A 63,032-nucleotide genomic window follows, 5' to 3' on the forward strand; every position below is an offset into this window, starting at 1 on the left:
TCTTAAAGCCAAACATTAGCAACATCAGAATGCACAAGCACAGATGCTTTGTACACTCTACATCAAAATACAGACTTTTTGATTTACTTTTCCAGGTAAGCTCCTTGGATGACTCACACAGAAACGGCAAACAGCCTAGATGGATTTGCTGAGTGCTATATTAGTCCACCAAGTGTGCTAGGACATACCAGCCTCTGCACACAATGGGAATTGTATCTTACCCTGAACCTGAAGAGTACTAAGCTGCAGGTCTGGGCCATCAGATAGGGCGGCTGCTCTCACCAATGACATAGGGTTAGAGTTCAGAGCCGGTGTCCATGGCTGCAGGAGGATGGGATGACAACACCAAACATGCTTGAGCACATGGTGTGCCTTAGGGGGAGATGCTGTGCGCCTGTGCCCCTCTCCTGAGCCAGAGGAATGAGCTGCTGGAGGTGTCTGAGCTCCTGTCAGCAACTGTTTTTATGGCTTTCATGCCATCCTACAACACCGCAAAGAGTGAAGGATAGCTTCCTGGCTCTCACTTCTTAAGTTAACGAATCCCACCACTAATTAGCTGACAGTAACATGGAGCTATTCTTGGCCGTAGGTGGATCTTACTGAGGTCATAATGATTGCGGGTAATTTAATTTATTACTCTGGGAGGCGTTTTGGGATACAGTGCATGAAGACCACTTGGGAAGTGCCAAAGCAATATTACAAGTCAAGATTTTCCACGGTAAGGTAATATGTTCCATACTCACTGTGCCTCAGAGAAATAAAGCTTCAAAGTAGCCCTGGCTCCCGTGCAATGCTGTAAAGATTTCCAAATACATAGTTGGAAACAGAGAACAAATGTGCTCAAGAGGTGGGTCCCTCTTTGGAGCTAAAGAAGTGCCGGCTTTTATTTTCCTCCTTGAAGCAGCTCTGAAGGCAACAGCAGCCCTGTCAGATGGCAGCTGGGGCCAGGAAGAAGAGTTGAGCTGGGGCGATTCAGCAGCTGGGGTCAGCAGCCCGGCCACGCTGGGGCTCCAGCTGTACTCCGGGTGAACTCGACCAAATTAGCTGTACATGGTGCTGCATTCCCTCATTTCTGGGAGGATCAAAGCTGCTGGATTGAGTCCCAGCTTTCTGCAGATAAGCAGGTCACAGGATTAGTTTACACCTATTTGCTGCTTGTAATACACCATGTTACAGATTCCTCTGGACTTCCTAGTTTGTACTCATATACGTGGGATACTCATGGTCACATTTTTTCACTTTAGTTGCCTGAGCTAATCTAGTGAACTGAGGCACTTCTTCAGATTCCTAACATCAGCACAAATTCCCTGGCAGTGTTATACCTGAACTGCTACTGCTGTTCTTACCCAAATCCTCATCCTGATTCCGTTGTTTTACATAAAAACTCTTTCTATTAATCAGAAGGCTTCTCTTATCACTAATGCAGCATGAGGGCAGGTGCAGCAAGTCTGGCTTTGATTAAACATTTCTGAACAGTGGAGGAAGAAACACAAGTTTGGTAATCTGTGAGGCAACTATATTTCCTAAGCAAAGAGTCTGTGAAAAATAGAGGGTAGGAAGACAATAATAATTGGAATCAGTATCACTTGTATAAAGGTGCTATCTTGTTGTTGATCTGTAAACATGCTGCAGGCTTCACAAAGGCACACACAGGTTACAGAAATTAATTACTAGCAGGATCGGGGAGACTCTCTGTAGTCAAAATTTGTGACCAAGTAGCATCACTGGATGGTTCAAATGCAAACAGCACACCACATATGTATCTATTTCTTGAAAAACATAACATGGTTTTGTGTTGTAGAACTCGGTGATAAATTGACTGTCATTTTAAAAGTTGTAGTTCAAGCAACAGAAGCATACCTAATGTGCATGCTATGCCTTCAGAACGAGTCATTTTTTTTTTCATCTGAATGTTTTACCTGTCAGTACAAGCAGACACACATAGAACCTGCAGGAATGTACATCAGAAATGGCAGATAGATTTGGATGAAAAAAAAACTAGAGAATTGAGAAAAAAAGAAATTCTCTTCAAGAAGATGTATTTAATTTTGAAATGCTAGCTTATGATCTAATGTTCTTATTTTAATTGAAAAAAATAAAAATAAATCCTTCACCCCAAAGTACTCTGTTGATTTGAAGATAAATATATTTTTCCAGTTCTCACACCCAGCTGCAGTAGTAATAGATAGCACATGCTACCAGTGTCTGTCCTCCCCAGAACGTAAAAAGTTTTTAAGGACTGAATGAAGGAGAAATTTAAACAGAGGCATCTGGACAGCAAAGAAAAAGACGTGGCAATGCTTTGGATAAAGCGCTTAAATGTTTTATTTCATCTGTGATTAATACATCATGCATAATAATAGAACAGTGCTGAATTAAACTTGCTCAACTCCAGTGGGACTGGAAGCACCCTGAAGATTTCGGCTCAAGATCCTTCTTTATGAGATTTTATTTTTTTAATATCTGATAGCTGGAGTAGTGAAGACCGTTCTTAAAATAAATATGCTCCTAAGAAGTATTTTCATAGGCTGTTCTCAACAAGGCTGACTGAAAATTATTTCAAATGACTGGTTTCAAAAAGTGACACATTTATCTTTTGTTGTTGTAAAGTGTTCAGTTCACAAAGATATTTATTATAGTATGTACACAAATATACGAATTGATTTTTTTGGCCAGGAGATTAAGACAAACTTATTTTCCAGGGTGTATCTGAGCTGCATTCATCACAATGATTATGGCACCTTCTGTGTTTCGCTTTGCTGCTGACTTAATATCTGCAACCAAAATTTCAGAGGCTCTGAGTTAATTTTTTGCTAACTGAAACACTCATTTCCAATTTTAGCAAGTTACCAAAGCTCAATGTTTTTAGGAATATTACAGCCAAGAAGCCAACAGAAAGGTTTTCTAAAATGTAAAAAAAAAAAAAAAAAAAAAAAAAAAAAAAAAAAAAAAAGAAAGAAAGAAAAATGAGCAGAACAAAGTTCAAACTGATGCCAACAAACAGCATTTATGACAGTACAGCCTGTTTCTCACAGCTGTGTCCAGAGACGAAGGAAAATGTTTCCCTCAGAGAGGTCTCAGATTATCAGGAAACTTGTAAGGGCTCCCCAAAAGGGAATGAGCTGAGAGCAGTGAGGTTCACTTCTCTATGTAAGCACTTCATAGCAATGAAGTATCAGATCACATGGGAGTCTCTGACTGTAAAAAACATGCCACTTTCATACACGGCAAGTCACAGATTCAAAGCAAAAAGTTGCATGAAATGGAACTGTAACTCTATCTCCAAATATGTAACTCATTTATACACTGTGAATTGGCCACAAGAGAAAAAACGTCTGATTAATCCATTTATAAAAAGAGTTCATGGTTAAAAACTGAAAAAAAAAATTGAAGACTTGCTCTTAATTGCAATCCAATGCCCATTAATAAAAAGAAAGGAAGAAAAAAACCACTAAAACCGAATTCATATATAAATTGTTATTTCTTGATAGTACTTCAGCCTTCTAGGTTGGACATTAAAACATTTTTGATGTATTAATAGGGAAGAGACAGAAAAACTTCTTTCCTCTGCCAACAAACCAGATTTTGCAGTTTTACTCATGCGGAAAAAAATTCCCTTTCAGAACAGCACCTACCTAAACTATCTACCTTACAACATAGTTATATAAAAAGGAATGATGGTGGTTCAGCTTGAAAAAGCAAATAAATTTCAGATCATGAAAAAAAAAAGGCTTGTGAGAAAGTAAGGATTTAACTGGCACCTTATGACACATGTTTGTTATTTCTTTCTTTTTTATAGCAGAAAGTGCACAAGAGATATAAAGTAAAATAACAACAATGAATAACTGACAGCAGGGTGTCAAAAATAATATTGAAAGTACTTACAGAATCAGAGGGTGGGAGCAGAATGCATTGTTGCTCCCTATGATAAAAAAGAAAAAAGAAAAAAAGAAGATGCTTACCGCTAGAAGAGTCATAGTCTATATTAAGGGAGGCACAAAACTTTAAGCCATGAACTGAATAAAAAGTCGTTACTAAATTAGCAGAATAAAACTTCGATGAGACAAGACTCCCCTTTCTTCTAGTTAATTCCAACAGTCAGTCCTATCCAACTTAGCTGGCGTCTGCATCTTTTTAAGTTGTCATACTTGGTTTGATTGAAATGTTCACATACTAAAAAGGAAAAAGAAAAAGAAAAAGGAACTTTGAGACAGGGGGAGTCTTACTGACAAGCTTTGTAAAAATCAAACCCATTAAAAAAAAAAAAAAAAAAAGAAGAAAAAAAGAAAGAAAATGGCTACAGAAAGAAGCCAAAAGATAGGCATTTTATTGAATTGGGAATTTCAGAGTAATGGCTTTACAAAGGTCAGCCAACTATGTTATCCTACTCCACTGCAAACTCACCCCAACAATTTGATACTGTGCCTCTTTTGTAGCGTTACATGGAATCCCCCTCCAAATAGCCAAAAAGCCATGAATATTTTTCATGTTGAATCATCATTCAAGCATTGCTGCTTTCTTCCTACTGTCACCAACACAAACCTGTCAGTGCACCATAAGGGAACACTTCTGCATGGCAGTTTATCAGAGTGACTTGCACTGGGATGTTGTAACTACCAGCAGTCTTGAAATGCTTTCTTGAGTCTTTGTCCACTTGCTATGTATCTTCACATTCAGAGAGCTCTGTGACAGAAATCTTACTTCTGTGCTTACGAAAATATTCAGTAATTTTACACTCAGCAAAACAATAAAAAGCAAAATACATGTTCTCACAGAGCAGAATAGGAAGCGCACGCACAGGAAGGTATGTAAATATGATGCCCACCAAGGTACTCAGCCAAAAAGCCTATGAGACATGTGCAGTTCACAAAAAAAGCTTACTCCTTATATATGTCCACACAGTCTTGTTAACTGACTGTAAGTATGCATGAAAATATCAACAATAATCAAGAAATTGGAGACTGTATACTGAAGTATCCAAATGAAGGGGGTTTTTTTGTTTTGTTTTGTTTTGTTTTTAGGAAAAAAGAAAAAAAGACCTTTCAAGTAACTTCATCTGCACTTTTTTTTCACCTAAATTATCTTAGTTCAAAAGGCAGGTAAGTTAAAGTGAATATTTTTCTATGCAACAAAAATCCAAGTTGATACTACTGTATTTGATTTCCCAAATGAAAAACAAGGGATGCAAAATGAAATGGTACCTCAGATCTACTGCAGAAGACAATTCATAATACTGAAAAATCCCTGAAAGTTTCAATGGTGCATGGCTACGTCTTAACTTTAAAATTTTCTGAGGCTTTATGATCCACTTGCAAAGAAACAGTAAAATTGCGGTGTAAAAAAGCACTTCATAAAATCCTTCCACAATTTTTCACATATAGCTAAAAAATGTGGAGTCAGCAAAGCAAAAGGCAGAAGAAGTTTACATTTTTATTTCTCATTGTAGCATGAATTTTTCTAATTTAAACAGCAGCATATGGGAAGTTCCTCTCTTTTTAAAGGTGGCACAGAGGGGTGATACATATTATGTCTTGGAAGACACCCATGTTGAAAATTTTTGAGTCCTGTTACTTTAATTCAACATGTACACAGGTATGTGATATTCTTTTCCCTCTAGATAATTTCTAGTCAGATAACATCTTTTTCTTTTTCTTTTTCTTTTTCTTTTTCGTTTTCTTTTTCTTTTTCTTTTTCTTTTTCTTTTTCTTTTTCTTTTTCTTTTTCTTTTTCTTTTTCTTTTTCTTTTTCTTTTTCTTTTTCTTTTTCTTTTTCTTTTTCTTTTTCTTTTTCAAGTCTAATCAATGATGACCATGATACAGTAGCTTTAAGTTTACAGTGTGTGAAGATCTGACTTTGAAAGTTTTGTACTTCCAAAATAAACGTTATACCTCTGGTATACCTCTTGAACTCATAAGCTAAACTGAACTCAAGTAACTATTAGCAGCTATGATAAGTACACTTTTTGCATCCACAATACTAATTCTTCTACCACTAGAATTTTTGATATGATACCGAACAAAATCACTTATCATCTTTCTACTGCTTTCACCAAGCTTTGAAGCTGTTACAAAACAACCGAGTCTAAGGTGAATATGCATAAATATAGATGAGAAGTTGATTGAATGATTATCCCATGTTTTAGTTAGCTATAGACACACTGCAGTACTATTTTTGATAAATGCTGAAAAAAGAGAACTATTCCTCACATACGTTTACATATGTTTATTCATATTCATATAGTGTCATAGCACAGATTTTGACCATCTAGTGAAAACTTAGATGTGAGGTCTGATTTAACATATAACATAACCAAATTGCCATTGCCAAGTAGTAACAATACTACATGTCAGATTCAGGGGGAGCAGAATCCACCAGACTTGTGGTCAGATAATCTGTGTCCTATGCCATCAAATACATCTTCCTGGCATACACCTGGTATATACGAAGACAGGAGAACTTTGCTATACATATGCAACCAGCAGAGCACATGAAGCATGCAAACTAGTTAAACTAGAGCCCACTTAAGTGTGGTTGGCTGAACAACTAAAGTGCATGTTCACAGTGATTTTGTCTTACAGAGCATTGAAAATGTAATGCAAGAAGCCCTTCTTTCTTTTCCCCCCCTCCTATCTGCACTGTTTTTTAACAGAAAAAAATGCTCAAAACAAAGCATTGATTCATATTTTTAAAGTCTGTGTTGAACTATCAGGGATGCTTTTCCTTTTCCCCTGTCTGAATTCTCTTGGTCAGTTAATTTGTATCACATAAAATCACAAATCACTACAATTTGCTTTTCGGTACAACTATTCACCTTCATGACTGTGGCTAAGTGCAGTCATTCCCAGATCTTAAACTGTGCAAAAAAGAAAAGGATTTGCCAATACAAATTTGAGACATAACCAAAGTTACTTCTGCATTAAGAAATCTTAGATGTAAACAAAAGCTCATCATGCCCTAACGCTTGGAGGCTATAATATTTTTCTCAGCTCCTCCTCCATAGTGCCCTGTAGTCTGCGACCACATTTGGCAAAAGCTTATCTTCTGCAGGCCAAAAGTGGAAGAATTTTGCTTATCTACCATATTTGCTATCATGTGATTAGACTGTACACACTGCACTCTGTAACTATGATGTGAAATGAGGAATCTGTGAAGATTTACTATTGAATGTCCAAATGCAGCTTGGAAATACATTTCTATAGGAATAAACTTACATGTTGACTTTGAAAGTAGAGAGTGCACATTGCTTCAGAATACTGAGGAAAATCAACCTAGCAGGAAATTTCCATGTTGATGAGCTCAGATTGGTGCCACCATTTTGATCTAATCGGGAGAGAAAATGACTTACAAGAAAGACTTACAAGCTGGGATTAGCAGCTTCTATGAAGCATCAGCCAGGGGCAGGTGGTGCTTGGGGTGGGCCCTCCTGGTGGCTTTCAGATGTGTTTGGAGCACCTTCTCAGCCTCCCGTTTTGGCAGAAGTAAAATAAAGGATGAAGTTTAAAAAAAAAAAGAAAAAAGAAAAAAGAAAAAAGAAAAAAGAAAAAAGAAAAAGGTTACTCTGAAAGCCAAAAAAGGTCGGCTTCTTCTCTGGTAGGCAGCTTTATTCCCTCATGGGCTTCCACAGTTCTTTTAGCTCTCTAGGCTAAAAAATCAATCATTTTCATTGATCTTTGCAGAAAAATTCATGTCTGCCTTCTAGCTGTGTTATGTGTTGACATTGCTATCACCTTCTGAATATTGCTTTCTGTTGCCCCATAGCAAACCCCTCACAACCCTTAGGAGGGTTTGTAGTACAATGTGCAAAAAACACAGGTGGGTAGCATTTCACACATCAGATTCAGGGGGAGAAGAAGTGACAAGAAGGAGCATCCTCAACACGCTTTCAGGTAACAAGGCACAGGTATTCCCTCCAGCCACTTTTAAGCTATGGAGAGGAAAGCCACGCAACACATCTCAGCCTCACCACAGGTTGCTCCAAAACACTGCCCCGTGTGGGTGGGCAGGAGACCAGGCTCTGGGGAGCACTGCTGTGTGCTACGGCCAGACACAGCTGGGCCCTGCAGGGATGACAGGAACCATTTAGGACAAGGCAGGATGGCAGAGCCTCACTTAAATGGTATGGAGGCAATCATACCATCTAATTTCAGCCACCGAGCTGAAGTGGCTGGGAGAGGAAGTAAGTCTTGCATGGCTTCCCTTGTGGTCCACAGCCTCAACAGGGCGTTTCAGAGGCAGAGTCTAATTGAAGGAGTGGTGCTCAGAAATGTGAGAACTCTCACATTTTCTGCTGTCAGAGCTCATTAGAATTTTACCTCTAAGTACCCTCCAAGCATCAGCACTTCAGTAGTGCTGTGACCTTGTACCAGCCTTGATGCCAAGGGCTGCTGAGGGCCCAGTACCTCACTGGCTGCCCAGACCCCTCACACTACATCAAAGGTGCTCCCTGAGCTGATTCGCAGGTTGTCTTTAGAGTCTGCCCAGCTGAAAAGTGTGGTGGCATTAAACTGTATACACAGATATTTTTTTTTTTTAAACAAACTAAGCCTCGGAGTCTGACAGGCAAGGGCAGAGATGGGATTAGGCAAACATCCTATGCAGACGGTTCCTCTTTCTGTCTGTCAGCTTGTAAGTGCTTTCTCTTCTGGAACTATACAGTACTAACTGAGCCGGAAACAGCTATTTAAAAAGTGATTATAGTGTGACATTTTTGTTTGACCTAACATCAAGCCATGTGCGGCTTAAATGTCAGCAAAGCTATTTACTATTCAGGCAGACAGGCCCTAGCATGCTTAAATCTGCCCAGCGTCTTGAAACTGCTTGCTGTCTCCATTCAGTGCACATGAATGACACTGAAGCCAAGATGTAGAGTGCTCCATAAGCTGTGATGATTGACTAATGTGCTGGGTGGCACAATGAATTCAGCTGTAGGCTCACAGAGAGGAAGACAAAATAATGGATAATTCAAATCTGTCTCAGGTTAGAAAGCAGAGGCCCGTGCAAAAGGTTTCCTTGGATTAGCAAGGAAAGAGAGTGCCTGGAGCTGATGTGTTTCTTTCTGGGATATCTGAGGAGCTCAAATGTTTGGACAAAAATAGCGAATGGACTTTTTTTTTTAATTAGCACACGAGATGCATCAATCACATGAAAGAGGAGGGGCCATAGCCCTGAGCTGCTGCCAGGGACTGTGCCTTTAGCAATCTCCTTCCAGCCTGCAGCCCCACAGTGGGGCACAGTGGCCTCAGGGCTGCAGACCCCCAGGCAGGCACTCCCTTGTCTGCCAAATAATAGTCTGGCAATAGGGAGGAGTGAGGCTGCAGCTACTGCATGCTCCTCTTCCTGTGTGAGAACCAAAAGGAATGAAGCAGATCCAGGTCTTGCAAAGATGTATGAGCAGATACACTTATGTATATGCAAAGCTGAGTGATATCATGAGCTCTCCCTGGAAGACTGTGAATTGCTTTACAGCGGATGGAGATAAGTGTGCTTACAGGTCCTTAATGGGGCTGGAGGCATATATTTGGACAGTGTTCCCAGTCTGACCTTCTTCTCAGAGCCTAAAATAACAAACAAGTCAGGGTGCCTTTATTTTGAAAAATGTTGCTCACAGTAATAAGGGCGGGTGGGGGAACTCAACAGGAAGCCAAGCTGTGATAAAGCTTCCATTTTGTTTTTTTTTCCTATGTCATCAGAAAAAAAAAAAAGAATGTTACACTACAATTCAGAGTGCCTTTGAAGGTTTATTTTTCTTTACATTGTTTCATGCCTGATCACATCTGATTCTGAAAGCTAAGCAGGGCCTGACCGGGCTGGCAATTGGAAGACTGCTGAAAGTGAAGCAGGCTTTAAGCAGGATCCATGTGCTCATTATATGAATGTGCAGTACCTAAAAGCTTGACTTGGGAAATAGAGACAAACAGGAATATTCACTGCTTTTCCATACTTCTAAATATTGCTTTGCTCCAGATAGAACAACTGAAATAATATCGTGACTCTTAAATGATTGGTTTTGGTTTCTTTTTGTTGTCGTTGTTGTTTAATTACAAAAAAATAGAAAGAGAAATAATCCTTGTGTATACTGGTTAATACTTTCTAAGGAGCACAGAAAATCCCTTTGAGCAAACTGACCATCAGGACATTAGAGACAGGAAATAAATTCTTTAATTTTGATCTGCTTGCTATTTACTTTACTAACTGTTGACAGTAGCAAGGGACTGTAAAAATCCCCTAAAAATTCACTGAAGTATGATAAGTGAAAACAGTATATGCTTTTTAACTGAAAAGAAATGAGAGGTAGCCAACAGATTTTTTTTTTTTTTACATGTGATTTCATGTTGCTCTTGGTGTTTTCAATGTCAAAAGGCACAATTATATCATATAAAGATTCCTTTCACCTTGCTTTCCCTTAGAGAATTCTAGAAGATCAAGTTTGGTCTGTTATGATTTTGCTAGTTGCTCCAAAGCAAGACTTAAACTTCAACAAAAGTTTACTTCATTAGAAGTGTTCATTAGTCATTCATATTAAAACAAATACAACTTCAGAAAATAAACAAATGTGACTGTAACTCCCTCCCTCTCTTGCTTTCTTATCAAATGTTGTCAGGGGGTACATCTCAGGGTCTCAGTGGGTCTTGTGGTCAAGAGGGAGCTTCTTTATTTTTTTCCCTCCTAAAAACAATTAAAAAGGCGGAACAACAGTGAAGGTATTAAAAAACAAAACAAAACAAAACAAAAACAGAAATCCTTGAGTATCTTTCTTTATCTCAAAACAACAAGTTTCACATGCTGTATCCCTCTCTCAGGTAGCATCTGAGGTACACTCATGCAGTTTTGCCTTCCTTCTTTGTTATACTGAAACGCAGGGGATTTCTAAATCCTGATTTGGATGCATCCCCCAGCAGCAGAGAGAAAAAGACAATTACTGAAGCAAGGCAAGTTGTTTTCAGTTTAGCAGTTTTTTTCTAAGCCAGGCTTGTGGTTTCATTTAAGGTTTGAAAGCTTCCACTCTCTGAGAACTCCAGTGACTTTTCAATAGCTGAAGATCAAATGATGTTAATCAGGTGCCATGACCTAATCCTCTAATTCAGATGCCTTTTTACATTTGAAATGTTCTGTTCGTGTAAGATTTGCTTTTAAACTGACTTTTTGTTTTTCTTCTGTTAAACGTTCTGTTCTAAAGTTCTGCTCCTGGCTCCTTGGACCTGTTACATCTGCACAAAGACAGGCTAGTCCTAAGGATTCAGACAGAAAATGTGCTCTTAAATCACAATGATGTTATATAACAGCAATGAGGAGAACATTTCTCTTTTTTGTGGTGGTCTTACAGGTCACCTACGCTGGCAATATCTGACTCCAGCCTGCAATGTTCCCCAGCTCTGTGCAGGTGGATGGCAGAGCACAGCCACCCTGAAGCGCAGAACTATAGCAGGGAAAACTCCATAAATGATGATGGAGATCACCTCAGGCAGGCATGAGTGAGGGGGCAGGTGGATGATCTCCTAACACATCCTGTAAGATTTGACAGGTGTGCTGACACTGTGACACAGGGTGGGTTGTATCTACTGACCTCTGTGGCAGCTTCCATTAAGGAAGCCAACATGTAGGTTTCTCATGCCTTTAGCTGCAGTCACTACTTCTCATTTGCCTATTTGGAATTAAAAGTCTGAACACAGGCATTCCTCCTACATCTGTTTGGTCTTGACTGTGTCATCGCTAAGGATTCCTGCAACAGGTTTTCACTAGCTACTTTTACATCATTGCTACGATTGCGTTATATGAAGAAAGATATAACAGAGTTTGGAGAACTGAAATGATCCTTTGTAGTGTCTAGCAAGTGTTTGTCGATATGTTTTCTCATAAAGAAAACATCAGTGTTATTATTCCTGCTTAGGTCTGTGATACACAATCATCCTAATGCCTCTACTGAGCTACACACCTTTTTTTCTTTTTTTTTTTCTTCTCTCAGAAAGTAACAAATGAATCCAATCAATTAATTATGTTTTCTCAAAGGGTATTTCACCAGTGTAAGGCTTTCTAAGTCCATACTGGCAGAACACACAAGAGTTTTCAAAATTTCAAGTGCTAAGACTGGCATTACACCGAGTAAAGCTCAAGGTGATTAAGATCCACCTTAAAAGTGGCTAAAGATTCTGTCGCCAGTCACCTGGCATTTGTAGAGATGATTTTCATATCACAGTACAAAGTATGTAAAACACCTTCTTTTCATTGGTGCTTTTTCTTGAAGGCCTTAAAGCATACTTTTAGCCAGGCTCTTGGGAGTAGCAAACAAAATCGAAGCAGAGATGTGTGAGCCAAGTGCGCCATCTCCCGCTACTAAATACTAATTACTCAACGGCAGTAAGGGATTGGGCATTTCTCTTTACGAATTGCACCTGTTGCAGAGAAAGATGGGGAAAGAAAGCCATCTGACACTGATGGAAGATTGAGACTTAAGCCTTAACATCATCTTAATATCCTGTGGAGAGAATTGGAATATCCTTGCTAATGTTTCTTAATAAAATAAAAAAGTGGATTACAATTGCAAGGAGCTGGGCATCCTGAATTTGTTGCTCTTTTCGGACGACGTAGTCAAGAACAAAATCATGTCTGGTTTTAAGAATCTGCATTATATCACAGTCCTCCAGCCCTACAGAGGTTCTATATATTTAACACTACATGCGATGTATATGATGAGTACTTGGAAATACTCATAAACTGGACCTCTGGTACAGTTCCAGAATAACAAGATAGAAAACCTTTGTAAATAAGCAGTTCTGTTTGCATAAAAATTGAAAAGAATCACAACTGCTGCATAATGTACATCTCACAGGTACGTTTCATCCACATAAACAGTGTGTTTTAATTATGTACTTAAAGAAATGTATTACACTTTGAAAAAAGTAATCCAAGACATTATGTATAGCTTAGATGCCTAGAAAATTGTTTTCTATCAATATGATAAATGATGTTGCCATGTTCAGCATACCATTACCTAGTGGCTTTCTGCCTTTCCAAATGCCATTGGAAACTTCAGGTCTCCAAAGGCTTCAAATGGAGCAGAGATCTTAAGTGCAACAGAAAACTATATGCAGGCATGCTGATTTTGATGACATTCTCTAAACTTAATGGACAGCCAAGGCTGGGGATTGTGGGCCAGCCTTATTAATGTCACAGAAGAATTGATTACAAAAACTTATTTCTAGGACACCAGTGGCAAACAGATTATCACACTATAAAATTGAAAACCAAACCTCCTTCCTCTATGTTGTACAAGCTTTATCCGTGTTAAAGAATTGTTAAAGATCCTGCAAAAGCCAAGGAGTTACTCAGTTTAAAGAGCTACATATTCTAAACATCTACACTGAATAGAAACCTTTAGGGAAGGTTAAAAGACAAAATATCTGCTATTAGCTAGCTCTAAAAGTAGCACTGTTGAACTAGATACAGCATCTTGTTTAAAATGAAAATGAAAGTCTGATATTTTTATGATTGCCTTAGGTGAGAAGGTAGTTGAGAACTGTTCAGAAGCCAGAAAGATTCAGCTTGTGGCCACCAAGACTGTAAGATACGGAAAGAAAGTTGATGAAGCTCTAGTGGAAAGAGGGATAAGAAGGCAATCAAGAACAGCTGGTATGGATTTATGAAGGACAAACAACACTTCACCAACCTGATTTCATCCTATGATGAAATGGAGGAGCAAGCAATGGATATAATAGATTTTGACTTCAGTACGACTTTTAAAATAATTTTCCACGACATTTTCACTCTCATGCTGAGGAAATATAACATGAACATAGCTCTCAGATGAATGGAAAACTGTCTGGACTGCTGGGCTCAGTGGGTAGCAATTGATCCTTGATAATCTGCCTGAAGGCTTACAACAAGCTGAATTTTCTATGGGGGAGATACTAGGGCCTACGTGGTTTGTTACTGTCATCAAAAACATGGACAGGATGTACCATCAGCTTATTTTTAGATAAGGTTAAGGCAGGTGACTGACATACTAAACAGTAGAGCTCCAATTCTGAGGGCCTTTGAGAAACTTAAGGATTAGGCTGATAAAAGCCTTAAGAAATTCCAGGAGAAATGCACAGCCCTGCTCTTAGGGCAGAATCAACCCTTCCATTGGTACCAGATATGAGAGATATGGATTGGGAATTCAACTCTGCTGAAAAGAACCTGGGATAATGTGAAATTTAAGTCTAAAACGAGCAACAGCTTCCATCCACAAGTAGACAATACGGTGGCCTACATTAGGAGCATGGTCAGCAAACTGAGGAAAATTAGTGACCCCCTCTGCTTCATGATGATGAAGCCCTGCTTAGACAAGAGTCCAGGTTGGTGCTTCCCCAGTCCAAGAGGTATGAAGGTCTACCAAGATGACCAGGATCTAAATTGCTTCATGAAGAGGCTGAAGGAGCTGGTACTGTACTGTCTGATGAAGATCTTAAGGGGTCACAGAGTAGCAGCCTACAGCTACTTGAAGGAGTTTACAAACACCACAGAACTAAACTCCTCCTGGTAGTAGGCAATGGAAAAACAAGCAATGGCCAGAAGTGGTTTGGGATGTCCAAGGAGGACATCATTCTCTTGCAAGGCAGTTAACCCAGAGAAAAGGTGCAAGTTTTTTCTTTGAGTGGTTTTGAAAGCTTCTGAGACAAATCTCTAACTGATCAGATCTGCTTTCACAGGGGACGTTGGACACTATGCAGCATCTCTGCAATCACGTACAAATGGAGAACTGATGACTTTCCTGATCTATCATCCTTGTTTATTGTGGCAAGATAGTTTTTAAACGGTTACCAAAATGTGTTCAGGCTTTATTATTAATTCAGAAATGTGTTGAAGTATATACAGGAGCAAAAATAAAAATACTTCTCTATCTATTGATATCTGACAAACTGTGGACATTCCTCTCTGAAAAGAAGTATTTAATTGCCACATTTAAACCTATACCTGTAATTTCAGCTGGCAATATAAAAACAGCAAAGAAACACAACACATTCTGAAAAGCTAAAGATTGCAAAGCAATTTAGTGTATTTTAGGTACTTAATTTGTGAAAGTGATGAAAAGTGCCTGTAGCCAGATTCTGGGAGTCTCTAAACTAAAAGCTTTGAGTGCAGCATCTGTGATAACCACCCCTTTACTCTGTATCATTATATTAGCCTACGCCATTTACTGAGAAGAAAAGCCTGCTGAAGGTCATAAATGTGATCAGTTTTGACTGAATTATGAGCTGCTCAGAGAAGGCCTCAGCAGCAATTTGTTTTTGCCATTGCCCCTATCCACAGCAATCCAGTTTCTACTTCTCCGCCTTTGTGGCAGTTCTTAGGTTCAAAGAAAAGCTTTAGGAGCATGAATAATTTAATCAGAAGAAAACATGCTGACCAGCAGGGTTTGCGTAGCCCATGGTTAGATAGTTCATTCCTGATTCTTCCCTCACAACACAGCTACATGAGCAATATGTATGCTTTTATCACGTTATTGAGTAACTTCAGCTGCAGTACCCACAACACGCAGCTGATGCAACAGACATGACACGTGAAGCTGCAAGGCTAGTAACTAACACAGCCTATGCCAGTGCTGCTCTTTCTTGGCAATTTGTTGAAGAACTGCCAGCAACGTGGCTCACGCAACCATCCCCCCTCCTCGCACTGTATCTGTAAAGCCGTCCCTGCTCCAGGCTGCGGTCTGGCTTTGGGGGCAGGCCCAGTGCTGGGCCTCACAGCGGCGGCGCCGCAGTGACACGGCGGGAGGCCGGGCCGGGAGGAGGAGTAAGAACAGGAGGAAGAGGGGAAGCGGGCTGTGGCTGCCGGGCGCGCATGGCGGCGGGGCCCGGCGGGAGCGGCATGCTGCCCTTCCTGCGGCTGCTGGGGCAGCTCAAGGTGGGCGCGGGGCCGCGGGGCCGGGGCGGCGGCACGGGGAAAGGCGCCTCCCTGCCGGGCAGCGGGCGCTCCCCGGAGTCCGGAGAGGGCCGCCGCGGTGAGTCGTTGGGAGTCGGGCTCGTCGGGCCGAGCTGACGCGAGGCCCTAGCGGGTGCGGCCGTAACCATAGGCCTGCTTCTGGGGCCTGGCGGCTCGGTGTGCCCGGACTCGAGACGTGGGCGCCTGCCTGGGGAGAGCAGGGGCTGCCGCTGCTTTGCGAAAGCATCGAGATGTGTGAGCAGAGCGTCTGCTGGCGCCTGTAAAGCGGGATCCTACCAAATCTGAGGTTGCCACATCTAAGTGACTGCCTTGCTGTCTTCACCCAGAGAGTACCGCGGACAGGATGGGTGTACAGGAACGTGGCAAAACCAGAGAGCGTGTCTGATCACATGTACAGGATGGCGATGATGGCCTTGGTGACGGAAGACAAAAGCCTTAACAAGGACAGGTGAGACCGCCTCAGGTTGTCGCGGCTGTCAGAGCTGTGAGCACAGCTCTTGGGAACAGCTCTCAAGCTGACAAAGAGCATTTGGAGCACATTGAAGGTGTTTAGAATGGTTTCCCCACATCTTTTAGGAAAAATTTCTAAAGAGTGATAGTGCGTTGACACAGGTTGCCCCAGGAGGAGGAGTCGCGGTTTGTGGAGGCACACAAGAACTGTGTGGATGTGACACAGGGAGATATGGTTGGTGGGCATGCTGAAGATGGGTTGGTGGTTGGACTTGATCTTAGTGATCTTTTCCAATCTTAATGATTCTGAGATTCTGTGATTATTTTTTTTTTTCCCTTCATGTTCTTAGCAGGTTGCTGTTTTACCAGGAGGCGTGAAGGAGACGAAAGCTTTTTGTCACTAATATCAGAGTGCTGTGTCTCTGAGCTGGCTGTCTCTCAAGCCAGAAGTAAGCAAGCTAAACGCATTCAGTTAAAAGCAGTTTGGTGCGGTGGACAACAGAGGCGGCCACATATGCTGTGTGGATTTGGGCAGACTGAGTTAACACTCAGTAGCAATCAGGAGCCTCTTCAATAACACAGTGTAGAAGAGAGAGCGTCATCAGTACTGAATTAGTTGTCAGCCTGGGGTCATGTTTGGTGACTTTACTGTGGTGACTTGGGTTCACTTCAGGAGCTGATGAAAATACGAAGACTTTCTTGAGTATTCCATTATATACTGACATAGGTAGCTATTTAGCTGTGAGCTTGTTTTGTCACATAGATTGAATTTGGAGATTATTCTGCCTGTTACAAGGATAATGGGAAGTGTATAATGTAGTTGGCTTTATATTCTTGGCTTTGAGAGATGTTGTGGTGATGAAGTACCTTACTTCTGAATGGTATGCCCTTGTACAAGCTATACTTATACTTAAATCTCTACTTATAGGTAGCAGTAGCTAGAAATTGGGAATTTAATGCACGTATAAGTGGAATCTAGTTCCTTTAGCAAAGTAGTAAAAGATACCATGTAAAATTAAAAATACTTATACGTGTGAAGGAATAAATTTTGCAGCCTCTTAACTTTATGAATAACAACACATAACCTAAATTTCTGAAAAAACAATTATTTTGTCGTTCTTTCTTGTCAGATGCATACGATTAGCTTTGGTTCATGATATGGCTGAATGCATTGTTGGAGACATTGCTCCTGCAGACAACATTTCAAAAGAGGAGAAACACAGGAGGGAAGAGGTATGGAGATCAGCTGTGAAACTGTATCTGCAAAGTGTTTGGTGTATTTTAAGTGCAGTGGTGCTAATGAAGAGACCCTTTCAATAACCTGATGTTGTAACTGACATTGTACAAGCTTGTCACAAAACAACCAAAATTTTCAACGCTTTTTTTAATGTGTTAACTTCCCGAGGTTACAGAAGAAAAAGTTTTGAAGTAATCTTCATGGTAGTCACTTAGTCCTGTAGTGGCTGGATTTTTGGTAGCCTTAGTTAGCTCTTTTGACCAGCCTTTTATTTTTGGACTTGTACATGTCCAAACTGGCCTGTTCTTTTGGCCTGTTCTTTCTGATGCGCTGTTGAATAAAATGTGAACTATTCCTTCAGTCAAAGCTAGAGGGCAGCATGATGCCTTGGAAATCATTTTGAGGTTACAGTTAATGCTTCAAAGAGCGTACAAAAATGTTGCAGTGATTTATTTTTTTTTCTGTTTAAAGGTTTGGAGTGAGGGGTTATGACTAATTGTAGAAGAAAGCTTTTTGCTAAGGAAGTGGAACTTTAAAGATCAAAGCAGCATTCAGCATTCTTGAAGTACTATCTTAACAGACTGTAGCTTTGGTATTTCTTGTTTTCAGTGCACTTTCCATAGTGTGCTCTTACCCTGCTCTTTCCCCAAAGCCTCCAAAGGTTGCTTCATCACCCATGATCAGATGTCTCATTTGTATTTAGACAGTAAAAAGATTATTTGATGTCTGAATATGTTTCATTTTTTCATTCAGTATTTGCATCTGCTGCTTCCATTTAACTCAATTAGTACTTTTCTGTTGATTCAGAGGTAAACAGGATGAAGCATTAAACAGAGCTGAATTATCAATTTGCTGGTGAATGCTCTTTTTTCCTTTTACTGGTTCTAAAGCTGGTCTGCTCGTGGTCTGCTTGTTTCACTATGGGTTAGGCATTGCAGTGTTGGGGAGCAGCTGATTGTGAGCTGCATTCTGTGTTTCAAGTGGGGTAACAGTCATGGTATAAAACCTTTGCCTTTGCCTGTGATGTTGATTGTTGCAGCAGCAGCCCTAAGTGTTACTAAGAAGATAGTAGAAATAGCTCAGAAATGAGACTGGTTTGCTGAGAGAACACAAAGAGCATGCAAAACAATTTCTGCTTACTGATTATACCATCAGTTTAATACTGTGTTAAACCTTCTACCACAATTTTTATTGTTGAACAGATGGTATCTCAATCTGGCAGCACTGTGCTTTATTCCTGCAGAGCATTAGATGGGTTATCAGAAGGCTTATGTTATATTACCTACCTAAGAATGGGTAGCTGTCCTCATCCCTAACAGTGGAAATATGTTAGCTGTGACTTTGGAGTTTGGGAGAGGGTGACAAAGATGATAAAGGGCCTGAAGTATACAAGGAAAGGCTGAGAGCCCTGTGTCTGTTCAGTCTAGAGAGAAGACTGAGAGGGGATCTGATTGATGTTAATAAATATCTAGAGTGTGGGAGGCAATTGGATGTGGCCAAATTCTTCTTAGTGGTGTGTAGTGATAGGGCAAGGAGCAATGGCCAAAAACTGGGGCACAAGAAGTTCCACAGAAATATGTAGAAGAACTAATTTCCAGTGAGGGTGACAGAGCAATGGAAGAGGCTGCCAAGGGTGGTTGTGGGGTCTCCTCCTTTGGAGATATTCAAGTTCCATTCTGGGCTGCTTTTTCAACTTCTTAAGTATCTTTGAGATACTGAATGAACTTTTAGGTTGTTTTGCTTCTATATTCACTCAAGGAGTCTCAGAAAAGATCCTCTACCAGGTAGTCCTGCTGTTCCTCTCTGGCTTTCATGTACACTTTTAAGTGTATTAAGTACTGTATGATTCTACAGACTTAGTAACAAGTAATTAATTCTTCAAAACAGATAATAAAATTTACTCTGACTATTTTTCAGGCTGCTATGCGACAACTGACCCAGCTTTTATCAGAGGACCTCAAAAAAGAGATTTATGAACTCTGGGAGGTAAGCTTAATCCTTTAATAAAATTGAGGGTAGTCTGTCAGTTTCTTTCTGTTTACTTATGAAATGGTGTCATCTCTTCTTTGATCTCAAGTAAGTAGATAGATTTGCTTTGGAGGTGAAGCTGACAGTATGAATCAAGGTCACCTATGAATTCCTTTTTTTTAAAAAAAAAAAAAGGAGCCCCAAAACTTAGTAGAGTAACAGCTTCTGCCTTTGGGCTCTCAGTTCCAGATGAACCTGTTCAGGGCTTGGTTTGTGTAACTGAGGAAGGGTTTGTCTACTCCATCCAGCATTCTTGGATAAAAATCTTTTTTTTTTTTTTTTTTTTAACAACACATTAAACCACTTGTTGACATCTGGCTGTTTTCAGCTCATGATCTTTTTTAATACAGGAAAAGACAATGGCTACTGACTGTTGTGGAGTACTTTCTGCTTTTTATGCAAGCAATAATTTATGTGGCTTCCATTTCTTTACTATACAGCCTATTAAACTAAATATTTAGTACTAACTTCTTGTTTAAACTTAAATGTGAAGTACTGATGAAAGAACAATGTTGCAAACAGAGTTAAGTGTCTTGGCCTCCATAACCTGAAACTGTATTTCATGCTGGCACTCTTGTCCACTTGGACTGTATTTAAATTCTAGGTATTAGCAGCTAGTTTCTGCATTTGATTATAGCCCTGTTTGTTTTGTTTTTCCTGTAGTTACTTGGTAAGATGGGCAACAGGGTGGAGTTGTCAGTGCTGTCCTTCAAAGTAGAAGGCATAAATCAGCACAACTAGATCTACAAAATAAATTCTGTGTGTTTATTTAGTAAACACTTGTTCCTTCTTCTTTGGAAAGCTGTTATAATAAGATGGATAAGTTTAGTCATACAGAATTTCATTTGCCTATTGTTTTTCATTGCTTTAGGCTTCTGATTGTATAGGAGCTGGTTCAGTATGCAGTCAATTCTTCAGCCTTTTAGCTTTCTAGCATTCTCAGTAACCATAATTTAACATGTACATGCTTTTGATCTTTTGTTCTCTACTTTCAGGATAATTTATTGGCATTGTATCTCCAGTGTAGCAGCATGAGTGTAACCTACATAACAATGAGGGTAATCCAGAGAGACCGCATGTGCATATTAGATTTTCAGTCTTATTTTAAGTGGAACAGCTAGGTGCTTTTTAAAAAGAAAAGCAAAAAAGGCAGAAAATAAGAAGCCTGTGATCACAGGGTGTGATGTGCTGCTCTTAGCTAGCCAGAGCTTTTTCTGTGGCTTTTTTTTTTGCTTTTTTTTTTTTTGCTTTTTTTTTTTAATTTAAATGAGTGAAGAAAGCTATAGCCCAGAGCTGAATAGTGGCTGGGACAAGATCTGCTGAGACTCTTATCCCATGCTCTTCTGCACTGCTCAGCCCACAGCTCCGCCCCTACACCCCTTCAGCCATGGGAGGAGTGCTGCTTTGTCCTGCCTTGGTGAGCAGTCCTCAAATCTGTAGGGTGGTGGGGAAAACAGCAAGAAGATGCCTCTGGTGTATTTTCAGTTCTTGATTAAACTCCGAGTGTATTTGAAAAAACACTGAAGTAAACGAGTTGGCGCACTTAACTCTGTCCTGCTCTTTTTATTTTCAAGAGCAAAATCACAAGAGTCATTTTAACAGCAAGGCTGCAATGTTTGAAGGACCTGTTACTTTTTTCCAAAGTATGCTATTATTTCACATTCTTAAACACCTGTGGGGAGGAAAACGTGTTTGTTTAAGCGCTGTGCGCAGTTATATGTATAATAGGTGAAGTTTCTTGAGGTTAATTTGAGCTGAGGTATGAATAAGACCTGGTGGGCTGCATGACACAAAGATTGGTAGCGGGTTGTGCTTCCGGATAATTGCTGGAGGTGGGACAGAGTTTTGCAAGTGAACAGCCATAGTTCTCTTTCTCCTGAAGTTGTCCTTTGTAAAGCTGCCAAAAAAAGTTTGTTCTTTTCAATGGTTAAAAAAAGCTGCAAAAGAACAGAAATATGTAGATTTAGGAAAATAGCCTGCTGTATTTAAACGATTTAAAACATAAGGCAAAGATCAGCTTGAAAGAGGAATAGAACAAACATGGCTGCAAGTTGTAACAGAGGAGGTTTAGGTTGGGCATGAGGAAGATCTATTTCTTTTAGAGAGTGGTCGGGCACTGGAATGGCTGCCCAGGGAGGTGGTGGAGTCGCTGTCCCTGGCAGTGTTCAAGAGGTGTCTGGATGAGGAGCTACGAGATACAGTTTAGTGCTGGTGGTAGCAATGGTAATGGGAAGATGGTTGGGCTGGATGATCTTACAGGTCGTTTCCAACCTTGTGATTCTATGATTCTAAACAACATAGAACAGCATTAGTTTAGTGGAACAAAATTGATGATTCAAAATAGTGATCAAAGTGATATTGAAAATGTAACGTGTCATTTAAGTTCAAATAGAGTAGTGCATGAATCAAATATGGCTATCAAAATCTGGATTTTTTTGAGTTTCAGATATAAAGCAAAGTTTTTAAAAACAAATGGGCTCCTAGCAGCAAGCTGGAGATGCAAGTGACCACATCACATTCATTAACTGAGTTTGACTGCAAAGGGATCACAAACCAGGATCTTGCCATTGAATGACAGCTACAATTGTCTTCTTAAGATGCAGAATGAGGTTATTGTTCATCTATCTATTCCTCTCTCTTTTTTTTTTGGTATAGAAACAAAAGATTCTGCTTTATAATGTGCATTGAATTCATATAGCATAATTTATGGCTTATTTCAAGGTGGTGAAAACATCCTGCCATGTTCTTTGGTCAGTAGGAAAAACCCTTTCTAGCTGTTACACTGCTCTGGTTTGTGGACCTGCTGTGCACAGTTGAATGTGTGCATCTGAAAGCACAGCTGGGCGTGGTGTGGGCTGGAGCCTCTGCTCTGATGATTGGTGGTGGAAATGAGGAATGGGTCAGAGCTGCTGTGGGTGCCAAGCTGATGATAACTTGTGCAGAATGGCTGCCTGGGGAGGTGGTGGAGTCACCATCTGTGGAGGTGTTCAACAAATGGAGATCTGATACTCAGGGACATGATTTAGCAGGCAATATTGATAGTGGACAGTTGGATTGGATGATCTTTAGAGATCTTTTCCAACCTTAATGATTCTGTGATTCTAAGAAAGAAGCCTTTTTTTGCAGTTGGCTTTGAAGCCGGGAGAAAGCCAGTTGAAAAGATAGCAAATTTAATCCAGCAGATTTAGAAAAGACATGTGAACCTGTCTGCAGCCATCACTGGAGCAAATGACAGCAAAATTGTTCAAGTTGCCTAGAAATGTGAATGACTCACAAGTATATACTGACAGTGAATGGAGGGTGGGTAAAGATAGCAGAGATATTAAAGTCTGAAGGGAAGGAAACCCATAAATTACTCCCTTCCCCACCTCCTAGGAGTGAGATAAAGACAATAGCTCAGGCAGATTAGACCAAAGAGATTAAGAGGAAGTGACAGGAAAAATGTGAAGAACAACTACTTATGAAAATACTACCTAGTGAAAAAAAGTGTAAAATAGGCCTTAGAAATAGATAATGGTAACACATAGATACATGCCATGGTTAATTCATAGCCTTAGTCAGCTGTGAAAAAACTTTAGATAGATAATATTTAATTCTGTGTCTGATAGGGCTGTCTCCATATTCTCCCTCATTCAGCAAAACTCTTTGGTACGTACTTAAGCTGAAGTATGCAGAAGAATTCTTGTCCTTAATTCCTGTTACAGTAGAAATTTAGCACATATCTAAGTGTTTCCTCTGACTAGATTTCTTGAAAAGAGAGTGAAAGAGTTAATTGTCACGAATACTGTACTAATGAAAAATCCTAGATTGGTAAAGAATTCTAATATTCTATTTCAGAATAACATTGTTGTGTTGTTTGTTTGTTTGTTTTTTCTTACATCTGCAAATCTCTTCAGGAATATGAAAACCAGTGTACTGCAGAAGCCAAGTTTGTAAAACAGTTGGATCAGTGTGAGATGATACTGCAGGCGCTTGAGTATGAAGAGCTGGAAAACACTCCTGGCAGACTGCAGGATTTTTATGATTCAACTGCTGGTACGGCATTTGTGTGTGTGGGCTTTTTGTGATTGCCTGATTGTGGATTTTTTTTTCCATCTGGTAAATGAACTATACAAATTGCCTTTTTGTTTTCCTGCATGTAGAGCAAGTCAGGACTTATCTTACTAATCTCTCAAATACCCATAGTATTTTGGGGAAAATACTGCAGTGTAAAAATACCTTGCATTCATCTGTATGTATTGAATCTCATTTATGTCAAATTCTCTTTTGCATCACTTTGGTCTTGGAGAGAGGCTCTGCCTTTATTACACTAACATGTGTTTAAGGATCTCCCTGTATCACTAGAGGGGCGTAAAAGAAACTTCAGTCTTCCTTGGTGCTCTGAGAGGAATTATTCCTATTTTGTTAGTGTTTCACAAACCAATTTGTGAGAAACAGCCCAGTGAGTGTTCTAGATGCAATTGTATTGTTTTTTGCCCTACTGTGTCTCATGGAAATTAAAAGGAAATACAGGTAAAATAGCTGTTGTCATGGTTGTAGCAAGGGATTTGAACACCAGGAGAAGACTGACTCCAACTCACTTTGTCCTGGAAAAAATAGAACAGACTATAGAATAGAATAGAACAGGAGAGGAGCAGTGATTGCCAAAGGCAGTGACCCTGACAAGTCCCTGGGTGACTTCTCAGGAAAATAATGAGTTCTCTGGAAAATACTGTTATTTCAACATCAGGGAAGCTAGAATGCTTCATTTTTTTAGAGGGGTATCTTTGTTGCTTCAGTAACTTAAACTATAAGCTACTATCTCAGTAGAGCTTAGGGAATATTCCGTAAGTAAGTGCTCTTGTCATTGGAATGGTTTCCTGCAGAAAGATATGCAGCATTGGATCATCTCAGTCAAGGTGCATCCCTTTTTCAGCTCCTAAGTGTCTTAACAGAGCAAAAATATGGATGTGGACATTTTTCCCCCCCAAAAAAACTTATAAGTAGTTGTAATAGTTATTCCATGTTTGGAATGAAATGTGTCTGCAGTCTTTCTTAAAACAGTAACTTGGAATTCATTCTGAGCCATAAGCACTGATGATCTCTCACTGCCAGCCTTTCATGCACACAAAGAAATGAAGACATTAACTTTTTCTTCCTCTTGTTTTGCAGGAAAGTTTGTTCACCCAGAAATACTCCAGCTTGTATCTCTGATTAACACAGAAAGGAATAAAAAAATAGCTGCTACAAGTCATCCGCATTCCTGAGGTGTTCCTAAACACTGTAACTATATTAAAATATATTTGTTTTACATTGTCTGGTGTTTGTCTCTCTCATAACATTGTTAATTCTGCCAGCAGATCTTTTTCTCCATGCATTCACTGCTGCAAATCTTGGGACCACTTGCATAGGTGAGAAGTTCAGAGATTGTGTTAAGGACCAGATATTTAGAATGAGGGGTTTTGCTGTTGTTTCAATCAGCTTTCATGGATGTAGTCTCACAAATAATTTCTCCACTGGCAAAGTTCAGGTAAGTTTGAAACCTATCTGATGGCAGACAAATGAGTTCATCTAATGCACTGACTGGGACAGGTAGTCAGTCTTGTGATGTCTTAATGTGTGTGGATTTAACACATAACTGTGTGAGATGGGTTTGTAGCTATTCACTAGATGAAAGCAAGACCAATGGCCATGCTTGTCTAAGCTTGGTGAGAGCTTCCAGAGATGAGATTTGTTTTGTTTTTTTTAGGTGTGCCATCCTGAAGAATTGATGATGGACAAAACTGTGGTGATCAAATTAATTAAGTTTTCCGAATACATTCACTGTTTCATGCAGTTCTTGCACTGCTGTTTTGTAGTATCGAGGAGTGGTGCTGAGGTTTATGTTAAGACCTGTATGCCTTATGCCTCACATCAAACTGGTCACCTTACAGACACTTGCAGAGGCAGTTGATAACTAAGGTTGGAAGAGGCCTTTGGAGATTGTGCAGTCTAATGTAAATGCCTATACTACAATGTAAAACTCATCTTCCCTTGTTCAAGCTTTTCAAGTTTGTTACAGATTACATTTGCTAATGGAAATAATGATGCCAAACTATGCAACCTGATCTAGAGGGAGGTGTTCTTGCCTATAGAAGGGGGGTTGAACTAAATGATCTTTCAGATCCCTTCCAACCCAAACCATTCTATGATTTGATGGCTATTGTATAAAGCTGTAGTGATGTTAAATACCCAAAGAACACAAATGTATGTGTTATTAACTGTTGCATCAGGAATGCAGCTTGAGTTTAAGGAGACATTCCAGTTATCAGATAATGAAAGTTTGCACTTGGAAAAGTTATGGTAGGACTTACAGCTATCTTTTCTCCCTAGCTTCAGCTTCGTGTCAGATGAGGCAGCATAAAACTAAATTGTAATCCTTTTTTAAGGCAGGTAAGTTAGCTGAGTGGATGTTTTCAGGTGATGTGACTCCAGGAGATTCCACTTTACACAAACCTTAGGGGCCTGATGAGAGCTTGCACTGTATTCTGTAGTTGATGCCTTTGGCAGACACACAGACTGCTTCACTCAGGGGCCAGGAGATTTTGCCTTAAGCAACCTGCACAGAGCTCAAAATCTGCAGAGCATCTTGGGCTAGAGGAGGTGTGAGATGCCTGCTCTGCTCAGGGTACCTCCCTAGAGCAGCAGTTGTGCCCTGTGGAGATGCTGAAAGAACAGGTACAGTTTACTGAGCAACAGGCAGCTGATTAGTAGTCAGTTGATTGTCATAGCTGATTGTCGTGCTGCAGGAATGGGTCCCACAGGGCTTTGTGCATGGCCTACCATTCTCCAGCATTTGTAGTCCACCAAGATATGTACAATCATAGTCTTTATTGAGTCTTATTGAATGCCAAGCATAGGAGAGCTGTAGATGCTTTGGAGAGTAGACTTGAGAACAATGCTGACAAAGAAGAGAAGTAGTCCTGAAAAGGTGGTTGATGAGAACATGCAGCAGGTGCTGCCCCAGAAGGAACAGTCGGTTCTTCCAATGCAGCCAGAGGTTTTCCTGGCTGGCAATGCACAGTGCTGCTGGGGATGCAGGAATGAAAGTCTTTAAATTGTTCTCTTTGTGAATGCAGCCAGAAAACAATCTACTGCTTTCCTCAAAACATTTTTGGTGTGTATGTATGTACACGTAAAAATACATGGAGGGTTAAATCCCTTTCATGAGCTTGGGCTCTGTGTTTTAACTTTGGTATGCCTTTTGACCCTGTTCAAAAGTACTTTCAGATGCTCTCTGCCACATATTTCAGCTTTACTGAATGCTTTCAACCATTCTGTCCTTCAAAGAGCAAAATTTTCAAAACCTGGGCCACAGATTTTCATGGAGAATTTCAGATTTGGAAGGAAGTAGATATTTAAAAACTAGAGGGATGGCTGATGATAAACTCACATCATAGCTCAATACCCTCCTGCAACAGCAAGGCTTAGGCAAGGGATATATGGTGTTACTGGTGAATAAAGGGAATTAAAGAGGAAACACCACCGAGTAAAAGAGTAAGAGAAATTTATTTTTAATAAGAATATCAATGACATCATTTACACAAACTAAATGGCCATTAATACTTTTATGTAAATTAATTCATCTTTATGCACAAAACCACTGTAACATAAGCTAGCAACCTATCACAGAAAAACTGTACTAGAAACCTAATTCAATTTGCTTCCATGCTAAAAATCGTATTGAAGAGGCATTTGAGATTTGTGTCCAAAGTTCATAATGTTCTACCAGACAGAAGTTAAAGGATTTCTAGCTGTCAAAACTATAACAAAAGCCACATTGAAAAAACACAGAAAGCCAAGTTTCCTCACAAGATTTTAAGCAGTCACTAACTCACTAACGCTGATCTGAAGTTTTGGCTTAAGCTCAAAACAAGCATCCATTTTGAAAGTGGCCAGACTGTTTTCCATTTTGTTTATCCTTTTGAAGGAGCTGTGCTCATCGCAGTCTGGTGAACTGAGCAATGCAACATGCAGACTGACAAGTGCTCATTAAGACAGCAAGATATTGCCACAAGTGTGCTGCTCTTTTCTTGAAGAAACGTTAAGAAGATGCAAGAAAACATGCTGAATCAAAGCTCAGAGAGATGACTGGCTCTCGGTGATTAAGTAGATATAATGCAGCTGGGATGCCCCAGAAAGAAGGACAAAATTTGGGACAAGAAATGCCTACTCATCGTGTGTAAGAAATGAGTTTCAAGCTAGCAGCTCTGAAATGTGGACTGAAGGCATGAGCTCTCTATCTTATGGCACATCTTTAATCAGTTGCTGGAATTTATTCTTTTGCATAAGGCTGTATCTTGACTGAAACTTGTGCTTTTCAGTCATAAATAATTTACCTTCCCTTCTTTTTGAAGGGAAGATATGGAGGCAACATTATTGGAGGCTCCTCCCCACTTCCCTTTTTAATTAGCTTATGCTTTTGAATCTTATCAAACCACAGAGAGCAAGCCATGGAACATATTTTTGAACTGAAAGCCATTCCAGCTACAATGATCAGCTTAAATGGGCAGCTGTGATCTGCTTAGTTTCTATTTGAATAACCAAGTGTCTCTTCCTGTCCTTCTTAACTCTGTTGACTAACTGGAGGGCAATGCCAGATCGTATCAATGAAGGAGAAAAAAGCTTTTCTTGGGTGACAGTAAGTTATTTTAATTTCACTGGGAAATAAACCATGTACAGACACCCCAGATCGAAGGGCACCTGGTATGGCTGGTAGACAGCTGGTGTATGGACTATTGCTGGCAGCAGAAATCTCAAGGTCCATCTGTCTGCTGTAGCACTGATAGAGGAGCTGGAAACCAAGAGATAGAAAACTTCAAACTGAAAGAAGCAAGAGAGACTGGGAGATTTCTGGAGATAAGTTAGGTGAAAATGAAACTTCTTTTGGTCACAATGTTACAGAGCATGACTCTGAGAGTGCTATGACTCATTTACTGGCATGTGGTTCCTATAGCATACAAAATACCCGATGATAAAATAGCATATCCAAAATGCAAATACAGAGAGGAAACTTTTCTCCAGCACAAGGCCAGGGATGCAGTTTTCCAAGACCCACAAAACTTTGTTGCACATGTTGGTTGTTGAGGGAGGTCTAGAAACCATGGCCTGGGTAAGTCTCTGAGCGAGGCCTTCCACCTAGCATTGAAGCTCTTCTTCACTCTCAGGAAGTCGGGTGCCAGCCAGAGGGCTCTGAGCGCTGGCATTGGCTGTGGAGCTGAGAACTTCTTCAAAACTGCCCCCAGTGTGGCTTGTTCCACCAACCTTGGTCTGTAACAAGGCAAAGAAAGAGAACAGCAAGTTCCTCCACTCACACTGGATCAAGTTCCATTTGCATTTCACTCCTTGGTCACAGAGCTGAGAACTGTTCAAAGCAGGCAGAGCGTGGTAGTGGTGGTTATTTTTAAAAAGCAAAAGTTATCATCAAAGTATCCACCTCTGCAGTTTTTAAACTTCTCAATCAGAATCATAAACCTGCATGGAGAATTCATGATAAACTCAAAGCAACTGACCCCTAGGTAGATTCCAGTTAGGATCATGTATCCTGCCAGTGAACTTTATGTGGTTCTTTACATGAGTACCTCATGCTTGTTTCTCTGTTTTTCCAGTTCTGCACAGATTGATGGGCACTGAAAGGAACTGGTATTTTTGCTGAGTTAAATGGTCCATCCCCCAGCGTTGGTAACATAACTTCTCTCCAGCTATATGAACCTTGGGGCGACTTTGGGCTACAGAAGGAATTTTGTAACCAAGTGACCAAAACAACAACTTACTTCCCTTTCAATGCTTGTAGGTATCTAGTGCTGATATGTAAAACTCCCCTCCACATTTTCCTGGGAGAAAAAATATCCAGTTACATTAATGAAATGCATGACTGCTCACACATCATCTACTTTCAGAAGGCTACAGTTCACTGAATTTGTAAATATAAGTACTAAAGCACAGTATTACTTGAAGTCTGAAATAGAGTTTTCCTAATCAAGAAAAAAAAAAGCTTTCTCCAAAGATTTGGAAATGGCCAAGACTGTAAGAGGAGACAAAGCTCATTTAGAAGGTAGTCTTGCTAAGAGAATATTCTTTTGTGATTTGCCTTGCTGATATGCCTGCTTTAAGCTGATTCAAGTCTGAAAATAGGGCAAACTTCCTTACTCCATCCCAGAACTGCAACAGGAATTAAAGCTGGTATTTTTCCTGCTTGCCAGTCACCAAATGCTTGGGAAGATTACTTTAATCAAATGAACACTGTGTCCTAAGTTTCCAAAGGGTTAATCCTACATAATCCTTTGTTTTATCAGCAAGCACAGGAGCTTGCCTAGCTTGAAAGTTCAATAAAACAAGGTAGTAGAATGCTGGATTTATGCTCTGACAGTTTGAAACACACTTACTAAAAGCTCCTGTCTCAAGGTAGAAGTCTGCATCCATTCTGTAAGTCAGCAGAGCCTACTAGAAGATCGCAGTTTATCACCAATTTTTGTAAGTAACAATACTATATATATATATATATATATATATATATATACACACACATATATATCTAAATATATATTATTTGCTGGTTAGTCCAGAACTTGCATGGAAAAGGCAGAAACTGCCTAGTAAAGCTATTATTAAGTTTTCACTACAAAGCTCATGACTGTTTCCCAATTTAAAAAATCTCCACAAGAGTGTTGATTCCATCTGATCAGAGTGGGTATGTAGATAAAGACTGCTGCTGCACCGTTTCAAATTATTTGGATCAGCTGCATCTGAACTGAGGCACATAAAAATAATAATCATAAATTCAGTTTTATTTTCTGTTTATTTCTCTGCCTACTCTTCCATGAGAAAACAAGAATGATGTGAGTCACTTTACTAAATGCTTCTGCCAAGGTCTCCAGAAATTGAATACAAGGAACAGTTCAGCGGTGTTCTGATTTTCAGAAGAGTTTAGAAGTCAGGCACTCAGGTCCTGTCAGTCTTCAGGGGAAAGTGAACTAATACATTTCCCCAAGAAAGCTGCAACCCAAAATTCAACCTGAAGAGCAAACAAAATCTAATTTAAAATTTGACTTCAAGATGAATGAAAGCTGAAAATCAGTTTTCATTGGTTACAGAACACTGCAGGACCATTGATTCTGTACCTAACATGAAAAACACATAAATAAATAATTAAGAAAAACGAATGCTGCTACTGTCTGTGGTCAGAAGCCTCTCTGGGAAATTCTTCACTTTTTCAGATCACGACAGGTCCCTAGAATCAAGGGGACAGCCTATACTTTTCCTCCTGTAGGCCTATCTAATCTTGCAAGCCTTAAAAGAGTCAGGGAAGAGGAAGAACAATGCTGAGGCATTCCCAGCTGTCTTCAGCCAGTGTTAGTGGCACTCTAGGGCCAAAACTGCAGCTCCCTTCCAACATTTGCACAAAGAAACTACACAGAGAAAGAGAATATAGACAGAAAATATTTCAGACAATGTCAGAGGGTATTCCAATAAAGTTGGGCGATTAACACTGCGTGGGATGTGGAAGCTGACTTTGGACTGGACTTTTTGTTTTGGCAAAAAGGCTTTAATCTGTCCCTCTCAGGTTAGCCATAGCTGTAGGACAAATGCAAGCCTGGGAGCTAAATATACTGACGAGTCTAAAAGCCCTGTGAGTAGGTTTAGTAGGTTCAAAAAAGCATTGTGTTTCTCCCATGTAATTTCTTCTAACTACTGAGTGGAAGGAAACAACAAAAAAATCCATTTCAGAACTCCAGTGTTCCAGTGAGGATCTATCTAAATGGGCAGAGGTAGAAGGAACATGAAAACATAAGCAAGTGGAACATTTGACATCAACAAGCAATAATTCAGACCTTTCAAGCTGTGGCATCCCACTGAGGAACAATTTCTCTGACAGAGACGGTGAGCATAAAAAGCATTTGCAGCAGGTGAACGAACGAACTGAAAGGTATACCAAGCCCTGAGCTGAGGCTATAGAAGTCAACATTCTGTTCTAGCTCTGCCACTAAACTTCCTTGGGATGCTGCCTCCCACCTGTGAAAATTTCCATCACTGACAAGGTGCAATGGAGATGAAATCACTACCTACACTACCATAATTTAAAGCTGTCAGAGCAGCCTCTCTCTGAATAAACATGAACAGGCAAAAGCTGAAAATGATAGTGCAGTTCAGCATCCTCTGATGCACAAGCTGATTTAGAAAAATAAAACAAAATAATTCTCCCTAGAACTCCATACTTTCCTCAGACACTGCCTGGAAAATAGTACCCTCTGTAAGTTTTCACATTGGTATGGAAAAAAACAGACCTTCCTCATGCAACTGCTCCAGTTCTAGGGGTAATCTGCATTTTATGTAAGAAGGAATGCCTGTCCCAAGTGGAAGGACACCTTCTTGCACTTTAAAGTTTTATAAGTTTAAATGTCCATTGACATTAATCCAGTATAGTCAGTTCCACCTAAAAAAAAGGTACTAAATTTTGCCCTTGCCCACTAATGGGCTGTACTTAGAATATGTTGGAATCGTTCTGTACCAGTAAAACACCACTTTTTGGGCACACTTTGTCAAATGAGAAAGAACCATCTGAACAAGAAATCTCTCGTTCTCATTTTTCATGCTGAAAAGATTAGCTCACTGCAAATTTGCCATTCACTCTCCCGCCTTAACAAGTGTTATTAGTGGTGACTGATAACTTTGTCATCAGTCAAAGATTATCTAACAGCAAACATACACATATGTGTATAGTTTTGAAAATTTAAACTTGGACAAATATTGAAATTAGAGACGAAATGAAGAACTGTATCAAGGAAAGACTGCTTCACCATGAAGACCCACACAGGTGGTGTGACTTAAACCAGTTACACGGCAGCCCTCACCAGCTGAGCATGCAGCACTTGGCAAGTGGGTCTCTAATGCTGAAAGAACTTGAGTTCACTACATAGGCAAAAAGCTGTGTTGTCTGGCAGGTCACAGCACAAAGTTCTTAAGACCATATCACTTTCAAAATCTGACCTTGTGACTCCACATGGCTCTGTCTCATGCAGCATAATCACATGGTCACACCTGACATATCTCTACACCTTGGTACAACCATATTTTTTTTATATTTTTGAGACCCCTTGTTTACTTTGGTAAACAACAGAAGTAATTTTGTAGTAGTGAAACAGATAAAGACTATTTGTTTCTGCATATTGTCTTCATTTTCCATTAGTACTCTTGCAGTTCCATGAAATTCTTGATGGAACAGCACATTCAATCAATTTCCCACAAAAATGATAGAGATGTCTTTAAGTGTGATAGATACACTTCAAGCACAGCCACAGCCACAACTCAGCCTCTAATCATTACCTTAAGGCTTGTGACAGTGGTCTCAACCTTCTCTTCAAAAGATTTGAAAGTGGGAGAATTCCTAAGAGAAAAAGAAAGTTGAAGGAAGGAGAGTCAGTTGCAAGTTTAATGAGGTAACTTTGCAATTTCATTAATTTTCACCAGGCAAAAATGGTAGGAAAGGGTGAAGACTGTCTGGCAGCACAGGGCTGTTGACTGAAAGGGTATGAACAATCACTTGCCTTACTGTAAATCAAATCCAATTAAGGTAATCAGATGAGTATTTTTTAGTTACCAATTTGCAAAAGTTGAATCTCCCTAGTAAACCAGTGACTGGTTTGACTGTTTTCTGAATCATTTTGTTCTAAAGTGAGAGCATGGATCCCCATCAAGATCTATACCCAAGGTGCCCTCTAATAGCTTAGAAAGATGTGTCTTTCTCCCCTCTTACCAGCAGTTTCCCCACTGCTGAAAAATCCATCTTCCATTCCATGTGGAAATACATTCCATGTGGAACTAAACAAAAGCTTGTCTCCTCCTCTAGTTGTTCAGTCAGCACAAAAGACTTGGACAAATCGACAGTGGGTAAAGGGAGTTTACAGTCTAATATTCCCTTCTGCTTCTCTGCTCCTTGCTTGACAACAGCAAGCTCAATTACAGCATGCTTTGTGCTTCGTTATTAGCAAAGAGCCTCCACTGTTGTTCAGCAGGGTTCCTCTTGTTTAGTAAAGGGAGTACAAAACAAAGAGGTAATAGGAACTCCCTAAGCCCAGTACAGCATAATGAAGCAGTTACTTAATGATTTAGTTCTTAGCTTTTTTTTCACCTACTGTGGTATACTGAGTTTTCCCCACATGCTTGGTAGGGAGCAGCAATATTAATATATTTAGAGACTGTGAGGGTAAAAAGAAAAGTAGATCCTAATTTTACTGAAAACATTAAGACCTTTACTTCAAGTGACATTGATATTTGGCAAGTCAAGTGAAGCATGATTACAGCCATATAGCACTCATATAAAATCCATGCATAGGTGCATGATCCAAAGGGAGTGCTAAGCATTTCTGACATTAATGGGCTTTGGATGATGTTCTGGAGACAGCAAAGCAAATGATTTTCAGGTTCAGTAATACAAATCTGATAACATTCAACCACTCAAATACATTTCGGAACTGCTTCCTTTACTCAAAAGATTGAACCAGAGGTTAAACAGTTAATGCGATTTAAAAAAAAGAAAAAAGAAAAAACAACTAACAACAAAACCACAGATGGCCAGTCCTGTGGTCCTTATCTACATGAATAGCCTTAATTGATTGAAGTAATCTGACTAAAAACTGCAGGATTAGGATCAAAATATGCAAATCCTTCCTCATTACAATATTGACCATCAACGTAGAAAGTACAATATGAGTAGTATATTACCTCATTGCAGGCATGCTTATGGAATGGCGAATAGAATAGCTGTGGGATGATAGCAAAAGATAAGAAAAAAGCTGTAAAACTGTGTTTGCAACGTGATTATAACACACCATTTTTATATCTTGAATGCATATTAGTAATGCAAGTTAATATAGGAGTAATGATACTCCATTCCTGATGGCAATATCCTGTCAAACTCACCTGAAATCCAGTTCACTTTTGGCACTGAAGATCTTACCATCACACTCTCCTGTCAGCTGAACAGCAATTGCATAAGGTTCAAAAAATGATGTAGAACATACCCTGGCAATATGATTTAAAGGATACAGAACCCTGCTACCTACAAAAACATGCAACATGACAGAATAACAGAGAGCATCTTTGTATTCCTCAGATAATAATTCCTCACAGATAATACACTCTGTATTGGGTGAATACACCTCAGGTTTGTGAGCCTGAACATTGCTCATTCAAAGCAGTTGGTAAGCAGGCAGCTGCCTAGCTTTGTTGCATGCACGATGCATATGGCCAAACAGCCCACGCAAGCTCCTAATTTTCAGAGCTTCATGCACAAAAAGCTAACTGAACAAGAGGTTACTTCAACTGAGACAACCCTCACAGCTGCAGCAGTTCCTGTCCCTACTTCTCTGAGACACTTCACCCTTTCCTTCACACCTCACTAAGTGTAGAAAGCACTGTCCTCCACAGCTTCCATCCCACTTCTACATGCCACACTTTCTTCTTCTGTCCTCAGACTTCCCAGCAGCATGCATATTGGAAGGTTGGAAGACAGCGGATGGGTTCTCCAGAACACTCAAAGATCCTCTTCTACACCTCTATCCCTGCAGCTGGCTGCCCATCCCAACCTCTTCAGTTAACTTGCCACATTTTCCCAGCTGGGCCACCAAGGTCAGCTCTGCTTTTATAACATCTGCTGGGAAGCATCAAGCCTGTTCTGAATATTCTCTATTTGAAGTGCAAGAACTGCTCAAAATTGCATTTGCATCTGAACATTATGATTAAGCAGAAGTATGTATTGTTTAAAAACTCCATGTGTGGTTACTTTCAGTGTTGCCTGACAGCTGCAGCTTGGTCTGACTGAAAAGAGTAAGAGTTGTGGGATACCAGTATATGGCTGCAAACAAGTAAAGCATAATTATAGCATTAAAAACAAAAAGAGAGCACTCATACATATAAACAGCGCTTTTCTAAACCATACAAATTCAGAGAGATAATGTGTCCATAAATAGACAAAAGCCATTTTTTGTTTAGATTCAAAAATAGGTGTGGGGTGAAGAACAGTTTGGCAAGAAGGAGAGAGTGAGAATCACATAAACCATTTCTGCTGTAAATATTTCAAGGCTTTGCTCAACTCAGATAGACAAGAACCCATAGCAGATAATACAGAGTTTTCATGTTCAATTTTCCACATCATTTTTCAGATTTATGAAAGATTGGCACAAACACTTCAGGAGTGCAGATCTTTAACAATTCTAGTTAATTGAAATAAGCGTGTTTGCCATGTTAGTCTCGTAACACATGACAAACTGGCAGAAAATAAGCATTTGGAAGTATTTCAGCATAGATTGCTCTTCTAGTAGCAAAACATTTCAAAGCTCAGAATAAGAAGATTACATTGCGCCTAATTAAATTTGCACAGCAGAGAGATGGCATGTGACAGACAATCTGAATACTGTGTGTATTTTACTGAGTTCATCTTTTATTTTCTTTAAAGAGGTGAGGATGCAAGTTATAGGACCAGTGACAACATGTTCACGTTTTACCAGAAGCCTCAAACAGAAAGCTTTTTTAAAGGCATTCATGTCAGTGATGGTGAGAGATTTCAGGGGCTCAGTGCAGAGGTGAAGGAACAGAGATCTTTCATGACAAAGACTGCTAGGTGCTAATTTTAGTTTCATGCCAGAGTGAGACAGAAAGGTCAGTTTATATCACATTTTGAAGTCTTCACAGTGAAGAGCCCACATTTGGATGACACTTGGCTGGACAGAGAAGGTTTTCTTGAGCTGCCCCATGCACTGGCAATGCTACGAGGCTGGACAGACTGCATGGACTCACAGCTGTGCAAGGCCTCTCTGTTGGGTGGAGCTTACGGAATCTTTCAGCAAACATTATTCATCATATGCTGAAGTGCTTTGAAGCATCAATATATTCAAGCTCCAAAGAAGATAAAGACCCTGTTTTATTAATTAGGTTAAGAACTTGTCTTACCTTTGGAAATTTTCCCAGGACTACAGACTTTTAAACAGTCAGCATGCACACCTCATGGCTAGTGCAGTTTTACATTATTGATGAGATGGTAATTATTTTTTTTTAATGAATCTTCATAATACTCTGCTGGCTGAGCTGATTTTTTTTTGCGGAGTGTTTGCTGTTTATGTTCTAACCTCTGACAGCAAAAGACAGTAAAAGGAACGGGATTACATAAAAGTAGGTTTTCCCAAGACCAGCATTTTTAATGCATTCATTATTTGAATTTAAGTCAAAACTCCTTAAGTGCAAGGCAAACTCATTCTAGGCACTTAGTCCAGTCCTTTCCTCACTACACAAACTATGCTTTATAAATGAGGCGTTACACTTCATGTAGCTAAGTTTTTAGAATACACATCAATGCTGAAAAGAAAGAGGTTACTGCGTTACCTTCCATAAAACAAATCCTGCTACATATAGAGGCACCATTCAAGGAATAATGTGTCTTACCTAATAGAATGTGATCTTTGTGGATGCACAAGAAAAGAAAAGCAAGAGTTAGAAGTATTAGAAAGAAGCAATAAAAATATACATATATATATCTGCAGCATGCCGAAGTGCCCAAGGAAAAACAAGTCATCCTCATTCAAATGTCGATGTTGGAATTCACACTACACTGTGGATCAGCTTACATTCCTTCGAGACAAGAATTTTCACACACTCCTTCACCACACAAGTGACACACTGCGTACAGCAAGGAGAAGAAGTTATGCCTGCTAAACTTCGCATCCTCACTCTCAGATCAGGTTTAACCAACGCTATCTGGTTTCCCTCCCCAGGTCCTACCTTAACTTCATTAAAGAGGAAGTACAGGCTAGTTTGAAATTTACGTGTACAGCAGCAAATACTTGTTTTTCTTTGCCTCTTTTTGGATTTCTTAATCATCTCTAAGTTGAGGCAGGTACAAAACATAGAGAGCTTTTTAATTTCTAAGTTGACATTTTCTAAAATACTTCTTCCTTGTTTAAAATAACACTTTAAACACTTTGACACTGCTTTCCGGCTCACAGGAAACTTAATTAAGGCAGTAGAACTAGGAGAGTCACACTGATATACGATATTTAAAGGATGTCATTAAGGTTCAGAAGTTGAGAAACAATGAGGCGGAGTGCCTCTCCTTCATCAGTATATTACTGATGCTGCCTTTAATTACAGACACTTCAAGGGAACACCTGCATCCCACAGGGAGCCAGAGAGGTGGCACACATTTAATGAACATCAATTCAATGGTTACTCTCTTGACATCTTTTTCCAGTGTGTGGTGTGACATATTATTTTCTGCACATGATTCACACCTCGTTCTGAAGAAAAGCAAGGATTTCTTCACTGATGTTTACAGGGCTCATTATCTCATATACTTGCACTTCTCAAAAATACATGGACTTATCTGTATCTCTCATCTTTTCTCTTTTTGTCATTCAGCCCCACTGAAGCAGTGATAATTGTTCTGATTCTTTTCCACATTTATTCCAGTTCTCTTGTACACCCTGCACTGACACAAATACTTCAGCTGAAACCCCACCTGAGCTGATCAGTGCAACTCCCTCCCAAATCTTGGATATACAGCACTCTTGAAGCAAATGCTGGAATTAAGTTTAGCTTAGCAGAAGTACCATGACAGCGTGGACTTATGCTGCATTTGCAAGCCACTAGCCCAGCACATACCAAGTCCTTACCTTAACTGCAGAGCTAATCAGCTGGCTGCTCTGTACTTACCACCTCTGCATTTGATTTTTTATCATCTGTTAGTGCAGTACTTTACTCTTCCTTCCATCAGATTTTATTTTAACATCTCATTTTGAATTCTAATCTTGCTGTCTAAAGAGCCTGCATTCCCTCCCACTGCAGTCACCTAGGTGGTTTATGTGCACACATGATGCCATCATCTAAGTCAGCAGTGGAATTACTGAAGTGTAACAGACTCAGGACAGAAGCCTGCTAAATCCTGTGTCACGATGAACTGCTGACACCTGTTCCTTGAATGTAATTGTCAACTCCCTATGCCCTCTTCCTGTTAAAGCATTAACACCTGAACTGTACTTCCCTGGCTCACTTAAAGGACTGTCAAAAGAGTAGGCAGAGCCTTATATAATTCAAGTTCCATCACAAACTCTGCCCGTAATTCTATGACTGGTGGTGATGCCAGTTTAAGGCAATTTTCTTGACAAAACCATTTTTGATATTGTCATTGTGCTATTATCTAGATGCTTAAAAAGTAACAGATTAATGCTTTCCCCTAGCACCCAGTCAACTCTGAGGGGAAAATCATCTGCCTTCATCATGCCACAAACCTCTCCCTGTCTGCACTCTTCCACCTGTGTCTTTCAGCTTCTGGAATAAGGTATCATATTCATCTTCAGAGTGGCTCATCCCAGGAACTGAATATGAAAGGGCTCCACGTGATCATGTAATTAAAGATAATGCATGAGACAGCTGAATGAAGGATGTATAAGCAGTATAACTGCTGCTGTCCTAATCGTCATGCATGCCTTTGTTAGTTTAATTGTCAAATAGATTTTCTTGTACAACAATGTACGTAGTGCATTTTGCAGTTTCCTTACTGCTGTGGCATCTTGTTGTTTTTCTTTTAAAACAAAGAAACAAACAAAAGAAACAAACCCTCCCACTTGGCATGACAATTTCTATAAAAGCCATGAGCAGAGCTGAAACTGTGAGATCCACACAGACGGCTGCAGTGCAGTCCAGTAGTATTACAGGAGAATATCCAAACACTGGCAGTGTGCAAAGAAGCAGGAAGTAAAGCCCCTCAGCCCCATGTCACATCTCTACTCAACACGGCAAGAGACTTTGAAATACCCCAGTGTCTGGGCCCAGATCTCTCAGAAGCACACTATTGCTCTACAAGAGACCTGGAACTCCCCTCTTCTCCACTGCTTTCCTCCTCCATGTCAGAAAACGTTAACAGAAATAATATGAGATGGAGGTGAAGTGGTAAGAAAATCTGGTGGCAACAGGCCGGCTATAAGACCATTCAAAATCACCATTGTCACAGATGGTGTAAAGAACAAAAACACCAGACACCCAGAACATATGGGGAATTACAGTGATTATCTAGGTTTTATAAAGCAGTTTCAAGTGTCTATACTGAATGAAAGCAGAACCGGGATTTGCATCTGGATGCCACTGGTGAGCATCAGCCTTAATGCCTAAGCAACAGAATTAAGCCGGAGTCTAATGTGCGTTTAAATCAGTATTACAGAAAGAGGCAAAGGTAATGCATGTGCTTGATTGCTGAAATAAAATGATTTGGATTAGGAAAAAAAAAGAAAAAGCAAACAGTGAAACAATGAATACATGCCTCCTTACAGCTTATTCCTCCACCATGACCAGCACTGGAGTAGGAGAAAATATTTTCAAACCAGGCCATTTAAGTGGTAAGGTTTACAGTGCGACCCCTCACAGAAATGTATCATGCCAGCTTCATTGCTGGAGTAAGCACATAGTTATTCCAGATTTAGGGTATTCAGCAAATGTAGCATGCCCAATTCATGCCATGCTTCATGTAACTAGGGGACATCAGCTCTGGTGCTTGTTTCTTTGTGTTGTGTGCCTCAAAAACAAAAACAGCATGCCTCTACCAATAAATAAATAAATAAATAAATAAATAAATAAATAATAAAAAATAAAATTAAAAAAAAAAAAGCCAAAGCTGGTAAGTTCATATTTTCCTAAAAATTTCCCAACCACATTTGAGGTAATGCTTTTTATTACAGAAAGCTACTAGAACCAAGCTTATACATTAATTCAAAAGCTTACGGACTCAGCCTCTTGGCTAAAGGGCTAATGAGATAAATACCACCCATCTGCGTTCCAAGTGTTAGTCAGAAGCACAATCACCGTGGGGTTGGGGGTTGGTACTGACAGGGAGGAGAAACGAATTTGATAGCAGTCAGTAATTAAGAGCAATATTAAAAGAAAAACACGCTCTGTTACAGCGAAGACATTTCTGCATTTGCAGAAGTTTCACGCCCTACACAAGGCACAGTAATAAGACCTAAAAAGTACTAAATGGTTGATCATCCTTCCCTCTACCTTCAGGAACCAGTGTACACATCAATTCTGATCCCTGCTGTAAGGATCCAAAGCACAGAAGCAGCAGCACTGTTCACCAAGCACTGGCTTTGTCTCTGTTACGTAAGTAAGCGTGAGGAAAGAACACAAGATGAAACAGAATATGTGTGTGCCACACGGCCCACAAACTCCTCATCACGAATTTCTCAAATATACACAATACAACCATGAAAGAAGGAAAGGCAGTAAGAATAAATAGTGGTAGGAAAAAAAAGTGAAAATAAATACCATAAGCAACTAAGCCTGAGGCTGGAAAAAATATCATCAAACCCCAGGAAATTCTGAGTAACACAAAAACCAACGTTAGGACTGTGTTCTGTGTTTCTCATACAGAAGACCCAGAAGGCAGGAAAAGGAAGACCAGGCCTATATACTAAGAGATGTTTAAGTGTATGAAGTCAAATAGCTCTTAGCTTATGTTCATAAGCTAGTTGCAAACCACTGTCCAGATTTCCATTTTCAACTTTAATGTGAAAACAAATATTGTAAGGCAGATAATATTGTGATGAAGATTTTCCTAATTTTTTCAACTTGCACCTAGAAAAGCAGTGGTGCTTTCATAGAGGTTTTGTTTGGCTGTATGTAAAAGATAGACTTGACTCTAAAGATTTCAGAAGATTCAGATTAAGAAATGAGCGGGGAAAAAGAAATTGCATAAAAAACCCTAAAAGTATTTGAAGTACTGTAAAATGAACTAATGCAGTGAAAATGACAAGAAAGTAAATGTACACTAGTATCTCTAACAAATGAGACCCTAATTCTAATATTCAAGACCATTTATTTCACCACAAAAAATAAATCAACTCCATCAAACACCCAAGAAGAAATTCTATAATCCTGCTGCCAAACTGAAAACTTAAGCCTTGATTAACTGTTTACAATTTCTTCTTTTGTGCTCTCATTCTGAGGAATCTTACGTTTAATACTTTCAAAGATACAACATGAAGACTGATTTTTAAGTACTTAAATGGTAATTATTTCCATCATAGTTCATCTGTCTCCTATGATGAAACAGATCAAATAAAAAAAGAAATAAAAAGAAAAAAAAAAGGAAAAAAAAGGAAAAATGAGCAAGGCAGTAAGAGTTTGCTAGATAATAAAAATTCATCCTCAGGATGTGGTACTACTTTTGTTACATCTTTTGTGAAAGAGATGATAAAAAATACCCTGAAATATTTCTTTGTTATTTATCTTTCCGCAGACATATCTACAATACGCTTGTTTTTCTCAGATGATCTTTGTGTCCATAATGCACATATGAGTAAAACTGGGTTAATAGAGATCTTACTGCAGTATTTTGTTCCATCTTATTGTACATTTCCTCCAGTTGCTAAGTTGTTCCAAAATGATTATTTATTTTTTTATTGATAAAAACAGGACTCAGGTAAAAATGTTACTTTCATTCATTGTTACCCTTTCCTTTTGGTTCAGAGCAATGAAAGTTATGAAATACTCCAGCCACTTGAAATATAAGAACAGTAATGTAGACCAGAAAGAAAAGCTGATAGGCTTTTATGGTGTTTCTCCTCAAAAGGACAGTGAAACAGCAGCTCCTGTACCTCATATCTCCGAACTTCTTGCTGATAGCAGTTCCTACATTGCTGATAGCTGCTGTTGCTTTTTGTCCTGCATGGCTCAGGGTCTCATGTGTCTTCTTGTACCTGGAAACAAAAACAAAGAGCAAAAATAATAATGCATACTTTAAAAAGAGAGGTTCCAATGCTCTGCAATTAATTCCCTCTTTCCTTCTTTCTACATTTTAAAGTCTCATCCACTGAAAGGCTAAGAAACACAGTAACTTGCACAAAGCAAATCACAGAAGTGCCCACTTCTGCACAGCTTTGTAAATGCAGTCTAATCCTAAAGCATTCTTCCTCTCCCCATTGCATTTAACGTCTTCCAAGAGAGTAAGCAAAAGCTGTTTAAAAGCAGAATGCTGTGATCTACTGAATACCTGCTTTATATAGTTTCTGTAAATTCACATCAAAAAAGAATACTTTTAGCAAACACCAACTTTCTGTCACAGAAGAATCAGGAAACATAAAACTCTGCTCTTTCATGTATTTACGGATTAGAAACACACACATATAAATTAGATACACTTCAAAATTATTTACTGATATTTCAGATTACACAAAATAGATCTCATCTGTTCCCGTGTGTCACAATTTTTGTATTTTTTAATTTTTCAGAGAAAAGGAAGTAGGCTTGATAGGAGAAAGAAAGATGAAAGACTCCAGACAGTGAATGCATATTCTAAATTCCTTTCTGAAGTCACTCAATTCATGTACAGCATATACATTCAAACACAGAATCTTCTTCATTTACTGGTTTAGGATATATGCTCTGATCTACAAAGACCTTTGGAATGGTTAATTCACATCCTCAGAGTAATCAATAAGTTTTTCTATTCAGATGCTTTTTTTACAGAATAAACTAACTTTAAGCACATCAGAGGTTTCCTTCTAAGGAAATTATCTGAAATTCCCAGTGACGCAGACAAGCTCATAATTGGAAATACTGACCTAGTAACAAAAGCAGAGCACATCAGAAAATTACTCTTTGTATCCCGTGGTGTGCCTTGGCAGAGAAGAACTGCAGAAATGATCATGAAAAATTCAGAAGTACAATTCCATCAGACTTACTTCTCCTTTGAACAAGTTTTGTAAGATTGCAAATGTGTACCAAAATACACAGGAGATTAATGCAAAAATTCCCCTGCCTAATTCTTAAACTGGAAGCAGAGTGCTTTCCTCTAACCTTTAGACATATGAAAGCTATATATCCTTGTGGAGATAGGAGAAGTAAGAGAAGACCACCATTTGCAATACTGCACATCACATTTTTTTGTCAGGCCCTTTTAGCCTCGGTAGCATCTACTGCTGAAAGTCTTCTGAGGACTATGTTGTAAAAACTGTAGGTCAGAAGGAAAATGCTGAGCAATGTGGTATTCTTTCAGACCATATTCTGTCAAAAATAATTTTCCCCAGTACAAATACTTCAATTTTATGTCCCTGAACAGTAAAATATCTTAAAGACTGCCTAACAAATTCTTAAACTGCCAAGTGAAATGTGTCATTCTGTGAAGGAGCTTGTGCTGGTTTACAATGAATAGAAAAAAAGCTTAAAGGAAGGATCTCAGACTGAGATACCAGATCTCAAAGAGACCTACAGTTTGTTAGATAACTTGAATTAAACTCAAGCACTGAATCGGAATGGTAACAAAAGCTAAAACATTGCAGCAGTAAGGGAAGGAGAACTGGTTACGCTGTTTTTGTTTTTGGTTTATTATTATTATTATTATTATTATTATTAGTTTTTAGAGGCAGAATACAAAGAAAATGAAAGAGATCATTTTTGTTGGGTTTCCTTTCTCTGCAGTCCTGCTGTTTCCAATTGGACACAAGATTGCAGTGCTCTTATTTCACCGAGGCCTCATTCTGCAGCTCAACTAATTTAACCTTTGTCATTCTAAGTGGACATATTTTCACCTCATACTATAATAGAGACACTAAAATACGTGTTTATGATGCCTTAGTTAAACTATGAGCATGTTCCTTCTTGATAAGCGTTGTCTACAAAATTCTGTGTATATATTCAGTGAAGTTGATAATAATGTAAAAATACATCCAGGAACTAATACTATTTAAGCACAAATTGACAGTAAGAAGTAAAGTACTTTGCAGAACTCATTCTGAGATATTTTTTTTTTAAACAATACACTTCATAGTACATTTTATGCATGGACATGTTTATATTTATTGGACAGTACCTTCACATCTTGCCTTTGCACAGCAGGTTCCTTATACTACATAAACCCATTAACAGAAGAGTCCCAGATGCTTCTATACAGGAGAGGCATAATTTCAACTATGAAACAGGTGAGTCCCTTAAATGCTTCTGAATCATAGCATTGCTTAGGGTGGAAAAGACCTTATAGATCATCAAGTCCAACTGCAACCTAACCAAACTACCTTAACTCTAACAACCCTCCACTAAATCATGTCCGTGAGCACCACATCCAAATAGTTTTTAATCACATCCAGGGATGGTGGACTCAACAACCTCCCTGGGGAACCTATCCAGTGCTTAACAACCCTTTCTGTAAAGAAGTTATTCTTAATGTCCAATCTAAACTTACTCTGGCACAACTTAAGGCCATTTCCCCTCATCCTGTCACCTGTCACCAGTGAGAAGAGACCAACCCCACTCTCACTGTAAGCACCTTTCAGATATTGAAAGAGAGCAATAAGGTCTCCTCTCAGCCTCTTTTTCCCCAGACTGAGCAGCCCCAGTTCCTTCAGTTGTTCCTCATACGGCGTATTCTCCAAGCCCTTCAGAAGACTTGTTGCCCTTCTTTGGACCTGGTCCAGCACCTCAATGTCCTTTCTATATTGAGGTACCCAAAACTGAATACAGTCCTTGAGGTGGATGCTAAGTACAGAGACAGGACTACTTCCCTAGTCCTACTCACCACACCATTTCTGATACAAGCCAGGATGCCATTGGCCTTCTTGGCCACCCGGGCACACTGCTGGCTCATATTTAGCTGACTGTCCATCAGTGCGCCAAGGTCCTTTTTTATCAGGCAGCTTTCCAGCCACTCCTCCCCAAGTCTGTAGGGTTGCCTGGGGTGGTTGTTGTGACTGGAACATTAACTTCACCAAAAAACACCTTTTGGGAACTGGCTGAAACGACACTGATTATGGCATTTCAACTAATAATGTATTTTTTTTTCTGTAAATCCTCTAAATAAAAAGTATTCCTCAATATTTCTACTAGCAAGAAAGACATGGAGACTGTATTTATGTTCCTAATACTTCTGATGTTACATAACGGCATAAATCCAGCTAAGACTGTTATGCAACTGGTCTTTTTTCAGCATCAACTAGCAAAAATGACCTTTGACATGAACTCCCCCATTCTCTCTAGTAATGCTGAAGGAGCTTTAAGGAACAAAAAAGCAACAAAGGTAAAAATGCTGTGCAACATGGAATGCCTGGCAGCAGAGACAAGAAACAACAGCTTTCATCACCCATGGTTACCTTAAAAATCAGTCTCCCCTATCCTTGCCATAATGGTGATATGCACCACTCGTATCACCATGTCTTCTTCATAAATAAATGACCTTTCCACAAAGCACACTTCCTTACTGTAATTAATTATGCTCTTTATTTATATTCAGAAGAGTGTTTTGGCTCAGACTTTTTTTATAGTTACATTTTATTTACACCATTCATTTGATACCTTACCACTGTTACTATTTTAGTACTGATGACCTCCAGCATATTCTTTCTGATCTCTGGGAACCTTCTCAATTGGATGCAACACCAATAATAGGAGCCACCAATGTTCACTTTTTCATTACAGTACAAAGTAATGCATTGCTTTCCTACAGCAACACATCAGCATCATGGCTGTGATTCCAAAAGCATTATGCCACGTGCCCTGTAGCATCAGTAGAAATAGAAACAGACTAACTGGATACAGGAGTATTTTGATTTATTCAGTCACAGCAGGAATGCCTTTGCTCTTTGTGTGACACCTAAACGTTCTCCACAGCACACAGCAATTACTTGTAGTGAATAACAAGGGTCAGATTTCATGCTTCTCATTTAGCACATATTAGTAAATATTTACACTGTATTTTGCAGACAAAAAGATTAAACAGATACTTTATCAGAACTGTAAAATTGTGAATCAAGCTCATTGTGATATTACAAATATTAACTTTTTTCAGATGACTTTCACCTGAGAACTGTATCTATAAATTTCTGATCATAATTTGGATTTTAAAATAACTAATATCCTTCACAACAACAACAACAACAAAAAAAAATGTCAACAAAACTGATATTAGAAGTTATCATAATATATTTCAATATGGCACAGTTATATTCTGCTGATACACTCTTTCTAAAACATGTAAAACAGCTTACATCCCAGTACTGTAACATATCTGTTGACAGAGAGATTTATACCATATTTTGAATGCATTTTTACCTTCATATAAGGCATTTAGGTCAGACTATCATACGACAAAACTGTCTCACTAGCTGATTTTTACAGCCAACTACAGTAAAGAAGATTATTATTTCATTCTCGCATTATGCTTTATGAAATAGTGTTTCATATAAAACACAGTCAAGCAGCAGACATATAAAGAGGTCAGAGAATTAGATGTTTAAATGACCAACATCATCTGCAAAATAAGATGAGATAATCATACTGCATGGTATTTAATCTCATCTCAACTCAATGCAGAACTGCCCTTCTTACAGCAGAGTTAAAACTAACCAGCTTTCATAGGCACAGTATTTGAGCTCCTGACAGAAGAGGGCTACAGACACATCATTCATATTTCGCTTGGCCATCTGCATATTTGACCTACCAGTGAATAAAAAAGATTTTAAAATCAGCATCCATAAAATACAATAACACATACTGCTAATCAGTACATCTTCATTCAGCATTGTTCCTCTTCGTCAATGCTTGCTTGCAGAATTAATCAATTTGAGAGACTAACTTCTGTGACAGAGCTTACATAAGATGCAAGAAAATGCAAACAATTAACAACAAAAATCACGTAGAGCAGAGCCTGGTGGTGCAAGCCACATCCTATGGAGTTTGCCACTTCTTTCTTTTCAAACTATTAGTCAGATTAGAATGACATTTTCTGGAATAGGTGTAAAGCATCTGGATCTCTGAGAAACTCTCAAATAGAAAACTATTTTGTCATTGATTTTCTGTGAAAAATAGAGAGTATTAAATAAACTACACTAATGCTAAAAAAAAAAAAAAAAAAAAAGCATATATGATGATAGATAATATGTACTTAAAAGTACATATAAGGACATAATACGTACTTAAAAGTACATATTAACACTATGTATTCTCTAAGAACATTCATATTCCCATTCTGCCTAGAAATGAACTCAGAACTTTTCGGTTTAAACGCTCACCTGAAATTCATTCCAACTTCAGACACAATAACAGATGTACTTTTTAGACATTTCTCCTTTTGCCAGATATTCTAAGAGTTAGTTGAAACCATGCTAGCCCCTTGATGGATGTAAATGCCTAAATCAGTTAAAGGAGCTACGCCCCAACTAACTCCTGTCCCAGAGAGAGAGTAAGGGAACAGAACCTCTTCAGGCTGCGTGCAACCAGCCTCCAGCCAGAAATCTGTGTGCAGCATGGAAACTGCTGTGTTCAGCAGGCAGGACAAAGTCATGAATCAGGAAAGGCGTCAAGGCAACAGCGATGAATATTCTGTACTGTCCTGCATTGTTGTCTTCTAAGTCATGGAAAACACTGGAGATACAATTGTGTGAAGGTATGACTTGTACAGTGCAGCATAGAATGAAAGAGAAACAAGCGGTTGTGATACAGTTATTATCAGGGTAGAAAAGATATAATACATCTGCTCAAACAAAGACAAGCTTAAGACATTCGAGAACAAAACTTCAGAATACATCACACCTAAAACTGTGCCAATAACACTGTCTACGGGCTCCGTACTATAAACTAGATGAAAATAAACTATTCAGATTCAACATATTCCCTGCCTCCCTTTTCCTTTCTTCTCTTTCCCCTTGTCTCTTCTTCTTCCCTTCTTTATTCCCCCTTCCTGTTCCTTCCTACTCTCCCCTTCTTTTTTTTTCTTCCTCTTTTCTCTCTCCCCTTTCATTTTCTTACTATGTTGTTTTTCTCTTTTCCATTCAGTTCTTCCTAATCTTTTCTTTCCCTTCTCTTATTTTTCCCTGTATCCATTTTCACTGAATCTCTCCTGGTTATTTTAAATCCCGGTCATTTCAGAGATTCATATTTAGCTCATCTCTTCTTATTATTAAGATATATATTTTACGGCTATCTATAATGTATCTATTTCACATATTTTCTGGAGTAAAACCATAATTACTGTGAATATTTCTTCAAGAAACAGTATATTCATAGATCTGGAATAGATCAGACAAAGTCCCTGTGGAATTTCCATTAGCTGAAGCTTCTGGTGTAAACAAGTGAATGTACATTTTTCAGGAAAGGGACAATGAGAATAGACTATGTTAACTTCTTCAAGTCCTTTCTCCAATCTTATTTTCCCTTAGGCCGTCTTTCCACATTCAAGGCCAGAGATACATGCAGAAAAGCTGCTCAAAAAAGCCAACAAAACCAAGCCTTTGAAGAAGGTGGGAACATTGCCTTTGAAGAAGGTGGGAACATTGCTTGACCTGACCCAAAGGACACCGAAAATTACTGGAAATGAGAGGCTTCTTTTACTTTTATAGAGCTCACACCCACACTCAGGTAATGTACTTGCTAAAGTCAACATGCCTGTTTCTTCTCTTATACAACCAGTACATGTACTTTCAAGTTTAGAGAAGAAAATGACAAAAGGTGATTACACATCACAATGAACAGAAACACCCACATTTCTCTTACTACCACTTGTAACAAGCATGTGTGTGGGAACATGTAATACTAAGTTCATAAAAATCACAGTAGGCCTGTGGTTGTCTAGAAATTATTGTCAATTTCCTGAGAAAATTCTAAGCCTCTGGAACACATTGCTATGTATTTAAAGTTATACTAAAGGAGGCTCTGAGTACTGTAGATTTGAAGCCCAAAATACATGCAGAGCAACTATTGCTTTCTATTTTATATCACCTGGCAGAAATTTGAATTACAAAACATGAGTTCACAGTATTTGTAGAAACCCATACTATTATCCTCAGGGTTCCTATCAGCAGAACTAAGCTGGTACGTATAGCTCTCAATGAGTAGTTAAATATATGATTCTTATTCTGTTTCTGGAGGAAAAGGCTAAGTCCATGTTGAATGCTGCTTTCTTAGATCTCAGGCAGCTGTTGCATATAAGAGCAGAGCAATACTGAAGCCTTCCTAAGTGAGCTACAAAAATCTGCCTGGGTTTGAGTGTGCGTCAGGCGCTGCGTTAGAAACATGGAAACATGTTGGAGTTCGCATCTACAGCTCTCTTGATACTGGTCACTTAATTCATACAATTTTCAGCATCTAGAAGTGATTATTTTGTCTGTGACAGCAAAATTGAAAAGCCTGTTTGGAAACACAGTTTTGTGAGATTCCACCTTCCATCACCTCAAAGCAGTACTAATGCCCCAGTTCAAATTACTAAGTATATGGGCTTTGAGACATTTCATTGCTACAGCTCTTGAAGAGAGAATAGGTTTTCTTACAATTTTTAGATATTGCAATGATTTATTGGCCACTAACGAGCAGCTCCCTACAGTGGTCTGAATGTCTGGAGTACTAGTTTGGTGTTTTTAGTAGCAAAACCAACCAAAATCAACTCCCTAGAAGCAATGCCTGTGGTTATTTCACATTCTCTTTTATAGGCTGGAAGGTTATCCACTTAAAAAAGAGAAGGCCTATGCTTTCTAAGAGCTGCTAACATTTCAAGCAAGAATGAGGAGGAGTTTATGGGAACTGTTAGCCTGAGTGAGGTTATTGGTGGATTGTTTCACAGATACAGCTGCTGCTTAGAAACTCACTATCCCCGACTCCTTAGAGTACAACATTGTAACATCCCATTGTTTTCTTCTGTGAACAACAGCTTAAAGGCTGAAAGACAAAGTTGGGCATGGTTACAATGCATCTGATTGCTAAAGATGAAGGTGCTTTTAGCTGTCTCTATGAGAGAGAGATGAGAAATACAAATTAACATTTGTAATCTTCTCCATATATTATGCAAGGCAATTTTGTAACTGCATTAAACAATACTATCACTTTTGACCTTGACTAGAAAAACGGGGCAAGAGGAACGCAATCGTGTTCACCAAAGGGAATACTGACTAGTAGATTGGTGGAGGTAATCCCTTTCCTCTGCTCACCACCAGTTAAAGCCAGACCTTCAGTGCAGTGCAGTGCAATCTTGCTCTAGGCTCCTCTTACAAGAAGAGGACATGGACATACTGGTGAAAGTTCAGTGAAGGGTCATCAAGATGATTAAGGGAATGGAGTATTACTCCTATGAGGAGATGCTAGAGAGTTGGGTCTGTTTAGCCTGGAGAATACAAGAGTCAGGGGGATTTAATCTGTGTAAATGAAAACCTGTAAGGGAGTGAACAAGATACAATAAATAGTCAAATGTAAGAAAAAGGTTTTTCACAGAAAGGGTGACTGAATATTGTAATCAGCTGCCCTGAGAGGCTGTAGACTCCAACCTTGGATTCAAAACCAGACTGGAAACAGTTCTTAGAATGCCATTCTAGCTCACTCTGCTCTGGGCAGCTGGACTGGATAAAATCCAGACATCGCTTCCAACTTCAACTATTCTGTGATTCTGCATAAAACTAGGTAAAATACTCACTGGAGCAGTCATTTTACCTCTATGCACTACACAGGGAAAATTTTAAGTGCAGAAGAATAGAAATCACTGTGGAAATCATCATCGATCAAAAAGATTTAGATAAGTAAACACACTGTATTCAGGTTACCTAAAACTTTTCCCTTGTAGCAGAACACTTATAAGAAAAGCTCAGTTGTGGTCTCTGTAAATATCACCTTGAAGACATTTTTAATGATTCCTTAGATGAATAAATAACCTCAAATCTTGCCAACATTAACTTGAAAGTCAAATAAAATGAATTAGATGTGTTTAAAATATAAATAAAACCCTGCATTGCTAGACGCTGTCATAATGTCCACCCACCTCTATTCACTGTAACACTGATCTTTAAAAAAGTGGTGATGATGGGGAATCATTCCAGCCGATGAAATGAAACTAAGCTTGAAACAAACACTTGTTCTTTAGTTACTGATATCCTCTATAGTAGATCCTCCTTTCCCTAACACCAAGATCGTACTAAAAATAAGCGTAATGCAGAACAGCAACAGAAATGAATGAAGAGCATAATAAATGCATTATGATTCTGGTTATCATAAGTGAATGACTTCCAGGTTATTTCATAGGAGACAAAAAACATTATAGCTTTTCTTTACAGAAAAACAAAGCTGATAAAAAAACTAGTTTGATACAGAAAGAGCTGTACATTACTGCCATGAATGTAGTGTCTTACAAGAGACAGAAATGCTTTGGCATAATTTGTAGCATAAATTAATAAGAAAGGAATAGACCTTATGCAGACTTCTATGCTAAGCCTGTCATAATCTTCAGTAAAGAACATTAGCCAACTTGCCCTTCAGCTCTGGCTTTCTTGAGTGTGATTATGATCTTTTTTTTCCTTTTTAATCACATCAGAATCTTTTAGTGATAATTTCTGACATGTACACAGAATAGAATCATAGAATTGTTCAGGTTGGAAAAACACTTAGAGACCATCGAGTCCAACCACAACCTAACCACACTACCCTAACAATCCTCCACTAAATCATGTCCCTGAGCACCACATGTCAAACATGCTTAGGCTAACTCCTAACCTACCTGGACAACCTTTTCAAATGTAAATACTTTTTTAAAAAAAGTTAGGATCTGAAGTTTATATTCAGTCATTCTCAGTAGCATTCATTCTTTGGGTTGGGTGCTGAGTCTCTAAGTGCACTTTAGCCCTGATAATGTATCCCTAGTTGGAGAGTTTAAAAGATTAGTAAGATTTAAACAACCAAAATTTTGGTGCATAATTGTGCTTTGTGGGTTTGAAATTATTTTTTTTTAATGGGGACAATTTTCAGAAAAAAGTGGTTAGAAAACCCATTAAGATTCAGTGAAAGCAAAAGTAGCCTCTTTAAAATATTATACATATGTATTTTAATTAAAAATAACTAATTTTGGATATAGAAGTTTAAAATACAGGAATGTAAGTATTTTGGATTTTTATTTTTAAAGCAAGCCTTTTCATCCTTATTAAATCAGAGGATGTTAGTGAGTAATTCTATCCCATTGCTATTTTGGACTAGCGAAAACGAATTACCACTATATTACATAACACATCTGTTTTTAAGAATGTTGAATTACCATGATTTGTACAGTAAGTATCAGGCAGAATAATATCACAGTTGGACTACAGACAACAGGACTTTCAAGGGCACAAATGGACTCCTTCTGCTCACTTCCAAACACTGGTGGCTTGGAGAACTGAATGGCTTTCTGTTTCTGAAGCTCATTTCAAAGAGTAGTAGATACCATACTGATAAAGTCTTCTAAAGTCTCTTTATTTTTGTGAAAAATATCAATTCTCAGAAAGGAAAGTGAAAAGCTGTCTCAGAAAATGCTACAAAATTTCAAGTAACTATTGAAGGTTTTATTTTGAAATTCTGCTAGTGTCTCCCAGTAATCACAGTTTAGGTGCCTTCTGCTTCTCTTCTAAAGTTCAGTGCATCTGGGTTACCCTCTCCTAGAACTTGTGGTAGACAACAGTGACAATGTCTCTCAAGTGCATCTGTTAGTGACAATTTCATGAAAACTAAATGACAGTTAGACCTAGCTGAAAAACTACCCAAAAGTAAATGTTAAGAGGCATGCAAACCACAATTCCTACTAAGGAGCTTATGCCTTATTTGTCCTCTTGACTTCTATCTTGATTGTATTTACTGTCACTGAACCTGCTCTGCTCTCTTTCTTCAGGTATTATGAGACTGCTCCATCATGGGTAACGCCAGTGCCCTGCCTGCCTTTCTATCAACTCCCACCTCAACCCTTGTGTGAGGTTGCTCACTCTTGCATCTCCCTATGTGTCTCAAATACAGTTTTCAACTACAAAAACAAACAAACAAATAAATAAAATCTTGAAACTTCTGTCAGTTTCCGGTTCAGGAATGGTAGATTTAAGACAGATCCTATCACAGTCTCCATGTGTGTATTTTTAACTCCTTCCTTACACAAGGCTTGCACTGATAGCTCTTGGCAGCAAGTAACTCAAATGTAACTCAAATAAACTCTCTCCCTTGCTCGGTTCACCTAAGCTCTCAGGGATTGTTCAAATGCACCTTTCTGGAAGGCAGCAACTGAGACTACAAATTTCCACAGTAAATTGGTCTGGTTCTAGAAAAGAAAGTTCACATTAAACTACTTGAACAGATGCAGCAGAGTAACTATTATTTACACTTCTACATTACTTTTCACCCTAGAAACCCTGAGCTGCTTAAACATTCAAGGAGATTTTCACTGAACTCTTATGAACTAGTTACCCACTTTCCATAGTGGTAAACCAAGGCTGTGATACGTGACTTGCCAAAGAACACAATGCTGGTAAATCGCAAAACTTGATATACTTGATATACAGAGGACTTAAGATAACCTTAAAGATGGCACAGTTAACGTCAACAAAGTTTTATGTTTCCTTTGGATAGCCAGGAGCAGGAATTCAACAGATCAGCTGATTCCATCCGTAATCCTTTATAATTCAGATGATGGGATATTTATTATTTGTTTTTGAATAGTTGCTAATATTTGGTAATGTTTCTTCTCTCTGAAGTTGGAAAATATATTACGTTGAGATCAATAATGTTTTTTTCTCTCCTCAGTAAAAGCTGTAGGAATGTGTCATGGGACAGGAAGATTGACCTCAGTCCCATGACAGATTTATTTGCTCTGATTTTGCAAAATTAAGGCACAATAGAGTAGCAAAGCATATTGTTGCTGTGGAAGCAACAATACTCTGAGAGGTGTGACATACTTGCCCCTGTTTTCTACCCCTTCTGGCAGGTATTTCTATGGAAAAATTTTATCCCAGGGCTCGAGGCAGTATCTCCAATGTGCTACAAAACATATCAAAATGAATTTGTGCAGTCTGTACTCACGCAGAAGTTGTCTGCATATCATGCCAGCTTTTGCTAAAGTTCTGCTTCAGCTCGTTCATCAGGCTCATGCCAAGCTTTTGTTTAATTTCAATCAGGTGCTTTTCTTTGGCTGCTAGTACTTGCCGCAAAGTTGAAATTTCATCCTCTAGCTGAGAGAAACAAAGAGGGAGGAGAAAGGAGAGAGTTGTTAGCCTGTTCATGCAGAAAGATAAACACATTCTATCTTGGGAGATTAAATGCATCTCACACAAACTTGTGGGTTTTTTGTTTTTTGTTTTTGTTTTTATGTGAAAGAGAGGCATAGAGATTCAAGTGTGTATAAATCAAAAAGATGTTCATAGCTCATGCCACTGCTATGGGTGACTCTGTATACATCACTGTAAGCATTTGATAAGACAGACAGAATGCTCTGGACAGGAAGTGACAACTGAACAATCTGACCAAGATCTGCCTTTGGACATCAGGAGCCTCAAATATCACCTTTTCATTCACAAGGAAATTGGACAAAAGACGGTTGGATTATTCAGATAGATATCTCTCTTCTGAAGCACAGGCATTTAACTTAAAGATTATGTTTTAATCTCGCACACCTATGAGAAAATAAACACAAATTTTTAACAGCAAGTTAAATTAAAAAAAAAATTTCACATAATACTATAAGGTAAGGGTATCACAGGTGTCTGTCCCTGTATCTTAGTCCCTACATGTTTTAAAATAAAAGTGAAAATTGTTCAAAAAAACACAGCAGGTTAATCCTTTCAGAGCTCCTTGCCACTATGTAAATTCAAGCTGTAAAAATCACATTCATCCCAAACAGAACAATACAATTCCCTCTGCAGTAGACATTATTTCAAACACATCAGAACCAAAACTGAGCTTTAGTATGGCAATGCCCAGAACACTCAACTAAGAAGGGGGACAACTGAAACAGTTTGCCACTGACTGTTTACCCATTGGACAACACTCCCATGAGCACAGGCTTGAATTCTTCATTAGGAAGATTCCTAAAGCAATTATGCAACCAGCACTCAGAGGTACTGAAGCTAAGAAGGGTAAGTGACATGAGCAGATGCCTTTCACTTCAGGTTTAAAAGTTCCCTTACCAACTGTGTTCCTTCCTCCACGTGTTAACAATATAACATATGGTGATGTATCATACCATATGTTAAGTTCCTGGGATCACACTCATCCTGAGATTTACCTCTGTTGGCTGCAGGGAATGAGGCAAGCAGCAGCAGATTCAGTTGTGACCTCTAGGGCTATATTTACAACGTCAATACCGGCATTATTTTTATCTTACACAATCATGCATTCCAATTCCTTGTAAAAGTGTCTGCAAGCCCACTGTACTTTAAAAAGTCTCACTGTTTAATCCACCAGCCACGAGTTTCTTTCCTTTGTCACTACCTACTATCCAAATTATTCAAAAACTTAAGCAGTAAGACTATGAACACAAAGCAAAACCACAACTACAGTAAAGCAGACACCAGCATTCACCAAGACTTGTGATACCAACACTTCATTGGTAGAATGGGGTAACAACCCAAAATTGCTTTATTCTTTCACCCTATCTCTAATGCTCCATTATATTTCTAACCTGCAAATGAGATGCTGTCAAGAGACAGTATGAGTTTCTATTCTGAGAGGATAACTGGTTAAATGCATACAGAATGGAGAAATCACAAAAGTCAGCACACCTTAGAATTTACAATTCTCTTTGTTTCCCAGAAGTTTGCTTAAGTAAAGCTGTTAAAGAATTTAATTGAAATCAACACCAGTGTGCTTTCATGTACATAAACATTAGCTTTCCACTTGGGTAGCACTAGACTGATCATTAGGTACTTGGATATGTAAACATTTGAAGGTTTCTATTAACATTAACTTCCACCTGTTCACTTGAATAGATGCCAAAAGCTGTGAAGCCCTAAGAAAGTATTAACCCCATGCTCAGTTGTGCATGTATGAACATTTCTGATTGTATTAAAAATAATACATCATTTTTCTTAAGAGATCAGAAATTAGCTTTGAACTGACAAAATGTTCCTCAAGTTCCATCATTTTAACTTTATAGCAGACACAAAACTTCCATAAAGTGCTCAGATATCAGTGACCAAAGACTGAGAAAGAATTAGGGACTTCCAGTGGGATCTTGAAAACCATTTAAGCAGGTTAGATACATAACTCCCATGGAAACAACAACAGCAAGGTCCACAAACAACAATTCAGAGAGTGAATTCAGAGAGTGAGGTAAAATAGAGCATTCTGAACTAACTGATATTAAAAAAGAAGTATGTAAATTGGTATTATCTGTACATTCTGGAATACACAATACTGTGTAAAATGTGGAGGTGGAAAGATGTGTAAAAATGCAGCTATTGGTTGGAATAATATTGATGGCAGGCTGGAATGATAAGCTGAATATTAATTTGAATATGTTTATTATATTAGTTTTAACAATCAAGGCACTGAGTGATAAATATCAAGTATCAAGTAAATATTTACTTATCAAATAAATATATATATATAAATATATAAATAAATATAATATATAATATATAAATAAATATCAAGTAAATATCAATAAACAACAACAACAGAAGACAGCATGGTTAATCCCATATTTCTAAGCCAAATTAAATATCCTTTTTTTCTTGCCATATCACCAACCAAAGTGTAGTGTCCTGGTCTGGGTGTTTGCAAAGCCCTCTTTCTCAGAGGAAACTGAACCAACACATAAAGATATGGAGGAAAACAAAACCACCATTGATGGAGCAGAGCAGGACTTGGAAGCAAAAACAGATTGCTTTTGAAAAGGAAGCATCACCCAATTGCCACATTTTCATCCTGGAAGAGTTGAGTTCTTACAAGTTTTTGTAAGTCTTTTTAAAGAACCATAAAGTTCTTCTAAGCATAAGAGTTCACCAAGCTCAAGTTCCATCCCTTTCTCAGCACAATTACAGGCTTTTTTTTTCAAGAGTAAGCTGTATGCCGGTGAATTGCTGTGTGTAAATTCAGAAAATAGTTTCCAGATCAGCCAAGATCAGAGTATTTGAAAGGCAATCTCTCATTTGTTTGTTGGAATTAGAGCATTTCTATCAGAAAACTCATCTCTCACAGGAATCTTCAGGCACGGAAGAGAGCCAAGGGATAAATCCTCTTGCAAGAGACATATCTATATCAGATGGTTGAAGGAAGCTTTTTTATTCCTTGTTTACATATACCTAACTTGTCCCTTTCACCTAAAAAGGGAAAGGAAGCATTTAGCCTGAAAGAAATCTCTGGGTTTATGTGGTCCAACTCCTGCTCAAGCAGGACAACCCACAGCAGGCTGCACCGGCCCACATCCAGGCAGCTTTTGAAGATCTCCAAGGAGGAGACCCCACAGCCTCTCTGAGGCAACCTGTGCCAGTCCTCCATCACCTGCACCGATGCTCCATCACCTGCATAGCACAGAAGTGCTTTCTGGTGTAAAGAGTGAACAACTTGTTTACTGTTGGGCCTCTTGTCCCAACAAAAACCAGTAATTAACATATAAATTCCTTCATCGTTGTGTGATATAATGAATCAACGCTGCTAAAATGACTTGAGAGTCATTAAGATTGATTACAGCATTCTTAATTATTGAAGTATTTTATATGGTGACTTAACATTGATTTATGTATTTGCTGTACAAAAGACAGGAATTCTCTCAGGAGGAGAGCTGTCTTCTGGGTAAGCCCATTCCATGTGCAATAGCAGCAAATCCTTCTAATAGCACTCTCTTACCTTAGGCCAAATCTAGACAAACTCCTGAGTCTTTGTAATAAAAAGGACATATAATTCACACTTCTCATCTTTCCTCTCTTTTTTATTAAATATTATTTTTAAAATCTTTTCATTGTGTTGTGACATGTCCTGAAGCTCTGTAATTACAAAAAAAAAAAAAAAAAAAAAAAAAAAAGCAAACCAAAAATACAACCCTCTCCAGACACATCAGTCATGAAGGAAGCAAAAACTTGGTGAAATTGCTGTGCTAATCACCAGACTCTTCTGTAACCATAAGCAGCAGATTTTCCTCTGAGCACCATACAAATTGTTTCTGTCAGGTGTCACACCACAACAACAACAATTTCACGGATGTAATAAGAGCATCCTTCAGTCTTTGTAAAGAAAGGCTTATATATATAGTGGCTTTTACTTCATCTCTACAATCAGAAGGTAAAAGTTATCTAACCTTCCAAAAATACATATGGAAAATAATTGTTTCAAACTATTATAGCCTAGAATAATTTTACTTAAAGAAAGAGCATTTCATTATGATGTATACTTCATCCTACAATTAATATCTATTGATTAACAGAAATAGAAACATTAATACTCACAGAAATTCAAATTAATTACCTTGGCCAGCTCAGCCTTTAATTCCTCTTTTTCTTCTTCAGAAATCATACTGGTGAAATCAACATCAGTGACTATATCTTCATCTGCTTCATGCAAAGACTGGGTTTCCAACAGACCTGAAATAAAGAGTTAAACAACAAGAGTACAACAATTACTGTTAATTATTTCAACTGTAATATTGACAAACTCTAAAAGAAAGATATTCAGGCACTAGGAAAAAATAAAAGGGAACAACAAATCAATGTTTTCCAACTCAAGGCCATTTGGATTCTGTTTCTCATTTCTGAGAAGTGATTGAAAGTATTAGATGGTATTTACTATATAAAAACAATCTAATACATGAAAACACAATTTGTCCCTAGAGGGCAATCACCTTGGAGCACATGGCAAGACATCTTGTTTCTTACAACACAGGAAAAAAAACCAACAATTAAAACAACAAAAAAACCTCATCATCACAAAACACAAATAAAGCAACCCTGTTTTTATTTGTTTTTTTTTTTGTTTGTTTGTTTTTGTCTTTTTTTTTTTTTTCAAAAAAGAAAGTTGATTTATGTGAATCACTGATGTTAGCTAAGCCAAATTTTCTTTAAAAGTACCACTGCAGAAATTCAAGAATCTTATAATTGGACATAGTTTGCAGAAGGAAATGCCTCCTGTTTGCAGATTCCTCAAGGTTTGAGAAAATCATACCTTGATTCCTTCATCTAAGCATATGAAGGGAGAACTGGACCTCCAGTTACCTTATTCTGCTTGATCAAGATCTGCATCAGCACCTATGGTAACTCAACTATTCACTTACATAAAAGTTCATGAGACCTGAATTTGATTGGTATTCAGAAGATTCACAATATATCCTATCTTCCAGTCACTCAGTAAGAAGAAAACAGTGACTGGTGGGAATTTACTCATTTACAGCTTCTGGTTTTTCACTGTCTGAAAACAAAATAATGCGAAACACGAGATTTAAAAAAAAAAAACAACCAACAAACATTCTTGCTCCTTCAGAACTTGTTTTAAGACTCTCAATATGTTTCTCTTGTGGAAGAAAATTTCCTTCCTATATCTCAAAACAGCACTTTCCCCCATATTTCAGTTCTTCAGCTGGATAACCAGCAAACTCAGGTGACTCTTAACATCAGCGTGCTACTTAAATACGGGAGAGACCAGCTTCTTCCCCAGGCCCGTAGAGACCTGTGTACCCTTTTTCACGGAGATTAGAACTCTGTTAAATTTTGGCCTTAGGGAGTAGGGGTTACAAGCAGTAAGCCTAGAGTATTCAACAACTTGAAATTGAGTACTTTATGTAGAAAGCAAGAAGAAGAACGAAAAGCTCCCTCCAACTTTCTGTCATTTCTTCCATCACAGCATACCTGGATTATTTCTTATTTAACAGAATAGAATAGACTTGACTCTTACTAACAACCTCACTGCAGAGCACAATGTGATGAGCTCAGTTCCGTTAATTACATATTCCCATGAGTGGGAAGATAAAGAGAAGTAACACACAGGTCCTGAATCCCTGTTTGGCATAATGTGCAAGAATAGAGCACTGCCCATAAGCACAAAGACATTTTTAAAAGAAGAAAACATACAAAAGATGTTGATACCTTTGCTATTACTCAGAAATGAGCATGCCAGGATAATCAAAGTCACAACAAAAAAAAGCATATTTATTCAGTAGGAATGATCCAAAATTACCTTTATTAGCCCCACTACATCACTAAACAAAATTGTTTGTTTATTTTAAGGTTTGGTTTGTTGTTCTTCGTTATCTTTTTTTTTTTTTTTTTTAAGGATTTACAGAGTTCCTATGGAAGTTGGCTTATACTTAGTTCTCATGATCTTCAAAGCAGTTCCCTTTCCTCATTAATGGAGGAGCAGCAGGACAAGATGACTCTAGAAAATATTGGGAAGAACCTTAGGCCAACAAGGTTAACATTGAAAGTCTTGGGGCAGAATTAAATATGTGAGATGAGGAGATATTGGAGCAGCTGATACTTGAGCTAAAAAGTAAAAAGATCTGTTTTCAAGGGATAGCATTAGTTTGGGATTGCCTAGATAAAGGGGCCAGAACTACTAGACAGTGGATATATACATATGTGGAAGCCAGCATGGGCCAAAATCACTTAACTAGATCTAAAGATCAAGTTCAATCTCCAAGATAGAACTGAAAATTGCAATCCATTAAAAAAAAAAAAAAAAAAAAAAGCACATGCTTATCAATCTTCTCACAATCCTCTCAAATTTATCCAGAGCCAGTCGTAATTCTTACCTCTTGCTTCTCATGTAAGTCTCAAGACACCTAAAATCTACTTTGATCTCTCAGTCTCCACCTTCATTCTATAGCTTGTAATGCAGACCTCCCTCCTTCTTTGTATGACCATAGTTAATAGCAGCGTTCCCTCTTTCCTTGTTGCTCTCGAGCTTCTGCCTTTTCTTCGTGATTCCTACTTTTTCCAGTTACACCTTGTAGTAGTTTTTAGCCTGGACTTCAGATTCCATTCTATGATGAGGACTTCTCTACTGGTGTCCTCTCACCACACTTGTTGGATTATAGTTCTAGAGCAAGTCTATCAGCACAGGTAGGATGCTTCAGTTCTGGTGCTAGCTCACCTGAACTTCCCAGTTTCTTCCCCTCTTGAGCAACAGAAACTCCTTTCCTGAAAATAGCCCAAAGATATCTTGTCAGTGTCTGGTGCTTCCCTACAGACTTTATCCCCAGTTTGCCTCTCAGTATTCAGTTTAGGAAAAGGAGAAAAAAGAGCAAAGGAACTTAGTAATCCTTGAGAGTTTAGCATCCCCAATCTAAAGTCTGCAGCTGAGATTTCCAGGACTTTTTTCCTTCTGTTTTTTTTTGGTTTTTTTTTTGTTTTTTTGGGTTTTTTTTTTTTTTTTTTTTTCCATTTTGTGTGTGTGAGAGCATGTGTCCCTATTTCCCCTCCAGTCAATAACCATTGAGTCTTGTATTAGACTGAGTTAGAGTTCTCTTATAACAAGCTTAATGAAAGCAGAGACACAAACCAATTGGAAATTAGGCTACAGACAGTTAGACAACTTAATTCTGCAGTCTCCAAGGAGAACAGGAACCTGTATTGAGATTCACACCAAAACATGTAAGGATGACGATTGATTTTGTTAGTAACACAGTAGTATCACTGAGCCCAAAATAATCTTCACCTCCTACTTTGCAGGAAGCACTGCCTCCACTCCCTCTTCCCTGCAGGTTTCTGTCAATGAGGCAGCAATACACCTTTCAGACATTGCTTACAGATGTACCAAATACAGAAACATAATAGAACACAACAACTCATAGAGATCCCTAATATCTTGAATTAACCACAAGTAACTCTTTAAAGAACAAGGTAGGACCCTATTTACCATATTTAATGTAGCTACACATTTTGTTAAACGGACTTGATCTACCAACTCTTGAAAATACACACAAGGATGAGCTGATTCAGCCAACTGCTTAGAGCTGAGTCCTAGAATCTAGTACTGTTCTACGCAGTAAGGTGATACATTTAGTTAATTAAAGGTAGAATTTTAAGATAACGCTATATATTTTTTTTCTACTTCATCACATACATTCAATTCCAACAATTATGTACTCTACTCAGGGGAAAATAAATCGCACTTTTTAAAAGGCAGACAGCCATCTGTATGCCTGTACACACTCGCTCTATACATAGAGCTGCTGCAACTGAGTAAACAGTGCAGATCTTTTCCTGGTTATTTCACACTTCTTTTCTTTGGAGGCTGAAGGAAATTAATTTGTTTCTACTTCACATATCTACACTGATATTGATATACATAAAGTTATAGGTATATAACTTCTCACGGGAACTAAAATACAGAATGGCATTTTGATCCCAAGCAACTCTTTCCTGCTGGATATCTGCAGCACTGACATATGACAGCCTCCACTGAGCACATAGATTTGTAAATGCTGGCCCCCAGGTAAAATTTCTTTCCTTCTAATTTAGTCTATCTTAAATAATAGCTTTCAAATGATCTTTAGCTACGTATTAAAATATCAGTTAACCAATGGATTTTATACGATCCTGATGATTTGTGCAATATACACACAGGCTTTTGTTTTTTGTTTTTTTTTTTGTTTTTTTTTTTAAATAAAATTACTCATATTTGTATTTCCTGTAAAGTTTATGAAGACCCTGTCAAA

General features: G+C 38.6%; 2 protein-coding genes across 3 annotated transcripts; one reads left to right on the forward strand and one right to left on the reverse strand.

Annotated features, from left to right (window-relative positions):
- Nucleotides 1–15,819: 15,819 nt before the first annotated feature.
- Nucleotides 15,820–24,882, forward strand: HDDC2 (HD domain containing 2; the record flags this gene model as incomplete). Its single annotated transcript, XM_079532537.1, has 6 exons — nt 15,820–15,882; nt 16,248–16,369; nt 17,502–17,604; nt 19,526–19,594; nt 23,533–23,671; nt 24,788–24,882. The coding sequence occupies 6 exons, from the start codon at nt 15,820–15,822 to the stop codon at nt 24,880–24,882; spliced, it is 591 nt and encodes a 196-aa protein (XP_079388663.1).
- A 3,910-nt stretch (nt 24,883–28,792) lies between these two features.
- On the reverse strand, nt 28,793–58,960 carry TPD52L1 (TPD52 like 1; the record flags this gene model as incomplete). Of its 2 annotated transcripts, XM_079549950.1 has the most annotated exons (6): nt 58,850–58,960; nt 54,470–54,618; nt 42,292–42,393; nt 34,376–34,414; nt 32,978–33,038; nt 28,793–28,924 (listed from the first exon to the last, which is right to left on the reverse strand). In XM_079549950.1, the coding sequence occupies exons 1-6, from the start codon at nt 58,895–58,897 to the stop codon at nt 28,793–28,795; spliced, it is 531 nt and encodes a 176-aa protein (XP_079406076.1). In that variant the 5' UTR covers nt 58,898–58,960. The 2 variants fall into 2 exon arrangements, with proteins under 2 accessions (XP_079406076.1, XP_079406077.1); XM_079549951.1 differs by lacking the exon at nt 34,376–34,414 and having other exon boundaries at nt 58,850–58,903.
- Between the last annotated feature and the right edge of the window lie 4,072 nt (nt 58,961–63,032).

The sequence above is a fragment of the Tetrao urogallus genome, assembly GCF_951394365.1.
Source record: "Tetrao urogallus genome assembly, chromosome: 2".
NCBI lineage: Eukaryota > Metazoa > Chordata > Aves > Galliformes > Phasianidae > Tetrao > Tetrao urogallus.